Below are 72,089 nucleotides of genomic sequence, written 5' to 3'. Positions count from 1 at the left end.
ACACCTTTTAAAAAATGCAAAGTGCTTAAAACCATGTTCAAGACGTTTATTAACCCTTCAGTTGCTTCACAGGAATTAAATCAATGTGGAAGGAAAAAATGAACATTTACATTTTTAATTTTGCATTTTTACAAGGGTAACAGAAGAAAATGAACTGTACAATTTCTTGAGCAATTTCTCCTCAGTACGCTGATACCCCATGCATAGAGGAAAACTACTGTTTGGGTGCATGGCAGGGCTCAGAAGGAAACTGACTTTTGGAGCCCAACATTGGCTAAAATAATTAGCGGACACCATGTCATTTTTGCAGAGCCCTTGATGTGCCTAATCAGTGGAAACCCCCACAAGTGACGCCATTTTGGAAGCTACACAACTAAAGGAACTTATCTAGAGGTGTAATGAGCACGATGAACCCAACTGTGTTTCACAGAATTTTATAGCATTGAGCTGTGAATATGGAGAAAAAAAAATTCTCCCGTAACAATGTTGCTTCAGACCCAAATTTTTCATTTTTACAAAGGTAACAGGAGAAAATGGACCATACAATTTGTTGTGCAATTTCTCCTGAGTACACCATAACCCATGTTTGGTGGAAATGTATTGTTTGGGCGCACTGCAGGGCTCAGAAGGGAAGGCATGCCAACTGAATTCTGGAGCGCAATTTTGGCTGGAACAGGTTGCAGATGCCATGTCACATTTGAAGAGCTTCTGACATACCAAAACAGCAGAAACCCCCACAAGTAACCCCATTTTGAAAACTACACCACTGTGTAGAGAGCATTTTTAATCCTCAGGCAATTCACAGAATTGTATATTATTGGGCCAGGTCAGTAGAAAATTACCATTTTTCTTCTAAAATGTTACTTTGGACTTTCAAGTTTCATAAGGGATAAAAGGAGAAAATGGACAAAAAAATGTTACTCAATTTCTCCCGAGATACACCAATGCCTTATACAGCTCTGGCAAAAATTAAGAGACCACAGCAAAATGTTCATTTTGTCTGATTTTTCTCTTTTATAGGTATATTTTTGAGTAAATGTTAATTTTTCATTTATTCTATAAACTACTGACAACATGTCTGAGTTTCCAAGCAATACATTTTGCATTTTGTTTCTAAAAAGGAGAAATGGTCAAAATTACAAAAAAAAACCCAGTGCTCTCAGACCTCAAATAATGCAAAGAAAACAAGTTCATAATCATTCCGAAACAACAATACTAATGTTTTAACTCAGGAAGAGTTCAGAAATCAATATTTTGTGGAATAACCATGATTTTTAATCACAGCTTTCATGCGTCTTGGAATGCTTTCCACCAGTCTTTCACACAGCTCCTGGCGCAAAAATGTAAGCAGTTCTTCTTTGTTTGATGGCTTGTGACTTTCCATCATCCTCTTGATTACATTCAATGGGGTTCAGGTCTGGAGATTGGGCTGCCCATGACAGGGTTTTGATGTGGTGGTCCCTTAAGTTTTGCCAAAGCTGTATGTAGTTGAAAACTGCCATGTATACAGATGCTTCTCACAAAATTAGAATATCTTCAGAAAGTTAACTTATTTCAGTTCTTCAATATAAAGTGTGAAACTCATATATTATAGAGTCATTACAAACAGAGTGATCTATTTCAAGTGTTTATTTCTGTCAATGTTGATGATTATGGCTTACAGACAATGAAAACCCAAAAGTCATTATCTCAGTAAATTACAATACTTTATGATACCAGCTTGAAAAATTATTTTAAAATCCGAAATGTATGTTCAGTAAATGCACTCAGTACTCAGTCGGGGGGTACCTTTTGCATCAATTACTGTATCAATGCGGCGTGGCATGGAGGCGGTCAGCTTGTGGCACTGCTGAGGTGTTATGGAAGCCCAGGTTGCTTTGATAGCAGCCTTCAGCTTGTCTACATTGTTGTGTATACAGCCACGCACACACACATGTATATATATTACATAGTCTCCTTTATTATGTATATTATCATCCCTTATTACAGTGACCTCTCTTGTTATGTACAGCACCGTCCCTTACATATTGGATTATATAGAGCCCCATCTTTATTACATACTCTCCTGTCTTCTTAGATATATAATGCAATGACAGCTGATGGAGCATGGGAAAGCATCTTTTCTAATGGAGGAGCTGATGGACTGGTCATCTGGTCACTGGCTGCTCCATCAGCAGTTATTTTATATCTAACAGAGGGGACTATGTAATAAAAGAGGGAGCTGTGAATAACAAAAATAACAAGACTACATTATATAAGAGACAGCACTGTACATAACAGCAGAGGAAGCTACAGAATAAGGGATGGAACCATATCTAGCTAGAGGATGGTACGTAATAAGGAACTGTGTTGTACATAATAAAAGGAAACTATGTAGCTAAGGACGGTGCTATACATACTAAGTGAGTACACTATATACTAAGAGACTGTGTGATACATAATAAGGCTACATTCCTGTATCCATGTGCAGTGTCGTTGTTCTGCCTGCTTTTACAGACGCATTGAGCATGTCCTATTATGATCCTCAAAATCGGATCAGAACCGAACATTCTCTTACCCTCATGATTCTCATTCTCAGGTCTGTGATTTTCATGTATGAATGAACCTATAAAACTTTCAGTACTTGTGCCATCCGATAAAAAAAAACTGGAAATACACGGACATTTAACACAAATGTGAGAATGTAAAATGAGGGATTTTACAAAAAAAAATTATCACTCCATGTCACACAGTAGCATATAATAAAGAGAAAAAAACGGCACAAAGCCGTAGCCAACTCACCAACCAGACCATAGATGATTGAGCACGGAGATGCGTCCAGACCGAGACGCCAAGCAGCAGCAATATACGAAAACGTGGAAACTCCAGCTCAAAAAATGGTGAAAATCTTTATTAGTCCATCTTCATTTAAAAGGACATCCTTACAGGTTACTAAGGACACCGGTGGTTACATGAATGTAGGCAACGCGTTTCGATCACGCAGGATCTTATTCATGCCCATATACATTCCACGTTTGGTCTTGCTTATATATATACTATGGACCTATCACATATTCCATTGAAATCACATGACAAATAGACAGGTCCTGCAGGTCACTGCTGCATAAATTCTATCGCAAGACAAAGCGGAAAATAGCAGAAAATATATACAAATCGTAAATACTAATATAAAATATTAACAATGATAATATAAAATGTCATTCCTTCTATTTTGACCCCAAAAAGAGAAATGGAAAACAAAATTTTAGCCACTATACCAGAGTCACATGATGGTGCATAAGGTCCTAAAGACCGCAGTCAAATGAGCTTAAATACAGGAGACATGTATAGAAATAGCATCAAAAAAATTCTTATAATAAAGATATTAACAGTAATGATACAAAATTTCATTTCTTTTATTAAGACCTGCAGGGGAACGGGTATTTAAATTATACATCCAAAAGGCTTCTCTGGTAAGTAGCCGCCTTTTAGTGTCACCTCCACGTCTATGTGAGTGAACTTTTTCAATACCCTGAACTTTTAACGTTTTAATGTCTCCCCTATGTACTGTATTAAAATGTTTGGAAACCATGGATACATTCCTGGTGGTAAAATTAGAGATATTAGCGTCTCTGATATGTTCCGTAATGCGCGTTTTAAGTTTACGTGTTGTGCAGCCTATATATGCTAATTGACAGGCTGTGCACTCCACTTTATATACTACATTTTGTCTGACACTGCCACGTATAAAAAATTGAAAGAAAATCCAACTAAAAAAATCAATGAGCAAACAGCCAATTTAATCGCTGAAGGTGTAAAGGTACCGTCACACTAGACGATATCGCTAGCGATCCGTGACGTTGCAGCGTCCTTGCTAGCGATATCGTCCAGTGTGACAGGCAGCAGCAATCAGGCCCCTGCTGTGCTGTCGCTGGTCGGGGAAGAAAGTCCAGAACTTTATTTGGTCGCTGGACTCCCCGCAGACATCGCTGAATCGGCGTGTGTGACACCGATTCAGCGATGTCTTCACTGGTAACCAGGGTAAACATCGGGTAACTAAGCGCAGGGCCGCGCTTAGTAACCCGATGTTTACCCTGGTTACCATCCTAAAAGTAAAAAAAAACAAACACTACATACTTACCTACAGCCGTCTGTCCTCCAGCGCTGTGCTCTGCACTCCTCCTGTACTGGCTGTGAGCGTCGGTCAGCCGGAAAGCAGAGCAGTGACGTCACCGCTCTGCTTTCCGGCCGCTGTGCTCACAGCCAGTACAGGAGGAGTGCAGAGCACAGCGCTGGAGGACAGACGGCTGTAGGTAAGTATGTAGTGTTTGGTTTTTTTTTACTTTTAGGATGGTAACCAGGGTAAACATCGGGTTACTAAGCGCGGCCCTGCGCTTAGTTACCCGATGTTTACCCTGGTTACCAGCATCGTTGGTCGCTGGAGAGCTGTCTGTGTGACAGCTCTCCAGCGACCAAACAGCGACGCTGCAGCGATCCGGATCGTTGTCGGTATCACTGCAGCGTCGCTAAGTGTGACGGTACCTTTAGTTTGGCAGTGCTAGACAAAAAACAAGCAGATTATATTTACGTACAATACCCAAAACTTCCTGTTATGTATGGCCTCCCAAAGGTGCACAAAAGGGATGGCTTTCCATCAATGCGTCCTATAGTTTCGGGTATTGGATCAGGTCTGGAACATCTATGTGAATGGGTGGACTCTTTGCTTCAGCCCTTGGTATTGAGAATGCCAGGGTATATTAAGGACTCACGAGAAGTATTGAAAATCTTTAAACATAAAAAATGGGAACAAAGTTACACATGGCTCAGTTGTGATGTTGTATCTTTGTATACAAGTATACCACATGAGGTGGCAATAAGAGCCTTACAATTTCACCTCACTGAATGTGGAGATTACTCTCAGAATTTAATTGATTTCTGTTTACAGGTTATATCTTTTCTTATGAAACATAATGTGTTCACATTTGGGGATGAGATATATGTCCAAACATCAGGAGTTCCAATGGGAGCGAAATATTCCCCATCTTTGGCTAATCTAACCATGGCTTTATGGGAACAGGAGTATATTTACTCAGCCAGTAATCCATTCATTGATTACATCTCCTGGTATGGCAGATACATCGATGACACCCTCATTATTTGGGGGGGCGATCTGTCTGCCATACCGGGATTTGTAGAATATATAAATAATAATAACTTTGGTATAAAGTTCACTTATGTCTGGGACCCTTGCAGTATCTCATTTTTGGATCTTGACCTGTGCGGTATAAATGGTGAATTCATTGTAAGTAAGACGCACATTAAACCGGTAAGTGGGAATACTATCTTGCATGCTGCTAGCAGTCACCCTGCTCACACAATCAAAGCTATACCAGTTGGCGAATTCACCAGATCTAAACGTAATTGCAGTAGGGAGGAAGACAGACTCAAGGAATATGGGGATTTAAAGAAAAAATTCAGTGACCGTAAATATCCGTATTGGTCGCTTGATAGGGCCAAAAAAATAGTGAACAAGAAATGCAGGGATGATTTATTAACATCAAATAAAAATAACCTATCTGCGAGACACAATTATAATAATAAGCCCCATGTATGTCTTCAGTACAGCCCCCAATTTGGACAAATTAAGAATATTATTAATAATAGATTACCCATCCTCTATGAGGATCATATTCTTACGGATATCCTGAAGGATGGAGTTAATGTGGTTGCAAGAAAAGCTCAAACTATAGGGGATATTGTTGCTCCAAATACTATTACAATTAAACCTGAAGGGAGTACATGGTTGGAGTATAAAGGTTTCTTTAAATGCGGCACAACAGTGTGTAGTACGTGTGCACACTCTATAACTGGGAACACATTTACGAACTCAGAAAAAAATAAGAGTTATAAAATAAATAACTATATCAATTGCCATACAAAAAATGTAGTATATAAAGTGGAGTGCACAGCCTGTCAATTAGCATATATAGGCTGCACAACACGTAAACTTAAAACGCGCATTACGGAACATATCAGAGACGCTAATATCTCTAATTTTACCACCAGGAATGTATCCATGGTTTCCAAACATTTTAATACAGTACATAGGGGAGACATTAAAACGTTAAAAGTTCAGGGTATTGAAAAAGTTCACTCACATAGACGTGGAGGTGACACTAAAAGGCGGCTACTTACCAGAGAAGCCTTTTGGATGTATAATTTAAATACCCGTTCCCCTGCAGGTCTTAATAAAAGAAATGAAATTTTGTATCATTACTGTTAATATCTTTATTATAAGAATTTTTTTGATGCTATTTCTATACATGTCTCCTGTATTTAAGCTCATTTGACTGCGGTCTTTAGGACCTTATGCACCATCATGTGACTCTGGTATAGTGGCTAAAATTTAGTTTCCCATTTCTCTTTTTGGGGTCAAAATAGAAGGAATGACATTTTATATTATCATTGTTAATATTTTATATTAGTATTTACGATTTGTATATATTTTCTGCTATTTTCCGCTTTGTCTTGCGATAGAATTTATGCAGCAGTGACCTGCAGGACCTGTCTATTTGTCATGTGATTTCAATGGAATATGTGATAGGTCCATAGTATATATATATAAGCAAGACCAAACGTGGAATGTATATGGGCATGAATAAGATCCTGCGTGATCGAAACGCGTTGCCTACATTCATGTAACCACCGGTGTCCTTAGTAACCTGTAAGGATGTCCTTTTAAATGAAGATGGACTAATAAAGATTTTCACCATTTTTTGAGCTGGAGTTTCCACGTTTTCGTATATTGACACAGTAGCATAGTTGGCAAGGCTAAAAAAAAAAAGACTTGTCCATCCAGTTCAGCCTATATTCCCTCAGAATAAATCCCCAGATCTACGTCCTTCTAAAGAACCTAATAACTGTAAGATACAATATTGTTACACTCCAGGAAGACATCCAGGCCTCTCTTGAAACCCTCAACTGAGTTCGCCATCACCACCTCCTCAGGCAAGGAATTCCAGATTCTCACTGCCCTAACAGTAAAGAATCCTCTTCTATGTTGGTGGAAAAACCTTTTCTCCTCCAGATGTAGAGAATGCCCCCTTGTGACCATCACCTTCCTTGGTATAAACAGATCCTTGGAGAGATATATGTATTGTCCCCTTATATACTTATATATGGTTATTAGATTGCCCCCCAGTTGTTTTTTTCTAGACTAAATAATCCTAAATTTGCTAATCTCTCTGGGTATTGTAGTTCCCCCATCCCCTTTATTAATTTTGCCCTCCTTTGTTCTTGCTCTAGTTCCATTATATCCTTCCTGAGCACCAGTGCCCAAAACTACACAGTACTCCATGTTCGGTCTAACCAATGATTTGTACAGAGGCAGTATAATGCTCTCATCGTGTGTATCCAGACCTCTTTTAATGCACCCCATGATCCTGTTTGCCTTGGCAGCTGCTGCCTGGCACTGGCTGCTCCAGGTAAGTTTATCATTAACTAGGATCCCCAAGTCATTCTCCTTGTCAGATTCACCCAGTGGTTTCCCGTTCAGTGTACAATGGTTACATTGATTCCTTCTTCCTATGTGTAAAACCTTACATTTCTCATTGTTAAACCGCATCTGCCACCTCTCAGCCCAAGTTTCCAATTTATCCAGATCCATCTGTAGCAGAATACTATCTTCTCTTGTATTGACTGATTTACATAGTTTTGTATCACCTGCAAATATAAATATAAATATGTTGAAGAGAATAGGTCCCAACACTGACCCCTGCGGTACCCCACTGGTCACAGTGACCCAGTTAGAGAATATACCATTTATAACCACCCTCTGCTTTCTATCACTAAGCCAGTTACTTACCCATTTACACCCTTTTTCCCCTAGACCCAGCATTCTCATTTTGTGTACCAACCTCTTATGTGGCACGGTATCAAACGCTTTGGAAAAATCAAGATATACCAAGTCCAATGACTCGTTTTGGTCCAGGCTATAGTTTACCTCTTCATAAAAACTGATTAGATTGGTTTGACAGGAGCGATTCCTCATAAACCCATGCTGTTATTATTATTATTATTATTTATTGTAATAGCGCCATTTATTCCATGGCGCTTTACATGTAGGGAGGGGTATACATAATAAAAACAAGTACAATAATCTTAAACAATACAAGTCATAACTGGTACAGGAGGAGAGAGGACCCTGCCTGCGAAGGCTCACAATCTACAAGGGATGGGTGAGGATACAGTAGGCGAGGGTAGAGCTGGTCATGCAGCAGTTTGGTCGATCAGTGGTTACTGCAGGTTATAGGCTTGTCGGAAGAGGTGGATCTTCAGGCTCTTTTTGAAGGTTTCGATGGTAGGGGAGAGTCTGATGTGTTGTGGTAGAGCGTTCCAGAGTAGGGGGTGATACGCGAGAGAAATCTTGTATACGATTGTGGGAAGAGGAGATAAAAGGGGAGTAGAGAAGGAGATCTTGTGAGGATCGGAGGTTGCGTGTAGGTAAGTACCGGCAGACGAGGTCACAGATGTATGGAGGAGACAGGTTGTGGATGGCTTTGTACGTCATGGTTAGGGTTTTGTACTGGAGTGTCTGGGCAATAGGGAGCCAGTGAAGGGATTGACAGAGGGGAGAAGCTGGGGAATAGCGAGGGGACAGGTGGATTAGTCGGGCAGCAGAGTTTAGAATAGATTGGAGGGGTGCGAGAGTGTTCGAGGGGAGGCCACAGAGCAGGAGGTTGCAGTAGTCAAGGCGAGAGATGATGAGGGCATGGACTAGGGTTTTTGCAGATTCTTGGTTGAGGAATGAACGGATTTGTGAAATATTTTTGAGTTGAAGTCAGCAGGGAGTGGAAAGGGCTTGGATATGTGGTTTGAAGAAGAGATCAGCGTTAAGGATTACCCCGAGGCAGTGAGCTTGTGGGACTGGGGAGACTGGGAAGCCATTTACTGTAATGGATAGGTTCGTTGGGGGGTCACGTGAGATGGGGGAAAGATGATGAATTCTGTTTTGTCTATGTTAAGTTTCAGAAATCTAGCAGATAAGAAGGATGAAATAGTGGACAAACATTGTGGAATTCTGGTTAGTAGGGAGGTGATATCTGGTCCAGAGATGTATATCTGTGTGTCATCAGCATAGAGTTGATACTGAAAGCCATGAGATTCTATGAGCTGTCCCAGGCCAAAGGTGTAAATGGAGAAGAGCAGGGGCCCTAGGACTGAACCTTGTGGGACTCCGACAGATAGGGGGCGAGGTGAGGTGGTGTGTGAGTGGGAGACGCTGAATGTCCAGTCTGCTAGGTATGATGAGATCCAGGATAGGGCCAAGTCTGTGATGCCAAGGGATGAGAGGGTCTGTAATAATAGGGAATGGTCCACTGTGTCAAAGGCAGCCGACAGGTCCAGGATGAGGACAGAGTAGTGTTGCTTGCTCTTGGCGGTTAAGAGGTCATTGGTGACCTTAGTTAGGGCAGTTTCAGTGGAGTGGTGTGACCGGAAGCCAGATTGTAAGCGGTCGAAGAGGGAGCAAGAAGAGAGATGGGAGGACAGTTCAAGGTAGACGTGTTGTTCCAGTAGCTTGGAGGCATAGGGGAGAAGTGATATAGGGCGATGGCTAGATGCAAAGGATGGGTCAAGAGAGGGCTTTTGAGGATAGGTGTGATGGAGGCATGTTTAAAGCTTGAGGGGAAAATGCTAGATGCAAAGGATGGGTCAAGAGAGGGCTTTTGAGGATAGGTGTGATGGAGGCATGTTTAAAGCTTGAGGGGAAAACGCTAGATGCAAAGGATGGGTCAAGAGAGGGCTTTTGAGGATAGGTGTGATGGAGGCATGTTTAAAGCTTGAGGGGAAAATGCTAGATGCAAAGGATGGGTCAAGAGAGGGCTTTTGAGGATAGGTGTGATGGAGGCATGTTTAAAGCTTGAGGGGAAAACGCTAGATGCAAAGGATGGGTCAAGAGAGGGCTTTTGAGGATAGGTGTGATGGAGGCATGTTTAAAGCTTGAGGGGAAAACACCAGTTGTTAGTGATAGGTTGAAGAGATGGGTTAGGGTTGGGATGAAGACTGTGGTAAGGTTTGGGATGAAGTGGGATGGGATCGGGTCAAGTGAACAGGTGGTGAGATGTGATCTTGAGAGTAGAGTGGAGAGTCGATCTTCTGTAATGGTGGAGAAGTTGGTTTTGGAGGTGGAGGGCTGGGAAGTCGGGAGGAAGGGCTCTGGGGGTTGTTGACCAAAACTGTCTCTGATGTTATTAATCTTCGGCTTGAAAAATGAGGCAAAGTCTTCAGCTGAGATGAGTGGGGAGGGAGGAGGTGCTGGGGGACGGATGAGAGAATTGAAGGTGTTGAATAACTGTTTAGGGTTGTGAGACAGGGAGGATATGAGAGATGAGAAGTAGGTTTGTTTAGCTGTGGCGAGTATGGTCTTGAAAGTAGTGAGGGACTGTTTGAATGCAATGAAGTGCTCTTTGGAGTGGGATCTTTTCCATCTGCGCTCAGCAGCCCTGGAAGCTCGCCTCAGTTCTTTGGTCAGGCTGTTGTGCCAGGGCTGTCTGTTGATTTTGCGAGTTAAACAGTTGTGGAGTTAAACAGTTATTCTCATGGAGATAATCCAGAATAACATCCCTCAGAAACCTTTCAAATATTTTACCAACAATAGAGGTTAGACTTACTGGCCTATAATTTCCAGGTTCACTTTTAGAGCCCTTTTTGAATATTGGTACCACATTTGCTATGCGCCAATCCTGTGAAGCAGACCCCGTCGCCATAGAGTTCCTAAATATAAAAAATAATGGTTTGTCTATTACATTACTTAGTTCTCTTAGTACTCATGGGTGTATGCCATCTGGACCCGGAGATTTATCTATTTTAATCTTATTTACCCGGTCTTGCACCTCTTCTTGGGTTAGATTGGTGATCCTTAATATAGGGTTTTCTTTGTTTCTCTGCATTTCTCCTAGCATTTCAGTGGAGATGCAGAATAATATTTACATCCAGGCACTTACCGCTGACATCTCGTCTGACTAGAGCCTATTTCTCCTGTATCTTCTCCATCTGGCCAGACCTTCATGTCCACATCTCCCAGCCACGGCTCATCTTGCTACGATGATCGTCGCAGCCCTGAAAATAATAAGGTCACATACATTGTATACATACATGTGTCTCCCCTTGAATACAGATACGTACCCCACCTTTAATATACTATTAGCTATGCACCATTAAAAATATAAAGTGATAAGCAGCGCTGTGCCCCCCATTAACTATAATCTCTGCCGCCCATTCATATAAATTATTTAGTCGGTGACTCTCCTCAATGAACTGTAAGGCTTTGTGCACACGGAAAGTACGCAAGGTTTTACAGTACAAGCGAAGTGAATGAGATTCCTGAAGTCTCATGCACACGTTGCATATTTTTTCCTTGCAGATTTGTAGTAGATTAAAATCTGCTTAATGTCAATTCTTGCAGTATATTTCTCCCGTACTAATGGGGAAAAATATGTAACAAAAGCATGGCAAAAATGTGGAAAAACAATTAATGTATTTAACGCCACTTTCTTCCTGCCAAACATTAGGATATGCAGAATTTTCTCCTGCAAATCCTGAACATGTGCACATAGCCTTAGTCCTGTCCTGTGTCCCCATCATTCATTATAAGTACTTGATAGCATTATAACGAATTTGGGGATGAGGGAAGACGCTATGAGGTACTGAGCATCCTTCACCTCCTCCCAATTCATTACAAGTCCCTGGCAGCATCTTCCCTACCTTTCAGTTCATTATAAACAGTCCTATGCACCTTATTGCCTTCTCTCTCAAGTTCCCAATAGCTTCACAATGAGTTGTGAGATGGAGGAGGATGCTATCAGGGGCTTAGCACCCTTCTCCACCACCCATTTCATTTTACATTCATATCTAATGTCCTCCTCCCTCTCCTCCTGTTAATAAGTCCATTAAAAGTCCCCCTTCTTCCCATCCCAATCCCCCACATCCCATCATTGTCTTCTCACCTCCATCATTGCCCTCTCCGTCACCTCCATCATTGCCCTCTCAACCACTCCAATCATTGCCCTCCCCATCACCTCCATCATTGTCCCCTCCACCACCCCATCATTGCCCTCTCCACCTCCATCACTGCCCTCTCAACCACCCCAATCATTGCCCTCCCCATCACCTCCATCACTGCCCCCTCCACCACCTCCATCATTTCCCTCTCCACCACCTCCATCATTGACCTCCTCCATCATTGCCCTCTCCACCACCTCCATCATTATTCTCCAACCCTGTCATTGTACTCTTCACCACCTCCATCATTGCCTGATCCTCCACCTCCTCCATAATTTCCTTCTCCTCCACCTCCGTCATTGCCCTCTCATCACCTCCATTTTTGCCTTCTCCACCACCCCCATCATTGCCCTCTCCACTACCTCCATCATTGCCCTCTCCACGACCTCCATCATTGTTTTCTCCCCCACCACCCCATCATTGCCCACCCCATCACCTCCATCATTGCCCTCGCCATCACCTCCATCATTACCCTCTCCACCACCTCCATCATTGCCCTCTCCATCACCTCCATCATTACCCTCTCCACCACTTCCATCATTGTTCTCCCCCTCCATTCCCATCATTGTACTCTCCACCACCTCCATCATTGCCTTCTCCCCCACCACCCAATCATTGCCCTTTCCACCACCTCCATCATTACCTTCTGCCCCACCACCCAATCATTGCCCTTTCCACCACCTCTATCATTACTCTTCACCACTTCCATCATTGTTCTCCCCCTCCAATCACATCATTGTACTCTCCACCACCTCCATCATTGCCTTCTCCCCCACCACCCAATTATTGCCCTTTCCACCACCTCCATCATTGCCTTCTGCCCCACCACCCAATCATTGCCCTTTCCACCTCTATCATTGCTTTCTCCCCCCCACTCCAATCATTGCCCTTTCCACCACCTCTATCATTGCTTTCTCCCCCACCACCCCATTATTGCCCTTTCCACCACCACCATCATTATCTTTTTTACCACCTCCATCATTGCCCTTTCCACCACTTCCATCATGGTTTTCTCCCCCACCACCCCCATCATTGCCCTCTCCACCACCTACACACACACACACACACACACCCACAGACCACTCACTTCTCTGCACATTACACACACATCACCACCTATACACATACATCTCCACCACATACATACACACTCACCTCTCCACACCATCGTCATCACCGGCAGCTTTATGTCTGACACAGAAGCGCACTGAATACTTACGTCATCCAGCTGCACTGCTGTGTCAGACAGGAAGCGAGGGCAGGAAGCAGAGCACTGATCTCTGCAGCTCCGCTGCCATTTTCTCCTGTAGGCAGCAGAGCTGAAGGGATCGTTCCCTGCCCAACATACATAAGCGCAATCTGGTCAATGGAGCCCTGGAGCCGGATAAACAGGCCAGATTGTACTCAGTATTTGCCACCCTGCAGGGGCCCTCCTTCACCACCCCCCACCCCCACCCCGATGCAGTAGCACCAGCTGCACATGCGGTACGTCCGCTCCTGGTCCCAGGCCTCCTGGGAGAGGGGGCAGCTTAGGATATTAACAGGAGTATAATAAGGTTGGAGACTCAGACCTCTCTACCTTTAAGAATACCCCCGGGACAGGGATAGTTTGGATCGCAGTTCCAGGGATGGTTTGAGGCCCCCCTTCCTTACCAAAGACAGTCAGCGTGGCAAAAGCTACTTTTCAGCCACAGTGCAAAGCTCACAAGGGAAGAAGATTCTTATATAGTATAGATTCTTATGGAATGATTTTAGGGTGCCATGTCACATTGACAGAGACCCTAAGGTCCCAGAACAACAGAAACCCCCCCATAAGTGACCTCATTTTGCAAACTACACCTCTCAATTCATCTATACAGTGGATACGGAAAGTATTCAGACCCCTTTTAATTTTTCACTCTTTGTTTCATTGCAGCCATTTGGTAAATTCAAAAAAGTTAATTTTTTTATCATTAATGTACACTTGCACCTCATCTTGACTGGAAAAAGAACAGAAATGTAGGAATTTTTGCAAATGTATTAGAAAAGAAAAACTGAAATATCACATGGTCATAAATATTCAGATCCTTTGCTCAGTATTGAGTAGAAGCACCCTTTTGAGCTAATAATAATTATTTTTATTTATATAGCGCCAGCATATTCTGCAGCACTTTACAATTAAGCGGGGACATGTACAGACAATAAATTCAATACAAGTTAAGACAATTTAAACAGTGACATTAGGAGTGAGGTCCCTGCTCGCAAGCTTACAATCTACAAGGAAATGGGGGGACACAATAGGTGAAAAGTGCTTGTTATTTCTGGTCTGGCAATTATAATAAATAGGGATTTTCATATAATGCTGCATGATCCGGTCATCAGCCCGTGTGTTTAAGTGCAATAGTCAAGTATCAAGTGCAGTTATCATGTGCATGGAGGGTGGGGAGACAGATGAATAGTAGGGTGCAGATTCAGAATAATATTTGGAAGGAGGGAACAGGGAAAAGTTAGTTTACTGAGTAGTTGATGTGGTAGGCTTGTCTGAAGAGATGGGTTTTTAAAGCGCGTTTGAATAGGTCGGGGCTAGGTATCAGTCTGATCGTCTGGGGAAGTGCATTCCAGAGAGCTGGCGCAGCACGAGAGAAATCTTGGAGACGGAGGTGCGAGGTTTGGATTACGGGGGATGTTAGTCTTAGGTCATTTGTAGAACGGAGGGCACGTGTAGGGCGATAGACGGAGATGAGAGAGGAGATATAAGGCGGTGCAGAACTGTGGAGGGCTTTGTGGGTGAGAGATGAGTACAGCCATGAGTCTTCTTGGGAATGATGCAACAAGTCTTTCACACCTGGAATTTGGGATCCTCTGCCATTCTTCCTTGCAGATCCTCTCCAGTTCCATCAGGTTGGATGGGGAACGTTGGTGGACAGCCATTTTCAGGTCTCTACAGAGATGTTCAATTGGGTTTAGGTTGGCTGCAATGAAACAAAAGAGTGAAAAATTTAATGGGGTCTGAATACTTTCCGTACCCACTGTAGGGGCAGTGATCATATTGACACCACAGGTGTGTCACATAATTTTATAACATTGGTCGGTGAAGAAAAAAATAATTACATTTTTACCACAAAAAAATAGTTTTATCCCCAGATTTTACTTTGTTACACAGAGAAAATGGGTTAAAATTACACCAAAATTTGTCACACAAATGTGGTGGTAAAGTACTGCTTAGCCACACAGCAAAACTCGGGAGGAACAGAGCGCTATTTGACTCTTGGAGAACAAGTTATCGTAAAATAGTTTGCAGACTCTATATACAGAGCCCTAAATGCCAGAAGAGCAGAATACCCCTCAACTGACCCCATTTTGGAAAATATACCTGTGAGAATTTATCTACAGATTCAATGACTATTTTGACTCCATGGGTGTTTGCTGGAAACAAGCAGCAGTGGATTTTGAGTGAAAATTGCAAATCTGCTAGTGTAGTGCCTGTACATTGCAGTGCCCATAGATTGTGGGCTCTCATTGCTACAGAAATGCCAAATGTGGATGCTAACTGTGGTTTAGGTACACTGGGAGGCTCAGAAGGGAGAAAGACATTTAGCTTTTTCAGAACCTTTGTTGCTATAAGTAGCGTGGACGCCCCCTATATTTCCATTGATGGACTTGAGTGGGGACTTGCTTTTTTATGGATTGAGTTGAAGCTTTTGTTGGAAGAATTTTACATAACATTTCAGATCACATTTATCCTGTGATCTATGCTGAGCACTTACATTAGGGTTTCCATCTAAATCTCCAAATGACGTGATTCAGCTGAAACGTCCTAGGGAAACATTCACTATAATGAGGCAGGAGAGTTACTCCGGACATCATTTGGCTCCTGTTCAGTGGTGTTCTTCTTTTCAAGAGGTGCACAAAACTGTGGCTGACTGTTCTTTTATCCACGCTTAAAAAGACAGACACTGCAGAATAAATAAATAAATTTTTTTTTTCCATAAAAGTTTTATTGTGTAAAACATCTACTATATAATTGTCTAAGGGTCACTTCTGTCTTTCTGTCCTTCTGTCTGTCTGTCTGTCACGGATATTCATTGGTCGCAGCCTCTGTCTGTCATGGAAATCCAAGTCGCTGATTGGTCGCGGCAAAACAGCCACGACCAATCAGCGACAGGCACAGTCTGGAAGAAAATGGCCGCTCCTTACTTCCCGCAGTCACTGCCCAGTGCCCAGCGCCCGCATACTCCCCTCCGGTCACTGCTCACACAGGGTTAATACTGGCGGTAACGGACCACGTTATGCCGCGGGTAACGCACTCCGTTACCGCCGCTATTAACCCTGTGTGTCCCCAACTTTTTACTATTGATGCTGCCTATGCGGCATCAATAGTAAAAAAATGTAATGTTAAAAATAATTTAAAAAAACAAAAAACCTGCTATGCTCACCCTCCATTGTCCGCCGAGCCGCTCGCACCTGCCGCCAATCTTCCGTTCCCAGCGATGCATTGCGAAATTACCCGGAAGACTTAGCAGTCGAGAGAGAGAGAGAGAGAGGAAAAAAAAAAAATTCTCATTGCATTGGGTTTCGTGTTTTGGTCAATCCCCGACTTTTCGCCATAATCGGCCGATTTCACACGACTCGACTTTAGAGATAGTCGGGTTTCGCGAAACCCGACTCGACCCTAAAAAAGTAAAAGTCGCTCAACCCTAGTCCAAAGTCATTTAACTCCTTAAAACATCAGTTACGTATTCAAATCTGTGAAAATTGGCTGTTTGCCCCCTCTTTGATGCCAGTTCTGATGCCCAGAACCTATTTGGGCCAGGCTGGAGGGATCTGGGTTTGATGCAGGGCATCAATATCTGTGTATTCTTAGTGTGAGATCAGTGGCCCAAAGTCATTTAACCCCTTAAAAACATGAGTTACTTATTCAAATCTGTGAAAATTGGCTGTTCCCCACTTTGATGCCAATTCTGATGCCCAGAACCCATTTGGGCCTGACTGGAGGGACCTGGGTTTGATGCAGGGCATCACTATCTGTGCATTCTTAGTGTGGTGTCAGTGGCCCAAAGTCAATTAACCCCTTAAAAACATCAGTTACTTATTCAAATCTGTGAAAATTGGCTGTTTGCCCCCTCTTTGATGCCAGTTCTGATGCCCAGAACCTATTTGGGCCAGGCTGGAGGGATCTGGGTTTGATGCAGGGCATCAATATCTGTGTATTCTTAGTGTGAGATCAGTGGCCCAAAGTCATTTAACCCCTTAAAGGGAAGATACCGCGTTTGTAGGTCATTAATAAATCACTGTAATGTAGCATAACATGCTGCTATAAGCAAGTTTGAAATTCATGTGAAACAGATTTCATGTGTTATATGAGTTTAAAGAATGCACTGGGGGCTGACATCTTGGTTTTGCAGCAGTAGCAGGGCACTATCCGTGTCAGATTACGGCACCCCATGGACATAGGAGATAATAGACCGGCGCGGACCCTATCTGTAACATTGCAGCAGCATTAGCAGTGAGCTGGGCACGCCTCTGTGGGCTGCACAACTCACTGCTGTAGGTGTGACTAGCTGCCATTTTATTATAGCCCTGTGCTCTCCATCGCAGGACAGAAGAAGCCCTCACTGCTCCTCTGTACTCCAGGCAGGCACATCCTCTGCTCCTCACACGCTGCCCTGTGTGCTTCTCCTGCTCTGTCTCCGCCTCCCCCTCACACACAGTCCCTGTGATCTCCAGTAAGCTGCACTCACAGCCTGCAGAGAGGGAGGTGACACCTGGAGAGAGAGCAGGAAGGGCAGCTGACAGGACAGGGATTAAGGTGGGGGAAGGGGGATGGCAAGAATGTTATTTACAAAAAATGCTGCTGAGTCCACTGTGTTCTGCTCCTCTGTAAACAAGCTGTGCCTCTGATGCAGTTACTGCTGGTGATAGCAGGTCACAGGGCAGTCACACACAAAATGGTGCTGCCCTGTGATGCTGTTCTTCATTCTTACTGTTAGCAGAAAATTTGGGGCAGTAACTGCTGACATCACCATTTCCTTCCCCTTTTGGGTGTTCTAATATCCCTGGGGCAGAGCTGCTAAATCTTACTATAGCTGCTTGAGGTCTAAAACGGAAAATGCTCCCCCTAGTGGTAAATATGTATATTTGTAGAAAAATATATAATATTTTTCATATAGAAATGTTTGCAAACAGTGCAAACATTGCATTAATACATTTTAATTACTATTTTAAGCTTAATTTCACACAAAAAAACAAAATACAAGAAAACTGGTGGCACCTTCCCTTTAAAAACACGAGTTACTTATTCAAATCTGTGAAAATTGGCTGTTCGCCCACTTTGATGCCAATTCTGATGCCCAGAACCCATTTGGGCCAGGCTAGAGGGACCTGGGTTTGATGCAAGGCATCACTATCTGTGTATTCTTAGTGGGAGAGCAGTGGACCAAAGTCATTTAACCCCTTAAAAACATCACTTATTAAAATCTGTGAAAAATCGTCTGTTTTCCCACTTTGATGCCAGTTCTAATCCCCAGAACCCATTTTGGCCAGGCTGAAAAGACCTGATTTTCATGTGGGCTCCCTGTTCTATATGTCTACACTGTGATATGAGTGGCCCAAAGCCATTTAACCCGTTGATTAACGCCCTCCGATGCTCGATGCCCACTTTGATGCCCATTTTTGTGCCAGTTTTATAACTTTAGTAGCTGTGTTTAAGTGTATTCACATCAGGGCACCTCGCTGCATTGTATGTTATTATTGTGATGTTTATTTTTTTGTTGCTAAACCTATAAGGCTGTGTGCACACGATGCAGATTTGGTGCAGAATTTTCTGCATAAAATCTGCACTAAATCTGCATCTCCTGGCAGAATCCGCAAGTGCGTTTTTTATGCAGATTTTACCACTGTGGATTTCTATAATGGAGGGGTGCAGAAACGCTGCAGAACTGCACAAAAGAAGTGACATGCACTTCTTTGAAATCTGCAGCGTTTCTGCGCAGATTTTTCTGCACGGCTTTTTTTTCACATTGATTTACATTGTACTGTAAATCACAGTGCAGTTCTGCAGCGTTTCTGCTGCAGAAAAATCTGCTGCAGTTCTGCACTAAATCTGCATCGTGTGCACATACCCTAAGAGAAAAGAAAAAAAAATCGCCAAATAGGAAACCGACGATTAAAGGGAACCTGTCACCCCCTCAAGGCGTTTGTAACTAAAAGAGCCACCTTGTGCTGCATTCTGACAAGGTGGCTCTTTTAGTTATGCTCCCTGCACACGCTGAAAGAATCACTTATAAAATGTGCCCCCTCATACCCTGAAATCGCCAGGGAGGCGGGTCTTTCCTTCCTAATCAGACGCAGCACAGCCGTCAGCCTGGGCCTGTGTGCGCCGCCTCCTCAGCGCTGTTTGATCTGTCCCAGAGCCTGCGCTGTGTTGTTAACCCTTGGGCATGCGCAGTGTGAATAAATCAGAAGACACTGCGGGGCGGGACGTCTGGCAGGGCGGCCGCACAGGCGCAGTCAGACTGCAAATGAGGACAGAGGATGGGCAGCGCTCACTGCGCATGCCCAAGGGTTAACACAGCGCAGGCTCCAGGACAGATTCAAACAACACAGAGGAGGCTGCGCCCGGCGCACACAGGCCCGGAGTGACGGCTGTGCTGCATCTGATTAGGGGGAAAAGACCCGCCCCCGACGATTTCACGGTAAGAGGGGGCACATTTATAAGCGTTTATTTCAGCGTGTGCAGGGAGCATAACTAAAAGAGCCACATTGTCAGAATGCTGCATTAGTCCTGCACAAGGTGGCTCTTTTAGTTACAAACGCCTGAGGGGGTGACCGGTTCCCTTTATGAAACCAACCTCAGCCTCGTTCTTGGAATTGCATTTCTTTTGCAGCACATCGTCTGGTAACGCGAATGGTGTCATTCAAAACTACAACTCGTCCTGCACAAAAAAAAAAACACCTCTTACGTCTATGGACAGAAACAAAATATACAGTTCTCGAAAGAAGGAGAGAGAGGAAAAGATGAAAGAGCAAAACCGAAAACTGGCCTGGTCAAGAAGGGGTTAAATGTCATGAGCCGTCTTTAAGGTGCGCATGTGATAAATGCAGTAGTGTGAACACGACACAGCACACGACCACTACCACATGCGTCTATCTCCTCACGTGTGAGGCAGCAGGTCAGTTAGACACTGCTCATACTCAGCACAAGGTCACATTTCAGCAAATGCAAAGAGTAATCCGGTAATAAAAAAAAGCAAAATAAAAGACTACATCTCCCATCAGCCACCTCGTGCGCTCGCCTTAACCGGATATGACGTCACGATGGCTTGCTTTAAATACCGCTGATCGGCAGCGTGACGTCCTCTTGTCATTGGTGCCATCTTAGGAAGGTAGGTGCTGCTGCTGTGCCCCCGGGTCGCGGCCTGCTCTGAATCTGCTGCCATCCCTGCTTGTACGCGGCCATCCGCTCCTATCACTAATCTTACCGTGTTCTCTGTTCACAGGCTCGTCCTCTCAAGATGAGAGCCAAGGTAAGAGACGAAGTTTGCAGCGGCTGCCGCCACGTTCGCTATTACCGCTCTGGCGGCAGCTAATGGCTGCGGTGGTGTGTACGGAGGCTGTGTGGGTGGTAGTACAGCGCTGAGTGCCGCAGTCTTGTGCGGATGGTTACAATGGTGCTGTGCCGCAGTCCTGTTGTGTTGTGCGGATTGTTACACCGGTTCGGAGTGCTACGGTCTGCGCGGTGTCTCTGGATGCCGTGTGCGGATGGTTACACGGTGCTGTGTGCGCGGGACTGCGCGGTGTCTCTGGGTGGATACCGAGTGCGGATGGATGTACCAGTGCCCGGGGCTGCGCTCCGACTTCTGGGTGGATACAGAGTGCGGATGGATATACCGGTGCTGTGTGGTCGGGGCTGCGCTGTGTCTCGGGATGCGGCCTGTGATTTCTAACTCTCAATTATTGTGTTTTTCAGTGGAGGAAGAAGCGCATGCGCAGGTACGTAGTCACTCACGTGGTCTGGGATCTTTTTCCATTTTGGCTTAGTAGTGTGGTTACAGCTCCTGCCCCGTCCTGCATAGCTGCCTATAATGGTCACTGGCCTACAGCTCCTGCCCCGTCCTGCATAGCTGCCTATAATGGTCACTGGCCTACAGCTCCTGCCCCATCCTGCATGGCTGCATATAATGGTCACTGGCCTACAGCTCCTGCCCCATCCTGCATGGTTGCGTATAATGGTCACTGGCCTACAGCTCCTGCCCCATCCTGCATGGCTGCATATAATGGTCACTGGCCTACAGCTCCTGCCCCGTCCTGCATGGCTGCGTATAATGGTCACTGGCCTACAGCTCCTGCATGGCTGCATAGAATTGTCACTGACCTACAGCTCCTGCATGGCTGCGTATAATGGTCACTGACCTACAGCTCCGGCATGGCTGCATATAATTGTCACTGGCCTACAGCTCCTGCACCGTCCTGCATGGTTGCGTATAATGGTCACTGGCCTACAGCTCCTGCCCCGTCCTGCATGGCTGCCTATAATGGTCACTGGCCTACAGCTCCTGCACCGTCCTGCATGGCTGCGTATAATGGTCACTGGCCTACAGCTCCTGCACCGTCCTGCATGGCTGCGTATAATGGTCACTGGCCTACAGCTCCTGCACCGTCCTGCATGGCTGCGTATAATGGTCACTGGCCTACAGCTCCTGCATGGCTGCATATAATGGTCACTAACCTACAGCTCCTGCATGGCTGCGTATAATGGTCACTAACCTACAGCTCCTGCATGGCTGCGTATAATGGTCACTGGCCTACAGCTCCTGCACCGTCCTGCATGGCTGCGTATAATGGTCACTGGCCTACAGCTCCTGCACCGTCCTGCATGGCTGCGTATAATGGTCACTGGCCTACAGCTCCTGCACCGTCCTGCATGGCTGCGTATAATGGTCACTGGCCTACAGCTCCTGCATGGCTGCATATAATGGTCACTAACCTACAGCTCCTGCATGGCTGCGTATAATGGTCACTAACCTACAGCTCCTGCATGGCTGCGTATAATGGTCACTGGCCTACAGCTCCTGCACCGTCCTGCATGGCTGCGTATAATGGTCACTGGCCTACAGCTCCTGCATGGCTGCGTATAATGGTCACTGGCCTACAGCTCCTGCACCGTCCTGCATGGCTGCGTATAATGGTCACTGGCCTACAGCTCCTGCATGGCTGCATATAATGGTCACTAACCTACAGCTCCTGCATGGCTGCGTATAATGGTCACTGGCCTACAGCTCCTGCATGGCTGCATATAATGGTCACTAACCTACAGCTCCTGCATGGCTGCGTATAATTGTCACTAACCTACAGCTCCTGCATGGCTGCGTATAATGGTCACTGGCCTACAGCTCCTGCATGGCTGCGTATAATTGTCACTGACCTACAGCTCCTGCATGGCTGCATATTATGGTCACTGGCCTACAGCTCCTGCCCCATCCTGCATGGCTGCATATAATGGTCACTGGCCTACAGCTCCTGCCCCATCCTGCATGGCTGCATATAATGGTCACTGGCCTACAGCTCCTGCCCCATCCTGCATGGCTGCATATAATGGTCACTGGCCTACAGCTCCTGCCCCATCCTGCATGGCTGCATATAATGGTCACTGGCCTACAGCTCCTGCCCCGTCCTGCATGGCTGCGTATAATGGTCACTGGCCTACAGCTCCTGCCCCATCCTGCATGGCTGCATATAATGGTCACTGGCCTACAGCTCCTGCCCCGTCCTGCATGGCTGCATATAATGGTCACTGGCCTACAGCTCCGGCATGGCTGCATATAATGGTCACTGGCCTACAGCTCCTGCCCCATCCTGCATGGCTGCATATAATGGTCTCTGGCCTACAGCTCCTGCCCCGTCCTGCATGGCTGCATATTATGGTAACTGGCCTATAGCTCCTGCCCCGTCTTGCATAGCTGCGTATAATGGTCACTGGCCTACAGCTCCTGCCCCGTCTTGCATGGCTGCATATAATGGTCACTGGCCTACAGCTCCTGCCCCACTGAGCAACTATAAGACTGCAGGCCAGGCTGTGTGCACACTAGTGGCACCACTGACATTTTTGCTGTGGGTGGAACATTGTCCCATCGGGGACAGTGATGATGATGTGTGCAAAACTGTAAAGCGCTGCGGAATATGTTAGCGCTATATAAAAATAAAGATTATTATTATAGCAGGGCCCATGTTCACTTTAACTTGTGCTACAGAGTTCTCCAGATTGGAGTATCATTGAGTTCTGAGAAATAATTTAGAGGTTGCCCACTACTTAATCATTGATCTATCCTTAGAATAGGTCACTGGGGTCTGGCACCTTCGCCAATGGGCTGTTTTGTGGCAGCTGGCAGCAGCCACCAGCCAGAACTGTTCAATTGCGGAGCTGCTGTCTTCTGATGGTGGCCACGGCAGGGTACTGCACATGGCTGATATCAGTGGCTCAGCAATTGGACACCTAGAACAGCTGACTGGTGGGGGTGGTTGGTCACACTTTGACCTATCCAAAGGATAGATCATGAATGATAAAGTAGTGGACAACCTCTTTAAAGAGAATCTGTCACTCAGGCAAAAGTAGCCAGGTTCTGCTGATTGCAGAGGCTTGTGTGTTTTTTAACCTGTTATATGGTTCCAGAGATATGGGCCTTATTGCTATGTTTAAGGTCTTAAAAAGGGATGGTGCTCACTGGGTTCTGTGCATCTTTTAAAGTGTCATGCAGGTCATAAGAAAAAATGATAACATGATGTAATGTCTTCTAGAGGAATCAACATTTATTTAATGTAAACTATATATTAAGATCTCTGGGCTTACATACAGATCTGAGAATCTGCCTCCAGGTTTTATTTCGAATGAAAGTTGGAGTCAAGACATCAGATCACAAATGGTGAAGTATTTTAGTCAACTTCCTATGACCTGCATGCCATATAAACTGCTTAGAGGAGAGTTGATCCTGCTGACAGATTCCCTTTATGCTGTGCTGCATAATTATCTTGAGCACTGCTCCCTTAGCGAAAACCATATAAAGTGGCCCCAAAGTTCCATGTGTCTGAAACGGCATGGTGCATTCAGTGGAAATACAAAACTGGCATACTCTGAGCACAAACTGACCACATCAGATCTAGTGACAGGACCTCTTAAATTGTTAGCACTCTGTCAATAGGACTGACCAAGATGGCCAAGCCTTGTTCATTGATCTCATAAATTACTGGGGCAGTAGTACTCAGGTGACCATTGTTCCATTTATGTAGTTTGCAGGACCCCAGTTTTCATGTTTGGTAGGACCTGGCTTTTGTGCACTTACGCTCTAAAGCAATGTTCCTCAACTCTGGTCCTCAAGAGCCACCAACAGGTCATGTTTTCAGGATTTCCTTAGTATTGCACAGGTGATACTTGCATCACTTGCACATGCAATAATGCCATCACCTGTGCAATACTAAGGAAATCTTGAAAACCTGACCTTTTGGTGGCTCTTGAGGACTGGAGTTGGGGACCACTGCTCTAAAGGGTAATAACATATCCAGGCACTAACTGGTTTGCCCAGTAATATTGGTCAACTGTCTATGTACTGAATGTGCCAGATGTATTATTATTTATTGTTATAGCGCCATTTATTCCATGGCGCTTTACATGTGAGGAGGGGTATACATAATAAAAACAAGTACAATAATCTTAAACAATACAAGTCATAACTGGTACAGGAGGAATGAGGACCCTGCCCGCGAAGGCTCACAATCTACAAGGGATGGGTGAGAATACAGTAGGTGAGGGTAGAGCTGGTCATGCAGCGGTTTGGTTGATCGGTGGTAACTGCAGGTTGTAGGCTTGTCTGAAGAGGTGGGTCTTCAGGTTCTTTTTGAAGGTTTCGATGGTAGGCAAGAGTCTGATGTGTTGTGGTAGAGGGTTCCAGAGTAGGGGTGATACGCGAGAGAAATCTTGTATACGATTGTGGGAAGAGGAGATAAGGGGGGAGTAGACTAGGAGATCTTGTGAGGATCGGAGGTTGCGGGTAGGTAAGTACCGGGAGACGAGGTCGCAGATGTATGGAGGAGACAGGTTGTGGATGGCTTTGTACGTCATGGTTAGGGTTTTGTACTGGAGTCTCTGGGCAATGGGGAGCCAGTGAAGGGATTGACAGAGGGGAGAGGCCGGGGGACAGGTGGATTAGTCGGGCAGCAGAGTTTAGAATAGATTGGAGGGGTGCGAGAGTGTTAAGAGGGGAGGCCATGTATGACCATGTAAGAACTAATAGGAAATCTTGAGAACCAAGCCACAGTCTATTGCACCTTGCCTGGTACACTGTAGCCTGCCTGTAGTTGGATCAGCAGGTATTTGATTCACTGACTGTTCCATGCTTTCCACACTGCTGTAAAGCCTGTAAATTCCAAACATGTATGACTTTGATTGCTATGGCTAAACACAACTTTTTTTTTTTTTTTTTGATTATAGACTGAAGCGTAAAAGGAGAAAGATGAGGCAGAGGTCCAAGTAAACGTCTCTTCCGTTGCTGCTTACAAGGCCTGCAAACTAAACACAGCACTCCAGAGAAGGATGAACCTACAGCCTGTGTGATCTTCAAGATGCCTTCAGTCTTTGGCCTATTGGCTGTCTGCGTGGATGTGACCACCCTTCTGGCTGTGGAAGAACAGCCCATGACATCTTGGACTGACATGCTAATGCCCCCCCCTGCTTTCAGGAGATGGACTTGTTAGTTTATGATCTTGTGCAGCAAGTGTAATAAACATGTTTTTGGTAAAACCAAGCAACATCTATATTGCAATTTATACAGGTTGACAAATCTATTGCCTTTCCCAGGGCCACTGGATTTAAATCTACTGATCCTGGCGATGGAAGGAATTTGTATTGAGATCTAGAGTGCAGCATGTGACTGTGCACCTTGTCTGAAGTCTTATAGGGGCATCCAGTTGGCTACATGTTTGCTGATTGGCGTTGGTTAAATATCCTATTTGGACAGGCTGACCACACTTGCGGATCATGCCATGTCCATTGGAATTGTTCTGTGCACTTTCTCTCTGTTTATGGTAGTGTATGTCCTTTTTTTACACAGAATTATGCACTACCAAGAACTAGCTTTAAACAAGCTTAACCCCTTCACAGCCTATAGGTGTAGATCATGGGTAGTGTCCCTTTATTTGATGCTTAATCTGGTGTTGCGCACACCTTTCACCACACGACAGCTGGTTTAATCAGCTGTCATGTGCCTCTGGTGGAATTGTGATCCACTTGTGGCTGTTAACATGTTAAACTAATGGCATTAACTTGTGTGTCACAAGACACTCCCATCAGTGCCCCAGTCCATGATTGTTTGTTGTCATGACCCCCATACTTGGCATTGCAGATCTATGAATGCCAGCATTCATAGATTATTTCTGCTACACATAGCAGGACTTCTGCCCTGCTATGTGTAGGACAAGTGATTGCAGCTTTTAGTCTACTAAGCAAACTACTGAAGCAAGTACAAATAATAAAGTTTAAATTTCTCCTTTTTTTTTTGCCCCATTCAAAATAAAAAAAATAAACATTTGGCATCCCTGCATTCAGAAACGCCTGATGTATCAAAATATAAACAAAATTACCGGTATTAATCCAATCTGTAAACTGCGTAACAAGAAAAAGCAAAACTCGGAACAAATTTTTTGGTCAACGCAACATTCCCATAAAATCTGACGGGATCGAAACACTATCTCCCCCCAAAATGGTATAAATAAAATCAGCTTGGAGTGCAAAAATAAGCCCTTGCCCAACCCCAGATCCTAACAAACATGCTACTGGTCTCAGAAAACAATTTTTAATTTCTTCTTACAAGCTGTATTTTTTTTCCTTCACCTATGATGGCACAACTGAGGGGAAAATCTGCCCAACCAGGACAGGAACCTACTGAAGTAAAAGGGTGGTACCTCTCCCCTGCTTCAGTTGGGGTCTTGTCCTTGATGGGATTCCTGTACTGAAATCTGCAGTAACCTGTAATGGGTGACAGGAAAAGGTACACAGCCTGCTCTTCTGACGCCAGGACATGTGGCACCAGCCTTCAGGTGGCTGGAAGTGCCGTCCACGGGTCCCCTGGGACTTTGTGTGTATATGCTGGCAGCAGTCAGCGCTGTCCTGGCTTGGTCAGCCGTGCCAGCTCCCCGCTGGTTTCGGCATGGAAGAGTGGCCAGGGTAACATCCAGTGTGTACTGCTGACATCACAGGGCATGCTGGGTATGGGCGTGCCCAAGTGACGTCAGGGAGGTGTGCCAGAAACAAGATGGCAATCCTAGCCAGGATACTGGAACAGGATAGTGTGTGGTTTTTGAGGGGGAGGGCTATCGTCTGTACTGGAAGGGATGCCCCACAAGGTGAACATGGACAAAAATCTTCAGCAGCAGCCAACAGCTCACAATCAGCATGGACACAGGGAGGCATATGTTTGAGTGGCATGACTAGCAGCCATTCCAGCCAGAGGAGCAGGGCATACCAAGAATCCTTGGTGTCCAATGAGGATACCTTGTATCCCCCCACAGCCTCCAAATCTGTACCCTTGAATGTCAGCAGGTGGCAAGGGATCTCTGTGAATGCCATCGTTTTAATGAGCCCTTTATTGTTTAACCCCTTAATGACTGGACACCCCCTCCCAGAGCCATAACTTTATTTTTCCGTCAGTATGGCCATGTGAGGGCTTATTTTTTGCGGGACAAACTTCTTTTGAACGACAATTTATTTTACCATATCATGTACTACAAGATGGCAGTAAAATTACTGTCATCTCAAAGAAGCCAACCATTGATAAAAACTTGAATACATTTTATTAAAGAAACAAAATGAAAACAGTACATATACATATTAAAGAGCTACTTCCTTTCTTCCGGGTCATACCCCATGGGAAAGCCGTGAGAGGCATACTATATCCAGACCAATAAAGTGCGTATATCAAAAAACCGACTCTGCCTCCCCACAAAACACAGATTATATGTAAGGTGCTATCTGCATCCCCTTTCTAATAAGTGTCTCATGTTTTTGCAGCCGCCCTTTGTACCTCTATACCTTATACCACCATAAACTAGCCATATCACAGGTCATAGTAACATAGTAAGGCCGAAAAAAGACATTTGTCCATCCAGTTCAGCCTATATTCCATCATAATAAATCCCCCAGATTTACGTCCTTCTACAGAACCTAATAATTGTATGATGCAATATTGTTCTGCTCCAGGAAGGTCACAGCATAAGGTAGGTAAATAGTACAAATACCGTTACCTAAAGCAGGTCTTTGGTCGTGTGCATCCTCCCCTGGCTTTTCCCAGCGCCCCGACACGCGTTTCGCCCTAGCTTCTTCCTGGGGCACGCCACGGAAGAATGCACACGACCAAAGACCTGCTTTCGGTAACAGTATTTGTACTATTTACCTGCCTTGTGCTGTGACCTGTAATATGGCTTCCTCCCGGTCCTCCTCCCCTGAGTCAGGCGATGCGTTCTCTGATGCCCCCTCGGAGGATATTTCGGAGCTGGATTCTAACCAAATCGCTACCATGAGGGATATGGTTCAGAATCTCATTGGAGCGATGAATCAGACCTGTGGCATCAAAGATACCTCTACGGAACCCGCAGATCAGGCGGTTTCGTTTAGACTGGCTAAACCACCTTCCAAGTTTTTCGCTCCTCACCCTGAATTTGAGGAGATCATGACCAGACGATTTCAGAAGGGAAAGCGTCTTGGCGTTTTATATCCATTTTCTCCAGAACTTACTGCCAATTTGACTGATTCTCCCTCGGTGGATCCTCCAGTTTCCAGGCTGTCCACCAACACTGTCCGGAGGAGCATCTCTGAAGGATTCAAACGATAGCCATAGAGTCCTTTGCGAAGTCGGCCTTTGAAGAGGCCGCAGCTACTCTATGCCCGGCTTTTGCTTCCACTTGGGTTTCAAAATCCATTTCCAAATGGGCTAAACAACTCCGTCGGGGCATCCTGGACGGGGCTCCACCCGGACAGCTGGCGCAGCTTGTTAACCAGATTTCTCACGCAGGTGAATATCTGGTCTCCGCCTCCCTGGACGCCGCGTCTTGTGCGGCTCAAGCATCCAACAATGCTGTTGCCATCTGCCGGACCGTTTGGCTTAAGGCCTGGCATGCGAATTTGTCTTCTAAAAAGTCCCTTACCAGCCTGCCTCTTCAAGGTTCACGTCTTTGGTTCTAAACTGGACCAAATCATTAAGGACGCCACTGGGGGCACAAATTCTCTTCTTCCCCAGTCTAAACCTCGACGCCCTCCTAGATGGCAATTTCTGTTCTTTTGGCCATTTTGTCATTTCGCAGTGTCAAACTCCTTTTCCCAGCAGCAGCAGAGGCCACAGGAATGTCAAGAGAAGAAGACGGTATCCTTTAGACCCACTTCTTCCTGGCGTTCCCGCTACTCCCAGGGTAGGTCTTCCAGGTCCAGGACTGGAAGATCAACTTCTGCATGACTCGCGGCAAGACCCCAGCCCACTTCCCAGGCTGGGCAGCCGTCTCCTCTTCAGGGATGTCTGGATCTCCTCAGTAGAGGACACATGGGTCAGGGAGGTTGTATCCTCGGGATACAAGATAGAGTTCGTTTCATGACCCCGTGATCATTTCTTTGAATCCCGACCTCCAAGAGACCCTGCTCTAGTTCCGGGTTTCTGCGCAGCCATCGCTTCTCTCCTCAAAGCCGGAGTAATCGTTCCCGTCCCAGAAAAAGAATGATTCACAGGTTTCTATTCCACTCTTTTTGTGATACCGAAAAAGACAGCAAGGTTCGCCCCATTCTGGATCTCAAATTGCTGAACAGGAGAGTTCGTCTGAGACACTTCAGGATCAAATCCCTTTGTTCAGTAATTGCTTCCATGGAGGCTCAAGAATTTGTGTTCCATAGATATTCAGAACGCCTACCTCCATGTCCCGATATTCCCCGGACATCACCGATTGATGTGCTTTGCGGTGCTCCAGATCCATTTTCAGTTCACCGCCCTGAAGTTCGGTCTCGCAACCGCTCCCAGGGTTTTCACGAAGATTATGGCAGTGCAGACAGCCATCTTGAGGGTCAGGGGACTGGTACTTTTTCCGTACCTTGACAACATCCTCATCAAGGCTCCGTCCTTTTCTCAGGCTCACGAGAGCCTGTCGATCGTCCTCGACACTCTAGCCCGCTTCGGGTGGCTTGTCAACAAGAGGAAATCCTGTCTCGTTCCTTCCCAGCGCCTCGTTTTTCTAGGCATGCTCTTCGACACTCGTCAGACCAAAGTCTTCCTTCCCGAGGACAAGAGATCCATCCTTCGTCGGGACGTACGCATGCTCCAGGGTCCTCGGCTTCCCTCCTTCCGATCGGCAATTAAGGTTCTGGGGAGGATGGTAGCAATGTTGGAAGCGATTCCCTTCACTCATGTCCTCTTCAGGCCATCCTGTCACAGTGGGACAGGTCTGTCTTGTCCCTGGATCATCCGATCTGACGCTATCCCTGGGTCAAACGGTCCCTCAACTGGTGGCTGACGTCACCTCTCATCTCCCAGGGCAGGTCCTTCCAGTTCACTGGCAGGTGGTGACGACGGACGCCAGCCTGCTCGGCTGGGGCGCGGTGTTTCGCCACCTGACTGTTCAGGGTCGTTGGTCGGCGCAGGATTCTTCTCTGCCGATCAACGTCCTCGAGATTCGGGCCATCTTTCCCTTCGTCACTGGGAAAGGGTTCTCAGAGGTCTACCTATCCGAATCCAGACGGACAATGCTACGGCGGTGGCATATGTCAACCATCATGGGGGGACTCGGAGCTCCTTGGCCGAGGTATCTAAGATCCTCCTCTGGGCAGAGGCAACGGTTCCGGTGATATCCGCGGTGCATATCCCCGGCATGGACAATTGGGCCGCCGACTTCCCCAGCCCGGAGGGCCTCACGGCAGGGGAATGTCCTTGCATCAGGAGGTCTTCCATCAGATTTGTCTACGATGGGTGACTCCAGATGTGCACCTCACGGCATCCCGAATGAACAGGAAGGTTCGTCTCCAGGTCTCGTGACCCTCTCGCAGTGGGTGTCGACGCTCTGGCCATTCCTTGGTCGCAGTTCGAGCTCCCATATCTGTTCCCACCCCTTCCCTTGCTTCCCAAGCTATTGAAGAAGATCAAGGTGGAGGGGTGTCGGTCATTCTGATCGCCCTGGATTCGCCTAGGAGAGATTGGTTTACGGAGATCGTCAATCTTCTCGCGGACGCCCCGTGATGCCTTCCAGATAGGCCCGATCTGCTGTCTCAGGGTTCGATCTGCCACCCGAATTCTCGGTCACTCAGTTTAACGGCGTGGCTATTGAGACTGCAGTTCTAAGAGCGTTCGGCTTTTCGGACCGGGTGATTCACACCATGATCCAGGCTAGGAAGCCTTCGTCTTCCAGGATGTACTATCGTATCTGGAAGGTTTACTTTCGTTGGTGCGAGTCCAACCGCGTTTCACCTATGTCCTTTTCCCTGCCTTCAATTTTGGCCTTCCTTCAGGTGGGACTGGATTCGGGCCTTGCTCTTAGTTCCTTAAAGGGCCAGGTTTCTGCGCTCTCTATCCTTTTTCAGAAGACGTTATCTTCTCGGCCACAGGTGAAGACCTTCCTTCAAGGAGTAGTCCACGCTGTCCCTCCGTACAGGGCCCCTGTGGTTTCATGGAATTTAAATCTTGTGCTGGACGTTCTGAGGGGTTCCCCCTTTGAGCCTCTCAGGGAGGTTTACCTTTCAGTTCTATCTTGGAAGGTGGCCTTTCTTGTGGCCATCACTTCTATCCACCGCGTTTCTGAGTTGGCGGTAGTTTCTTGCCGACCTCCTTTCTTGGTTATCCACCAGGACTAGGTGGTCCTCAGGCCTCCGCCTTCCTTCCTAAGGTGGTTTCCACCTTCCACCTCAACAAGGACATTGTTCTGCCTTCCTTTTGTCCAGCTCCGACTCATCCTCTGGAGCGATCGTTCAACAAGCTGGACCTCGTCAGGTCAGTGAGGATCTACCTGGCTTGAACGTCCACTTTCCGGAAGACGGATTCTCTTTACGTCATTCCTGATGGCACGCGGTAGAGGCCTGCCGGCTTCCAAGGTAACTATTGCTCGCTGGATCAGAATGGCAATTTTGGAGGCTTACCCGGTCAAGAACAGAGTGCCCCCTCCTGGGATAAAGGCTCACTCTACCCAGGCAGTCGGCGCCTCCTGGGCTGTGCACCACAGGGCTTCCGCCCTACAGCTTTGCAAAGCGGCAACCTGGTCTTCCATCCACACTTTCGCCAAATTTTACAAGGTCCATACCTACGCTTCGGCGGACGCCAGCCTAGGCAGACGGATCTTGCAGGCGGCAGTGGTGAGTCCTCTGACCTGATGGAAGTCTGTTTTTCCCACCCCAGGGACTGCTTTGGGACATCCCATGGTTCCTGTGTCCCCCAATGAGAGGCGATAGAGAAAACAGGATTTTTGGTTGCTTACCGTAAAATCTGTTTCTCGGAGCCTCCATTGGGGGACACAGCTCCCTCCCATGTTATTCAGTTTCTGTTGTTCTGTGTTCTATGACTGTTCTCACGTTTACGTTTGTGGTTATGTTTCAACCTTATTGTTTTCTCCTACTGCTTTCTCACTAACTGAAGTGCATAATTCCAGTCGGTGGGGTGTACACTGCAGAGGAGGAACTAACTTTTTTTGTGCATAGTGTCAGCCTCCTAGTGGCAGCAGCATACACCCCATGGTTCCTGTGTCCCCCAATGGAAGCTCCGAGAAAGATTTTACGGTAAGCAACCAAAAATCCTGTTACCCATTTAAGAGAAGGATACAGAATTGTGGTACCATGGTGCTGTGTACAGGTCATCTAGGAGGTCAGTGCTTCCCTTGGAAGATTCGGGGTACTCGGGGACCTATTAGTTAAGACACTTATCTAAGACACACATGGGAAGAGGGAGGACTGAAACCAGCGATCGCTGGAACTTGTACTGCACATTTCCTAATGATTTGGCTACAACAGCTGGACGAACAGCTTAAGTCCAAGGTGTCAAGAGAGAGAATCTGGTAAAACATGTTTCTATTGCACGGAGCCGCAGCATTTCTGTCGGATACATCCGCTGCCTCTGAGACTGGCAGCCAGGTCTGCTGGTCTGTCAAAGGCAGCAAGATGGGTCTTACAGCTCAAGGGCTGTCCAGGAGATCTAAGAACAAGTTATGTTCTTTATCGTGTGATGGCGAGTTTTTGTTCAGGGGAAAAAGCTGGTGACGAGAAGAAGGGTTTTCCCAGGTTCTCAAGGGAGCCGAGAAGAAAAAAATCAGTAGGGGATGTCCTCTGGGGAAAAGGAAGTGGAAAGATGGGGAAAAGGGAGTCCGGATTCATGTTTGGCGGTCCTTCCTCCACTGTCCTCACAATCACGCCCGAACAGCAGTAGTGGGGAGGCTTTCCCTCTTTGTTCAGGCCTGGGAGAACATCTCCAGCACCTGGGTCCTGAATATGGAGAGGGAAGGCCTGAAGATAGTTTTACCATCTGCCATGATGAACATTTGTAGTAACCCCCATCAGAAGATCGGCAGGAGAGCAACTTGCCCTAAAGACAACGATTCTGGGTTTTTGGGCGAACAAAAAGGAAGGGGATTTTATTACCCGCTCTTTTTTGATAAGCGCTCATTCAGAACCATCATAGATCTCAGAGGTCTTAATCACTGGATTAAAAAAATCACACCTTCAAGAAGGAGTCAGTGAATACAGCTTCTTCATCACAATTGTTTTATAGTGCTTGTTGACTTAATGGATGATTACTATCACAGCCATCCGGACCATCAGAAATACCTGAGGGTAGCCCTATACTTTCAAGCCGAAGTCAAATATTTTCAGTTCCAAGCTCTTCCCTTTGGGTTGTCAATAGCCGAGAGTGTGTTCACCAAAGTGAAGTAACAGAGATGATCGCATTCTCCTGTATCCAGAACAGTCATCGTTCTTTATCTGGTCGGCTTTCTAATAGTAGGAAGATCGGAGGACCACTGTGAAACGCAGTTGAAAGAGGTGTCAGTAGTCTTACAAGAACTGGGCTGGATGATGAACACCTGAAAATCAAGGCTACAACCCCTAAGGGTGCAGACATTCTTGGGCCTTGTAACTCCAAGCTGCAGGCTTGTTTCTTTCCCGACAAGGTAGAGAAGGTGGTGAACCTAACCTCAGCAGCCAAAGAACTTCCACAGATGTCCCTGAGGGAACATTAACATCCTGCATCCCAGCAGTCAAATGGGCCCATTCCATACCAGGCAGCTGCAATGGGAGATACTGTTTGCAGAGAGATCGCTAAAAGGGTGTTTAGAAGGGAGGGTAGATCTTTCTTCAGAGGTCAGGAACTCCCTCAGATGGTGGACCGACAGGGCGAAGTGGACAGACAGGGCGAAGTTGACATCAGGAGTCCCATGGGTAAGGCCAGTGAGCGACATAATCAGGACAGACACGAGCATCTCAGGTTGGAGGGCACACCTGAAAGGTCAGTCAGTTCAGGGGTCTTGGGCACCTCCAGAGCTGGAAACGTTCTCAAAGGTAAAAGAATTGTAGAAAGGGATCTAGAAAGCTTTCTCCCTCTCCTCCTGGGTCGCCACATCCGGATTATGTCAGACAACCGGACCACAGTGGCATGCATCAATCACCTAGTCGGAATAAGGTCCCACTCCTAATGGTAGCAGCAAACAACATCCTTCAGATGACAGAACAGCATCCTTTGTCCCTTATGGCACTACACATAAGGGGAGCAGAGAACGTTGATGCAGACTTTCTAAGCCGCAACAGACTAAATCAGGGGGAATGGGCCCTAAACCCCAGAGTGTTCCAGGAGATAGTCCATCTATGGGATTGGCAGAAATAGCTCTGTTTGCCGACAGACACAACAGGAAAATAAAAAAGGTTCTGTTCTCTGAAACCCAGGAAAAACCCATTTGCATTAGACTCTGCAGGTTCCCTTGGACTTCAGGATTGTTTACGCCTTTCCTCCAGTAGTGATAGTCACAGCGGTCATGAGGAAAATCAGGGAGGATCAGGCGAGAGTGATTGACTGCACACTTCTGGCCAAAAAGACCTTGGTTTTCTATGTTAAGGACAATGTCACTATCAGATCCATGGCTCCTGCCGGAGATCCCAGACCTTCTTATGCAGGGGCCACTATTCCAAACCCAAGTAAAGGGCTTCCATCAAGCAGCGTGTAATTTGAAAGGGCAGTACTAAGCAGCAGGGGGTTTTCACAAGGGCTATTTTCCACCTTGCTAAAAAAAAAAAAGTAGGAAATCCATATCAACAAGAATCTACGGCAGGACATAGAGAAAATTCTTGGAAAGCCACTGGGCCAAAAGCTTCCAATCGGTCTCATCTTAGAGCTCCTTCAGTCGGGGTTTGAACTGAGATTGGCTACTGGTACCCTTAAGGTCCAGGTGTCTGCTTTGGGTGCATTATATAGTTGTAACCTTGCGGCTAATATTTGGGTGGCAAGGTTCATAAAATCCTGCAATAGATCCAGACGAGTCCCGAAGATCCCCCCATGGAATCCGAACCTGGTACTAGATGTTTTGACCAAAGAGCCATTTGAACCTGTACAGGAGTTATCAGTAAGATATCTTACCCTAAACCTGTCATTTTTGATAACACTGTTAACCTGTAAGTTAATAACATTATGAAGGTGCCCATCCACAGTACTGAAGTGGAGACACAGTAGAAAAATGTTTTTCTACCCCCATGACAGCACCACCTGAGAGTACCCACCCATCAAGGACAGGAAATCTACTGAATAAAAGGGCGATACCTCTCTTCCGCATCAGTTTCATTTCCTGTCCTTGTGGGAACCAGAGAAGTGAGTGGTTCTTCTGGAGGGTGTCCAGGACAGGATGCCTTCCGGAGGGTGAGGTAACACTGGCCAGGAGCTTGGTGTGACACCGTGCAGGCAGAGACCTCTTGGGGCAAAGTCTCTAGCCGACACAAGGGCCTGGGAAAGCACGCGTTGGGTTTGCAGGAGGGCCCTGGTGAAGTGCACCGGGACTCGCTTCCATGTCTGCACACATGTGGGGTGCGCTGGAAGGATTCCGATGCACCCTGGCGATTAGTGCACCCGAAGGCAAGGCTGCCCGGGTATGCGCGTACACTGGGCGGATATTTGTTGCGTCCCGATGATGTAGTGTGCCGGAAGCTACAGCAGCCATCCGGGTATGCGTGTGCGCAGGGCTGCTGAGGGTCCCTGCCCACAGTGTGCCAGATTCAACGACAGGAAGTCTGAGGTCGGATGGAGGTGGCCTGGGCCATCCCGGTATCAAAGGGAATGTGCCCAGAGTTATGGTGGCATTTCTACGGCGGTACTGAACATGAATAAGCAGCAGCAGCTGACACAGCAGCCATTACAGCATCGCCAGGGACACAAAAGTGGCTGTCAGACAAGCAGCAGGACGAGCCTGAAGAGCAAAGCAGGTCATGATCCCACCTCCAGGGAAGAATGTTCTTCAGAACCAATCCAGCCTCCATCTCCGGTACCCTAGATTGATCAGCTGAATGGTGACTGATCCATGTGAAAGTTTGCCATATTAAATGGGTCCCCCCTTTCTCTATGTATTTTTTTTTTTACTAGGAAAGGCCCCTAAAACGGCGCTCCAAGCAGGACAATAAAGAGTGTGCTCTGTGCAGGGGAAGTTTACACAACACATATAGTAAAAGACTCTATCCTGAATGCATACAGCAGACTGTCTCAGAGGAAACCTCGGTTCGCTATGGACCTAAAGGCTATAATTAGATCAGAAGTCCAGGAGTCATTAAAACACCTAATGGAACTTAGAGACGAGATAAAATCAGGACTACAGTCATCTGAGTCTGAGGGATCAATAACATTAAAGGATAGGGAGGATTTGGATTCCTCTGGCTCCTCCTCCATTGATAATGACACGCGGGAGGGGGGGGGGGGTTGGGCCACATTTTCCAGCAGATGACACGGACAGGCTGGTTAGAGCAATCAGGTTGACTATGGGCATAGCTGATCCCAAGACCTCTAGAACAGTCCAGGACATTTGTGTTCGGGGGCTTGGAACAGAGGAAAAGGTGCTCTTTCCTGGTCAATGAAAATATCAAAATGCTCATTAGTAAAGAATGGAAGAGACTGGAGAGGATGGGTCCATTACCATCTTCATCAAAGAGGATATATCCGTTTGATGAGGAAGAAGCAGGCGTATGGGAGAAAACTCCTAAAATTGATATGGCGGTAGCAAAATTAGTTAACTCTACATTGCCCTTTGAAGACCTAGGGGCTCTTAAAGACCCCCTGGACAAGAAGGCAGAGGTTTTCTTGAAAAAGACATGGAATCAGTACTGTTGTCAAAACTGGCAATAACAGCAACCTGCACGGCCAGGCCCATGGTAGTGTGGCTACAGCAGCTTGAGGACCAAATCAAGAACACCACCCCTAGGGAGAAGATCTTGGCAAACCTTCTGCTGATGCAGGGAACGGCTGCCTTCCTAGCTGATGCCTCTGCAGATTCAGTCAGGTTGGCGGCTAGGTCAGCGAATCTATCAAATGTGGCCCGCAGAGCTTTGTGGCTTAAAAGCTGGCCAGGGGATATTCAGTCACATGTGAAGGGAATTATGTTTTCGGCCAAGCTCTGGATGATATCCTACATAAAGCAGCGGATAAGAAGAAAGGCTTTCCCAATGTGTCTCTCCCAAAATACAGGAGTTCCTTTCATAGGAGGAAGTATAACAGGAACAAACCCCTTAAAGAACAATGGAGGTGGAAGGAGAAAAATTCAAGGAGCAGAGGCTTCATGTTTGGGGGCCCCTTGGCAGAGAGCCGAAAGCCCTCTACGTGACAGGATTCCCCAGGTAGTAGGAAGGCTGTCCCACTTCCAACCTGCCTGGGAGCAAATCTCTTCCAATACCTGGATCCTGAATATAATAAAAACAGGAGTAAAACTAGAGTTCAGGTCCACACCCACCCACCCAGACACAGCTTCAAGATCTCATCCCCCAGGAATCTAAAAGAACATCAGGGCCCAGAGGTGATAGTATTGGGTTAACTGCAGAAACAGGTTCTGGTAGAGGTACTGATTCAGCAGCAGGGGAAGGGGTTTTATTCTACTCTGTTCCTGATAAGGAAACCCAACCAGTCCTTCATGTCTATTGTCAACCTGTGGAGTCTGTTTCTGGTCTACAGACCATTCAAGATGGAGTCAATAAAATCAGCCATAAAGATCTTGTTCCCAGGCTGCTATATTAGTGTCCTGGATTTGAAGCACACATACTACCATGTCCCAATCAATCAGAGAGACCAGAAGTACCTGAGAGTAGCAGTATAGACAGACAGCTCAGGCACTTCCAATACAGGGCACTACAGTCTATCCATGGCCCCAATGATTTTCACGAAGCTAATTCGGTAGGTGACTGCACATTTCCGAGAACAGAATGTGTTGATAGTGCCGTATCTGGATGATTTTTTAGTAATTGGCAGGTCAAAGGAGGACTGCAGTTGCCAGCTGAGACAAATCCAAACTACTCTGACTTGCCTAGGATGGATAATAAATATGGAGAAGTCGAGACTGCAGCCACTAAATGTTTTCTTTCTTAGGACTTATTTTGGACTTGGAGGAACAAGTATGTCTTCTACCGGAGTAAAAGAAAAGAAGGATCATAACCCTTGTATCAGCAGCAGTCACCAACCCGGTTCTGACTCTGAGGAAGGCTATGTCTCTACTAGGAACGATGACTTCCTGTATTCCGGGGGTCCAGTGGGCCCAGATTCACTCCAGGAGTTTACAACCGAACGTCCTAGAATGAGAGAGAAGACGCAGAAGCCGTTTAGATGGGAAGGTTTTGCTTTCCCAAAGAGCAATTGATTCCATGACTTGGTGGCTGGACTCAAGGAATCTGTCGCAAGGAATCCTGTGGTCCTACCGGGTAACACACGTGATCGTAACAGATACGAGCTCTTAAGGGTGGGGAGCACATCTCAGAGAGATCGCATGGTCCAGGGTGTCTGGTCAGAAATAGAAGTCGGCCATTCCTCAAACATGATAGAGCTACTGGCGGTAAAAAGAGTAGTAGTAGAATTCCTTCCCATTCTGGAGGGACACCACATTCGAGTAATGTCAGACAACCGGACGACGGTTGCCTATATTCAACTATCAGGGGGGCACAAGATCTCGGGCCTTGATGCTGCTATCAGTCAGTTCTCCAGTTTATGGAAGGACATCAATTGAGACTAACCGCACTGCTTATAAGAGGGAAGGAGAACGAAGTAGCAGACTTTCTCAGCCGGAATACTCTGAAGCAGGGGGAATGGGAACCGGATCCGATTGTTTTTCAGCAAATTGTGGACCGATGGGGCAGCCAGAGATAGACCTGTTTGCCAAAAAAAAAACAGGAAAACAAAGATCTTCTGCTGTTTGAACCCAAGAGAAAGACCATATGTGGTGAATGCACTACAGATTCCTTTGGATTTCAGGCTGGCTTTCGCATTTCCCCCATTGTTGATTCCGGCAGTCCTGAGGAAGATTTGGCAGGAGAAAGCGAGGGTCATCCTCATTGCTCCTTTTTGGCCCAAAAGGCCATGGTTCTCATGGATGAGGAGAATATCCTTATCAGATCCCTGGATTCTCCTAGATACTCCGGGTCTCCTCAGGCAGGACCCAGTGTCTCATCCTCAGAGGTCAAGTCTATATTTGATGGCCTGGATTTTGAGAGGGCACTATTAATACATAAAGGCTTCTCTCCGTCCTTAGTCTCCACCCTGCTGCAGAATAGGAAGCCGGTAACGACTAGAATATATGGCAGGACATGGGCTAAATTCTTAGCTTGCTCAGGACAGACTGGGGGGCAAGGCCCCGATTAAGGCTATATTGGAATTTCTTCAAAAGGGTATGGAGATGGGTCTAGCCACTAGCACCCTTAAGGTGCAGGTGTATGATTTGGCAGCTCTATGTAATTATAACCTAGCGGTGGATAGATGGTTAGTTAAGTTCATTAAAGCATGTCATAGGGCGAGACCAATACCAGCCCCAAAGATGCCTCCTTGGAACTTAAACCTAGTCCTTAAGGCTCTGACAAAATCTCCCTTTGAGCCCTTGAAGGAGATACCGGCTAGACTACTAACACTAAAACCGTGATATTAGTGGCCTTAACATCAGCCCGCAGGGTCAGTAATTTACAGTCTCTATCTATTAACCACCCGTTTATGCAGGTATTGGATGATAGAGTTATTCAGAGGCCAGACCCAGCGTATCTTCTGAAAGTAGCTTCAAAGTTTCATAGATGCCAGGAGATAGTTCTCCGCTCATTTTTTAGTGACCCGAAAAATACGGAGGAATGCAAGCTAAACACATTAGAAGTTAGGAGAGGCTTGGTACAATACTTAGACGTGTCAAGACAGTGAAGTAAAAGTGAGTCCTTATTCGTGTCGTTCCTGTCATGGTTTGGACAGGGTTAATGCCCTGCCCTCTCAGGGTTAATTGTTGTGGCCTCCTTCTGGATCTGGGAGGGATATTTATACCCAAGCTGGACTAGGATTCTCTGTCAGTTATACCTTCCTTCTGGCTGTGTGTCTGACCCACTGGTGTCCGTGTGCATACTGAGTTGTTTGTTTGCTCTTTGTGCCTTATTTGATCTGTTTGATCCTCTTGGCTTCCCTGCTTTGTGTTCTATCCATTTGCTTACTCGGCTTTCTACCTCTGGCTTCCACCTGACTATCCGTCTGTCTTGCGCTCTGGTACCTTGCTTATCCCTTGGTTATTGACCTTGGCTCGTTTGACTACCCTCTGGCGCCATTTGCCTCCCTGCACCTCGGCACTTGGCTCTGCCCCTGGCCACTCCCCCTCAGTCACATAGTTCAGGTCTTGCTTGCTACCCGGTGAGTTCTCCGCTGTTCTGCTCTGGGCTCCCTTACTGCAGCGAGTAGCCTCTCAGCAGTAATTACACCTGGGAGCCTTGACAGTTCCAAGGAATTAGTAAAGGTCTTACGGTAAGGAGGGGTACTATAGCTAGATGGATTAGGGACGCCATTAGCCTAGCGTAGCTCTCTAGTAATATACCAATCCCTGATAACCTGAAGGCCCATTCCACCAGGACCATGGCAACCTCTTGGGCTGAGAAGGTGGAGGTGTCGATCGACAGAATATGTAAGGCAGCAACATGATGTTCCCCTTCAACTGTCTATAAACACTACCATCTTAAGCTATCTTCCTATGATGACCCTTCCTTTGGGAGAAAGGTGTTACAAGCGGTGATCCCTCCTTAGGGTGCTTTTGATCTATATAAATCTCTCAGGTGGTGCGGTCATGGGAGAAGGGTCAAAAATCTTATTTACTTACCGGTAACGAGGATTTTACAGAGCCCATGAGAGCACTCTTATATTCCCTCCCCATTTTATCACTAGTGGTGTGCACTTTAAGGGTGTTTAAGAAAGAATGTTTATTGGTGATGGTTATGTTACTGTCTGGAGGTCCTCTCATGCTCTGAAACCCAAACTGATGTGGAGGATAAGTACCGCCCTTTTATTCAGTAGGTTTCCTGTCCTTGATGGGTGGATACCCTCTCTCAGGTGGTGCTGTCATGGGCTCTGTAAAATCCTGTTACCGGTAAGTAACTAAGATTTTTTCCCTTTCCCATGACGGCACACCTGAGAAACGGATCTGCCCAGCAAGAACAGGAAACCTACTGAAATAAAAGGGTGGTACCTCTCCCCTGCATCCGTTGGTTTACAGTCCTTGATGGAAACCTTGTGCTGGACTTTGAACGCAGAGGTCTTTCAGCAGATAGTTATTGCATGGGGAAGGCCAGATATAGACCTATTTGCCAACAGACAGAACAGGAAGGGGAAAAACTTCTGTTCACTAAACGCAGGGGAAAACCTGTACACTGTAGATGCACTTCAGATCCCTTGGAACTTCAGGATCGCCTACGCTTTCTCTCTGATGGATGATTCTAATGGTGGTGAGGAAGATCGGGTAAGCTCAGGCAAGGGTGATTCTAATTGCTCCATTCTGGCCAAAAAGACATTGGTTTTCCCTGTTAAGGGCAATGTCAGTGTCCAGATTCATGAATCCTGATGGAGATCTTGGACCTTCTCACCCAGGGTCCAGTATGTCACACTCAACTGAAGGGCTTTCATCTAGCAGTGTGGAATCTGAAAGGGCAATACTGAGTCAGAAAGGTTTTTCACCAGTTAGTCTTCAGCCTGATAAAAAGTAGAAAACCGATAACTAGGATTTACAGCAGGCCGTGGAAAAAAATTCTAGAATTTTCAGGGCTGGCTCTAGGGGGGATAAGACTCCAGTGGGTCCCATTCTAGAATTTCTGCAGTCAGCTTTAGAGCTAGGACCAGCAACTGTACAATTGTAATTTTGCTGCCAATAAATGGGTGTCACGATTCCTAAAATCCTGTGATAAGTCCAGGCCTGTCACAATCCCAAAAGTTACCCCATGGGATCTAAATCTGGTACTAGAGGCATTAAAAACCATTTAGAACCCCTACAGGAATTGTCAGCTAAATTCCTTGCACTTAAAAACATACTGTTGGCACTGACAATGGACCGCAGGGTGACATTCAGGCCCTACCCATATGTCCTCCCTATACACAAATATGAGGATAGGGTTATACTAAGATCTGACCCGGCTTACCTTCTTAAGGTAGCCCTTCAGTTTCATAGGAGCCTAGAAACTATTCTGCGCTCCTTTTTGTAATAACCCTAGGAATGCAGGGGAGGAAAGATTCGATAGGTTAATGTCAGAAACACACTGTTAGAATATATATCTATGACCAGTTAGTGGAGGGAAGCCCAGTCCCTGTTCATAGCCTTTCAGGGTAGCAGTGGTAGTGGTGCTCCAGTTCCTGAAGGCATCAAGGCTCACTTCACCAGAGCCGTGGTAACTTCCTGGGCAGAAAAAGCAGAGGTATCGATTGATCAGATTTGTAAGACCGCTACCTGGTCCTCACCATCCACCTTCTTTAGGCACTACAGACTGAATCTGGCCTCTGCTGACTTAATCTTTAGTAGAAGATTGCTGCAAGCAGAGGTCCCGCCTTAACTGTTTCAATTCTTCAGAAATCTCTCCGGTGTGCTGTTATGGGTGAAGGAAAAACACAAATGGTTACTTACCGATAGCCAGGTTTTCCAGAACCCATGACAGCACCTATATATCCCCCCCCCCCCCTTATCACCATATGGGTGTGCACTATAGATTGGTTGATTTTGAGGTGTTGTCTGTGGATCGCCCCCACGTTAGGGCAATGGGGTACTCGGATCTGGGCCGTGTCTGTGGATCGCCCCCACGTTAGGGCAATGGGATACTCGGATCTGGGCCCTTCTTCTGTACTCAGTGGGGATGTCACGGTGGTGGACCCGGTCCGTGGCCCTAGGGGAATGTCCGCTGTAAATTGTGGGGGAAAGGTCTTTAAAGGGATAATGTTCTTGACGCCACCTGTGGTATTCGGTCAGGGTGACCGACGCTGCTTAGGGGTCCGCTGGGGTGATGTTATGGCAGCTAGATGGTATACCTTTCCACAGGTGAAGTATGTCCCCAGGGCTTCGCAGAGTGTAAATGGTGGATGATGTAAGGCTCAGTGAATAACGAGGACACAAGGTTGCAGTCTCTTTACCTTTACTGAAGGCTTCAGCATCCACAGTCCAGGGTAGGGACCACAGGGTAGGCAGAGTCCAGCCGGTCTGAAGGCAAATCCAGAGTCCCCTTATCCAGGAGGAATTCAATAGCCTTCCTCTAGCGCCTGGGCATTGTAGTACCTCCCTGCTGAGCAACTCGGTAAGGTCCTCACAACTATTGTAGATGTTAAGTCTCTTCTCTCTGTCCCCCTGATGGATAGGACAAACCCGTATGACTGGTGGCCTGAGGCTTTTTATAGGGACCCTAGAGACACCCCGGCCCCCACAAGTTGCCACCCTGCCTCCTGGGTATATGGTCGGGCAGTCAACGTGGAATCAACTGTCCTGCCAGTCTCTGAAGTAACGGCATAGAGATCCTTACTCCCTCGGTGTTCTGACTACCGGTAGTGCGCTTCAGAAGGAGGCAGCCTGCTTCTAGCTGGTCTCCCGCTGATGTTCCTCTCCTGTTGCTATGACTTCATTGCTCACTCACTGCAACACAATTCCTTTTGTGTCCTTTCTTAGGATGTTGCCGCATGGGATGCAGGCGCAGATCCGTGCACCCTCGTCTTCCACAGGCCGCAGTCTGGAGCTGGCTGGAACCCACTCCAACCAGCCTCTGCCAAACTCGGTCAGGACTCACTGACTATCTCCTTCTCCCTCCAGTCAGCTTCTGTCTACCTTCCTAACCAACCCACCAGTTTTACCTTAGTGTGAGGAGTGCCCTAATAGATAGAAGTATGGCTCCCCCTGGCAGACTGGAGTGTGAAGTGTGTTTTGTGGTTGTGATACCTGGACAGAAGATCTCCTTCATTGCCTTCAGACGTAACATCACCCCCCGGTGGAAGAATAACATTACTGCAACGACGAGGACTCTGGGGCGCTGCATCTGTCTTTCAAATGTTTAGGAAAAACTAATCGAAGAGCTTGTGGTCAAGGGTTAGCCAGGGTTAGCCAGGGTATGGCCTAAAATATTGTGCCAGTCTTGTATTGACAAGACAACATTGGAAGAGACTCTGGATTTTATCACATTAAAATCCCTCATTAGGACAGGTGGATAATTCGTTGAGATCTCTATCTCACTCAGTGGAAACCACAAAGACACAAGACCAAGAGATCTCACATGTTATCAGTTATAGAGTCAAACGAGGGGGTTCTGGATGATTCTTTAGGTTAATCCGAAAGCGACTCAGAGACAGGTCATAGTTATCCCCTGGAAGAAGTAGACCATCTAGTAAAACCAGTGAGGTCCACAATGGGGTTGTTCGACCAGAGAAAAAAAAAATCAGTACAGGACATAATGTTTGGGACTCTGGATTGGAGAAATCATAACACCTTCCCCATTAATGACAAAATACAAGGACTCCTAAATAAGGAATGAAGATATCCAGAAAAAGGGGGCCCCTTCCATCTTCCTTCAAGAGGAAATACCCCTTTGAAGAGGAGGCAACAACATTCCGGAATAAAGCCCTGAAACTAGATGTTGCTATTTCCAAAGCCTCAAGGAAATCATCTCTTCCCTTTGAGGATGCAAGGTTATTAACAGACAGGGCCGGACTGGCCATCAGGCAGTTCTGGCAAATGCCAGAAGGGCCGGTGGCAGTAGTGGGCTGCTCGAGTGTGCCGCTGTCGGCACACTCCCCCCCGTTATCGGCACACTCCCCCCGCTCTCGGCACACTCCCCCCGCTCTCGGCACACTCCCCCCGCTCTCGGCACACTCCCCCCACTGTTGGCACACTCCCCCCGCTCTCAGCACACTCCCCCCACTCTCTGCACACTCCCCCCGCTCTCGGCACCCCCCTCCTTCCCCCCGCTGTCGGCACACTCCCCTCGCTCTCGGCACACACACCCCGCTGTCGGCACACTCCCCGGCGCCCCGCATTCAACTGTACCGGCGTCTATGACGCCGGTACAGTTGAATGCAATGATGGAGGAGAGAGCGTCTGCCGACGCCTTCTCTCCCATCATTCCCCACTCTGCCTCTGACACTGCGGATGCGCGATGATGTCATATCATCGTGCACCTGCTGTGTGTCGGGCGGGCAGACTGCAGCTGCTGAGACCGGAGCTTGGAGCAGCGCGGGGCAAGAGGAAAGGTGAGTAGAGTGTTTTTTTTTCTTATATATACATCAATGAGTGATAACTGGATTGTGGGGCTATTAGGGGGGCTGCATTACATTCTATGAGGGCTGTGCTGCATTACATTCTATGGGGGCTGTGCTGTATTACTTTCTATGGGGGCTGTGCTGTATCACATTCTATGGGGGCTGGCTGCATTACATTCTATGGGGCTGTGCTGCATTACATTCTATGGGGCTGTGCTGCATTACATTCTATGGGGGCTGGCTGCATTACATTCTATGGGGCTGTGCTGCATTACATTCTATGGGTCTGTGCTGCATTACATTCTATGGGGGCTGGCTGCATTACATTCTATGGGGCTGTGCTGCATTACATTCTATGGGGGCTGGCTGCATTACATTCTATGGGTGCTGGCTGCATCTATGGGGGCTGGCTGTATTACATTGTATGGGGGCTGGCTGTATTACATTGTATGGGGGCTGGCTGTATTACATTCTATGGGGGCTGTGCTGCATTACATTCTATGGGGGATGTGCTGTATTACATTCTATGGGGCTGTGCTGCATTACATTCTATGGGGTCTGGCTGCATTACATTCTATGGGGGCTGTGCTTTATTACATTCTATGGGGGCTGTGCTTTATTACATTCTATGGGGGCTGTGCTGTATTACATTCTATGGGGGCTGTACTGTATTACATTCTATGGGGGCTGTGCTGTATTACATTCTATGGGGGCTGTGCTGTATTACATTCTATGGGGGCTGGCTGTATTACATTCTATGGGGGCTGTGCTGTATTACATTCTATGAGGACTGAGCTGTAATGCTGGATACAGCTGTGATTATATGTTATATAGTCGTGTTACACTCCCCTCACTTCTTGTAACCTACAAGTGTACAAAGATATTATACAGTCACCATGCGACAAGTGGGCCTGTGTAACTTCAAATGCCAGGGCTGAATTTTAGTCCCAGTCCGGCCCTGTTAACAGACCCCTAAACTTAGTAGCTAAGCCACAAAAGAGGACTAAGGCTGGAGTCACACTCAGCGTAAGACAATACGGTCCGTATATTACGGCCGTAATACGCTGAAAAGTCCCCAAAATAGTGGTCCGTAGCTCCTCCGTAGGCAGGGTGTTGCAGCGTTTTTTACGCATGGCATCCTCCGTATGTAATCCGTATGTCATCCGTACTGCGTGTTTTTCTCGCAGGCTTGCAAAACCAACATACGGCTATACAAGGGATCCATGTGTTAAAAAAACAAAAAAAACATATATACTGTCTATATATATGTCAGTAGACACATATATGTATATATATTATTACTTCATCCAGCGCTAGATAGCTTTAAAGCCGGTAATTCAATTACCGGCTTTTGCTATCTCCTTCCTAAACCCGACATGATATGAGACATGGTTTACATACAGTAAACCATCTCATATCCCCATTTTTTGCATATTCCACACTACTAATGTTAGTAGTGTGTATATGCAAAATTTGGCCGTTCTAGCTATTAAATTAAAGGGTTAAATGGCGGAAAACATTGGCGTGGGCTCCCGCGCAATTTTCTCCGCCAGAGTAGTAAAGCCAGTGACTGAGGGCAGATATTGGCCCCCCCCCCCGGCTAAAAACATCTGCCCCCAGCCACCCCAGAAAAGGCACATCTGCAAGATGCGCCTATTCTGGCACTTGGCCACTCTCTTCCCATTCCCGTGTAGCGGTGAGATATGGGGTAATGAAGGGTTAATGCCACCTTGCTATTGTAAGGTGAAATTAAGCCAAATTAATAATGGAGAGGCGTCTATTATGACACCTATCCATTATTAATCCAATACTAGTAAAGTGTTAAAAAAAACACAAACACATTATTAAAAATTATTTTAATGAAATAAAAACAAAGGTTGTTGTAATAATTTATTCTACGCTCAATCCTTCTGAAGACCCTCGCTCTGTAACAAAGTAAAAATAATAAACCAACAATATACATACCTTCGGAAGATCTGTAAGGTCCCACGATGTAAATCCATCTGAAAGGGTTAAAAAATTTTGCAGCCAGGAGCTCTGCTAATGCAGTGGCTGCTCCTTGCTGCAAAACCCCGGAGAATGAAGGTAAAGTAGGTCAATGACCTATATTTACCTTTATTTGCGGTGAGGCGCCCTCTGCTGGTTGTCCTCATATGAACTCGAGCCTAGGAGCTTTCTAGGAAAGTTCCACGCTCCAGGAACAACCAGCAACTCCAGGCGGTCCCGGTGCGGACCGGTCCGATGGGCGTCGCGGTCTGGCGCCTCCCATCTTCATATGATGCCTCTCTGACCTTTCCGGCGCCTGCGCACTGCAGTACTTTGCTCTTCCCTCAACAGGGCAGACAAAGTACGCCTGCGCTGGAGCCACGACAGGAAACAAAGAAGAGGACGTCATCGTATGAAGATGGGAGGCACCGGACCTGGACCACGACGCCCATCGGACAAGACCGCCCCCCAGGTGAGTATAATCTAACTTGTTTTTTTTATCTTTCAGGTTACATAGTTACATAGTTATTAAGGTTGAAGGAAGACTATAAGTCCATCTAGTTCAACCCATAGCCTAACCTAACATGCCCTAACATGTTGATCCAGAGGAAGGCAAAAAAAAAAACATGTGGCAAAGAGTAAGCTCCACATTGGGGAAAAAAATTCCTTCCCTATCAAGGAATCTAGTGTATATACCCTGTAACATTATACTTTTCCAGAAAGGTATCCAGTCCTCTCTGAAATTTATGTAATGAATCACTCATTACAACATCATACGGTAGAGAGTTCCATAGTCTCACTGCTCTTACAGTAAAGAATCCGCGTCTGTTATTATGCTTAAACCTTTTTTCCTCCAAACGCAGAGGATGCCCCCTTGTCCCTGTTTCAGGTCTATGATTAAGGTTACATCGGGGGCTTATCTACAGCATTGTAGAATGCTGTAGATAAGCCCCTGATGGCGGTGGCCTTAGCTTATAGGCGAAAAATGGGGTGACAGATTCCCTTTAAAGGTATTTGGGCGTCGTCGGCAAGGTGCACTGAAACCAGCCATATCGGCAACTTGTATGGCCAGATCTTTTATGGTCTGGTTGAATAAATTAGAAGACCAGCTGAGGGATAACGCACCTTATACTCCACTTTGGCCACACTCCCAATAATTAAAGGGTCAGGAGCCTTCTTGTCAGATGCCTTGACAAATTCAGCTAGATTGGCAACAAGATCAGCAGAGCTATCTAATGCAGGCCACAGAGCTGTCTGGTTAATGTGGTGGCTGGGGAACATACAGGCAAAGGGGAAGTTGTGCTCTCTCCCTTGTGAAGTAGAGTACTTATTTAGCACAGCCCTGGATGGTATCCTTGAGAATGCCGGGGACAATAAGAAAGGGTTCCCAAGATCTCCCTTTTCATCCTTCAAATAATCTGTTTCAAGTGACAAACGGTAATGTTTTTAATATTAGAGTTAGGACCGTCGCAATTAGGGTCACCGTGAAGTGGTTGGATGGCTTTTGTATTTTTATATCTGAATTATGTTACGGTAACTAAGCACCCTATATAATTTTAATGCACTATTGCTGTTTATTGGAGGGTATTTACTATGTTTCAGTCTGTTATTTTTCTGTTCAGTGGCCAGTGTGAATGTGCGCTTATATACTGCATGCACACCAGTTTGTATCCCAGTTAATTTCTTTAGGGTTTTTTGCTCTACTTTACTAGGTAGTAGGAAGCGAATCACTACGAGAATTTATGGAAGAACTTGGAAAAAGTTCCTGTCATCCACAGGGTCCATTTTGGGGGAAGAGTACCTCTAAAAGAAATCCTAGAGTTCCTTCAGAAAGGGCTTGAACAAGGTATTGCGGTTAGTACCTTGAAAGTTAAAATTTCGGCCCTGGGAACACTACAACTGTAAAATCACAGGAAACAAATGGGTTTCGAGATTTGTTGAGGCATGTGTTAGATCCAGACCGGTTCCTATTGCAAGAATTCCTTGGGATTTAAATTTTAGTTCTACATGCATTAACGGAATGGCCTTTTGAGTCTCTAAGTTCAGGTTCCATAAAAATAGTCACCCTGAAAACAATGCTGCTGGTTGCCTTAACATCAGTCCCTAGGGTGAGTGACATACAGGCTCTATCTGCAGCCCCCCTTCATAGGATAGGATAATATTGAGACCCACCCCAGCCTTTTTTTTTTTACCTAAGATTGTATCCAAATTTCATAGGTCACAAGAGATAGCTCTACTGTCCTGACCCTGAAAATAGTAAAGAGGTAAAATTTCACACCTTAGATGTTAGGAGATGTCTTCTCCAGTATTTAACATCTTGAGGAAGGATAGGGCTCTATTCATCTCCTTTAAGTTTCTTTTCAGTCTAAAAATACAAGCCCACAGCCATCCCAGAATTGGTGCATCACATGAGATGCTCCAATTCTGGCTCTTCACTTTGGCGCTTTCTGCTTGCCCTGATGCACTGGAAATCGGAGTAATGCTGCTTGGGGTTGATGTCAGCTGTAAAGTGTACAAAAATAGAGCCGACTGTTATGGTCTGGTGACCTAGGAGCAGCATGAGACGGACTCTGGAGAAGGTGGTCCCTGTACTGACCGCAGACCCTGAACCTAGCAGCGCAACTAGAAGTAGCCGTGGGGGGTACCTAACACTCCCTAGACCCCTCGGCACAGCCTAAGATCTAACTACCCCTAAAGACAGAAACAGGAAACCTATCTTGCCTCAGAGAAAATCCCCAAAGGATAGATAGCCCCCCACAAATATTGACTGTGAGAGGAGAGGGAAATAACATACGCAGATATGAAATCAGATTTTAGCATAGGAGGCCATACTAGCTAAAAAGAAAGAATAGAACAGAGTACTATGCGGTCAGTATAAAACACTAGAAAATATCCACCACAGAAGATACGAATCACCACATCTGACTAAAGACATGGGGGGTACATCTGCATCTCCAGAGAAATAGCTAGGCTGCAAAAAATCCTTCACAGACAAAACTGGATAAGACAAAAACATGAATATGCACAGAACTATAAGGTCCACAGCAGGTGGACAGCAAAAACAAAGCCAGGACTTATCTTTGTAGAAAAGCACAGCAAACTGGAGAGACCAGCAGGGAAGTGAATCCTGCAAAAACAATGACAACTGGCACTGACTAAAGAGTCCAGCAAAGCTATATACCCCAGTCAGTTTTGCAATTAGTAGATACACATGTCCACTCCTGCAGTCCAGGCACAACTGCATTACCCTCTACAACCACCGGAGGGAGCCCAAAAGCTGAATTCACAACAGCCGACATCAAGCCCTGGTGTCAGTAATGGAGAGGTGTCTATCAGACACGGCGATTCTGAAAGCGATAACTGTTATGATAGGCAATTCAGGAACACAATGTACATAGCGATCAGAGCACACACAGTGATCTGACAACAACCCAAAATAACAGAACGAGCTCTGAGACGTGGGAACTCTGTAGACCGCAATTCCTAATCCTCTCCAAACACAACTAGAGGCAGCTGTGGATTGCGCCTAACGCTCCCCATGCAACTCGGCACAGCCTAAGAAACTAACCAGCCTGAAGATAGAAAAATAAGCCTACCTTGCCTCAGAGAAATACCCCAAAGGAAAAGGCAGCCCCCCACATATAATGACTGTGAGTAAGATGAAAAGACAAACGTAGGGATGAAATAGATTCAGCAAAGTGAGGCCCGATATTCTAGACAGAACGAGGATAGGAAAGATAACTTTGCGGTCTACACAAAACCCTAAAGAAAACCACGCAAAGGGGGCAAAAAGACCCTCCGTACCGAACTAACGGCACGGAGGTACACCCCTTGCGTCCCAGAGCTTCCAGCAAAACAAATAGACAAGCTGGACAGAAAAAATAGCAACAAATAGCAAAGAAGCACTTAGCTATGCAGAGCAGCAGGCCACAGGAATGATCCAGAGAAACACAAGTCCAACACTGGAACATTGACAGGAAGCATGAATCAAAGCATTAGGTGGAGTTAAGTAGAGAAGCAGCTAACGACCTCACCAGATCACCTGAGGGAGGAAACTCAGAAGCTGCAGTACCACTTTCCTCCACAAACGGAAGCTCCCAGAGAGAATCAGCCGAAGTACCACTTGTGACCACAGGAGTGAACTCTGCCACAGAATTCACAACAGTACCCCCCCCTTGAGGAGGGGTCACCGAACCCTCACCAGAGCCCCCAGGCCGACCAGGATGAGCCACATGAAAGGCACGAACAAGATCGGGAGCATGGACATCAGAGGCAAAAACCCAGGAATTATCTTCCTGAGCATAACCCTTCCATTTAACCAGATACTGGAGTTTCCGTCTTGAAACACGAGAATCCAAAATCTTCTCCACAATATACTCCAATTCCCCCTCCACCAAAACCGGGGCAGGAGGGTCAACAGATGGAACCATAGGTGCCACGTATCTCCGCAACAATGACCTATGGAATACGTTATGTATGGAAAAAGAATCTGGGAGGGTCAGACGAAAAGACACAGGATTAAGAACCTCAGAAATCCTATACGGACCAATAAAACGAGGTTTAAACTTAGGAGAGGAAACCTTCATAGGAATATGACGAGAAGATAACCAAACCAGATCCCCAACACGAAGTCGGGGACCCACACGGCGTCTGCGATTAGCGAAAAGTTGAGCCTTCTCCTGGGACAAGGTCAAATTGTCCACTACCTGAGTCCAAATCTGCTGCAACCTGTCCACCACAGTATCCACACCAGGACAGTCCGAAGACTCAACCTGTCCTGAAGAGAAACGAGGATGGAACCCAGAATTGCAGAAAAACGGTGAAACCAGGGTAGCCGAGCTGGCCCGATTATTAAGGGCGAACTCAGCCAAAGGCAAAAAGGACACCCAGTCATCCTGATCAGCAGAAACAAAGCATCTCAGATATGTTTCCAAGGTCTGATTGGTTCGTTCGGTCTGGCCATTAGTCTGAGGATGGAAAGCCGAGGAAAAAGACAAGTCAATGCCCATCCTACCACAAAAGGCTCGCCAAAACCTCGAAACAAACTGGGAACCTCTGTCAGAAACAATATTCTCTGGAATGCCATGCAAACGAACCACATGCTGGAAGAACAAAGGCACCAAATCAGAGGAGGAAGGCAATTTAGACAAGGGTACCAGATGGACCATCTTAGAAAAGCGATCACAGACCACCCAAATGACTGACATCTTTTGAGAAACGGGAAGGTCAGAAATAAAATCCATAGAGATATGTGTCCAAGGCCTCTTCGGGACCGGCAAGGGCAAAAGCAACCCACTGGCACGAGAACAGCAGGGCTTAGCCCGAGCACAAATCCCACAGGACTGCACAAAAGTACGCACATCCCGCGACAGAAACGGCCACCAAAAGGATCTAGCCACTAACTCTCTGGTGCCAAAGATTCCAGGATGACCAGCCAACACCGAACAATGAAGTTCAGAGATAACTCTATTCGTCCACCTATCAGGGACAAACAGTTTCTCCGCTGGGCAACGATCAGGTTTATTAGCCTGAAATTTTTGCAGCACCCGCCGCAAATCAGGGGAGATGGCAGACACAATTACTCCTTCCTTGAGGATACCCGCCGGCTCAGATAAACCCGGAGAGTCGGGCACAAAACTCCTAGACAGAGCATCCGCCTTCACATTTTTAGAGCCCGGAAGGTACGAAATCACAAAGTCAAAACGGGCAAAAAACAACGACCAACGAGCTTGTCTAGGATTCAAGCGCTTGGCAGACTCGAGATAAGTCAAGTTCTTATGATCAGTCAATACCACCACGCGATGCTTAGCTCCTTCAAGCCAATGACGCCACTCCTCGAATGCCCACTTCATGGCCAGCAACTCTCGGTTGCCCACATCATAATTTCGCTCAGCAGGCGAAAACTTCCTGGAAAAGAAAGCGCATGGTTTCATCACTGAGCAATCAGAACCTCTCTGCGACAAAACAGCCCCTGCTCCAATCTCAGAAGCATCAACCTCGACCTGGAACGGAAGAGAAACATCTGGTTGACACAACACAGGGGCAGAAGAAAAACGACGCTTCAACTCTTGAAAAGCTTCCACAGCAGCAGAAGACCAATTGACCAAATCAGCACCCTTCTTGGTCAAATCGGTCAATGGTTTAGCAATACTAGAGAAATTGCAGATGAAGCGACGATAAAAATTAGCAAAGCCCAGGAACTTTTGCAGACTTTTCAGAGATGTCGGCTGAGTCCAATCATGGATGGCCTGGACCTTAACAGGATCCATCTCGATAGTAGAAGGGGAAAAGATGAACCCCAAAAATGAAACCTTCTGCACACCAAAGAGACACTTTGATCCCTTCACAAACAAAGAATTGGCACGCAGGACCTGAAAAACCATTCTGACCTGCTTCACATGAGACTCCCAATCATCCGAGAAGATCAAAATGTCATCCAAGTACACAATCAGGAATTTATCCAGGTACTCTCGGAAGATGTCATGCATAAAGGACTGAAACACTGATGGAGCATTGGCAAGTCCGAACGGCATCACTAGATACTCAAAATGACCCTCGGGCGTATTAAATGCAGTTTTCCATTCATCGCCTTGCTTAATTCGCACCAGATTATACACACCACGAAGATCTATCTTTGTGAACCAACTAGCCCCCTTAATCCGAGCAAACAGGTCAGATAACAATGGCAAGGGGTACTGAAATTTAACTGTGATCTTATTAAGAAGGCGGTAATCTATACAAGGTCTCAGCGAACCATCCTTCTTGGCTACAAAAAAGAACCCTGCTCCTAATGGCGACGATGACGGGCGAATATGCCCCTTCTCCAGGGATTCCTTCACATAACTGCGCATAGCGGTGTGCTCAGGTACGGATAAATTAAACAATCGACCTTTTGGGAATTTACTACCAGGAATCAAATTGATAGCACAATCACAATCCCTATGCGGAGGTAGGGTATCGGACTTGGGCTCATCAAATACATCCCGGTAATCAGACAAGAACTCTGGGACCTCAGAAGGGGTGGATGACGAAATTGACAGAAGTGGAACATCACCATGTACCCCCTGACAACCCCAGCTGGACACCGACATGGATTTCCAATCTAATACTGGATTATGGACTTGTAGCCATGGCAACCCCAACACGACCACATCATGCAGATTATGCAACACCAGAAAGCGAATATCCTCCTGATGTGCAGGAGCCATGCACATGGTCAGCTGGGTCCAGTACTGAGGCTTATTCTTGGCCAAAGGTGTAGCATCAATTCCTCTTAATGGAATAGGACACTGCAAGGGCTCCAAGAAAAACCCACAACGCTTAGCATAATCCAAGTCCATCAAATTCAGGGCAGCGTCCGAATCCACAAACGCCATGACAGAATATGATGACAAAGAGCATATCAAGGTAACGGACAGAAGAAATTTTGACTGTATTGTACCAATGGTGGCAAACCTAGCGAACCGCTTAGAGCGCTTAGGACAATCAGAAATGGCACGAGTGGAATCACCACAGTAGAAACACAGACCATTCAGACGTCTGTGTTCATGCCGTTCAACTCTGGACAAAGTCCTATCGCACTACATAGGCTTAGGTTTAATCTCAGGTAATACCGCCAAATGGTGCACAGCTTTACGCTCACGCAAGCGTCGACCGATCTGAATGGCCAAAGACATAGATTCATTCAGACCATCAGGCATAGGAAATCCCACCATGACATCTTTAAGGGCTACAGAGAGACCCTTTCTGAACATAGCTGCCAGCGCAGATTCATTCCATCGAGTGAGCACGGACCACTTTCTAAATTTCTGACAGTATACCTCTATCTCATCCTGACCCTGACACAAAGCCAGCAAATTTTTCTCTGCCTGATCCACTGAATTAGGCTCATCGTACAGCAATCCGAGCGCCAGGAAAAACGCATCAATATTACCCAATGCAGGATCTCCCGGCGCAAGGGAAAATGCCCAGTCTTGAGGGTCCCCACGCAAAAAAGAAATACCGTATATACTCGAGTATAAGCCGACCCGAGTATAAGCCGACCCCCCTAATTTTGCCACAAAAAACTGGGAAAACTTATTGACTCGAGTATAAGCCTAGGGTGGAAATGCAGCATTTACCGGTGAATTTCAAAAATAAAAATAGATCATTATTTCCCCATAGCTGTGCCATATAGTGCTCTGCAGCGTTCATATTTCCCCATAGCTGTGCCCCATATAGTGCTCTGCACCGTTCATTGTGCCCCATAGCTGTGCCCCATATACAGTGCTCTGCACCGTTCATTGTGCCCCATAGCTGTGCACCATATAGTGCTCTGCACCGTTCATTGTGCCCCATAGATGCTCCACATAAATCTGTGCCGCTGCTGCTGCTGCTGCAATAAAAAAAAAAACACATACTCACCTCTCTTGCTTGCAGCTCCCAGCGTCCGGTCCCGGCGCCTCCATCTTCCCGGCGTCTCTGCTCTGACTGATCAGGCAGAGGGCGCCGCACACACTATATGCGTCATCGCGCCCTCTGACCTGAACAGTCAGAGCGCAGACGCCGGGAAGATGGAGGCGCCGGGAAGATGGAGCGACGCCCGGCGGCTGGAACGCGGACAGGTGAATATTACATACTTACCTGGTCCCAGCGATCCTGATGCTCCCTCTGCCTGGTCTTCGGTGCCGCAGCCTCTTTCTCTATCAGCGGTCACCGGCACCGCTGATTAGAGAAATGAATACGCGGCTCCACCCCTATGGGAGGTGGAGCCGCCTATTCATTTTTTTAATGAGCGGTCCCACATGACCGCTGAAGAGGGGAAGACGCTGCAGCACAGAAGACCGTGGGACGGCAGGGGGAGCGTCAGGATCGCCAGGACTAGGTAAGTATACCTCAGCGCCCTCTCCCCCTCACCCGCCGATCCTGCCACCCACCTTGACTCGAGTATAAGCCGAGAGGGGCACTTTCAGCCCAAAAATTTGGGCTGAAAATCTCGGCTTATACTCGAGTATATACGGTAATAATTCTCACTTGTCGAGCTGGGTCACCAGAGGAGTGAGGTTTCAAGGCCAAAAACAGCTTGCAATTATTTTTGAAATTCATAAACTTGACTCTATCACCAAAAAACACATCAGGAATAGGAATTTTAGGTTCTAACATAGGCTTCTGAACCACCAAGTCTTGAATCTTTTGTACATTTATAACGAGATTATCCATTGAAGAGCACAGACCCTGAATATCCATGTCCACACCTGTGTCCTGAACCACCCAAATGTCTAGGGGAAAAAAAAGACGAAACACAGTGCAAAGGAAAAAAAATGGTCTCAGAACTTCTTTTTTCCCTCTATTGAGAAACATTAGTACTTTTGGCTTCCTGTACTGTTATGATAGGCAATTCAGGAACACAATGTACATAGCGATCAGAGCACACACAGTGATCTGACAACAACCCAAAATAACAGAACGAGCTCTGAGACGTGGGAACTCTGTAGACCGCAATTCCTAATCCTCTCCAAACACAACTAGAGGCAGCTGTGGATTGCGCCTAACGCTCCCCATGCAACTCGGCACAGCCTAAGAAACTAACCAGTCTGAAGATAGAAAAATAAGCCTACCTTGCCTCAGAGAAATACCCCAAAGGAAAAGGCAGCCCCCCACATATAATGACTGTGAGTAAGATGAAAAGACAAACGTAGGGATGAAATAGATTCAGCAAAGTGAGGCCCGATATTCTAGACAGAACGAGGATAGGAAAGATAACTTTGCGGTCTACACAAAACCCTAAAGAAAACCACGCAAAGGGGGCAAAAAGACCCTCCGTACCGAACTAACGGCACGGAGGTACACCCCTTGCGTCCCAGAGCTTCCAGCAAAACAAATAGACAAGCTGGACAGAAAAAATAGCAACAAATAGCAAAGAAGCACTTAGCTATGCAGAGCAGCAGGCCACAGGAATGATCCAGAGAAACACAAGTCCAACACTGGAATATTGACAGGAAGCATGAATCAAAGCATTAGGTGGAGTTAAGTAGAGAAGCAGCTAACGACCTCACCAGATCACCTGAGGGAGGAAACTCAGAAGCTGCAGTACCACTTTCCTCCACAAACGGAAGCTCCCAGAGAGAATCAGCCGAAGTACCACTTGTGACCACAGGAGTGAACTCTGCCACAGAATTCACAACAGATAACGTTACTAAAGTCACCACTCTTTAGAATCGTGAGGTCTCGCACAGCGCAACGCAAACCAGAAGTGGCTGTTTGCAAAGCCTATGGAGCATCAGAACAAGGATCCATAGGCTTTGTACGTTGGATTCGGTGGACTATGTCGGAGCTGCTTAGGAATTTTTTTATTTCATAATAAAGTGATAAACCTGGGAAAGTGTGGGGAAGTGTTTATTTCAATAAAATATTTTTTTTACATATTTCCTTTTTATTACTGGGTTAGTAATGCGGGTGTCTGATAGACACCTTTCCATTACTAGACTTTTATGTTAGCTGTACACTACACAGATGGAAAAAAAACAAAACAAGCATCATTAACCCAATTGCCAATGCACCAGGGCAATCGGGAAGAGCAAAGAAGTAGTGCTAGAATTGGAGTATCTCATGTGCTTCACAGAAGTTTATGACGACGAGCTGTGAAAATAAAAAATCAAATTTTTCCCACAAAAATTGATTTTTTAACCCCAAATTTTGCATTTTCTTAAGGGTAACATGAGGAATTGCACCATACAATTTGTTGTATGGTGCATATTGTACGCCGATACAAAATATGTGGAGGAACACTACTGTTTGGGCGCATGTAAGGGAAGCAGCTTTAAGAATGAAAAATTTGCTGGAATAATTAGCGGACACCATGTCGCATTTAGAGTGTCCCTGATGTGCCTAAACAGGTGAAACCCCCATAAGTGACACTATTTTGGAAACTAGACCCCTAAGGGAACTTAAAGGGAATCTGTCACCCCCTCTGTCGGTTTTAACTAAAAGAGCCACCTTGTGCAGCACTAATTCTGCATTCTGTGAAGGTGGCTCTTCTTTTTGTGCTCCCTTCCAACGCAGCAATATTTTTATAATTTTCGTGCCATACCTTTAGTCTGTCCGGGGGTCACGTCTTTTCCCCCGAACACAACCGCCTCCCAGCCATTAGTCAGCCTCTCCGTGCGCCGGCTCCTCTGTCTTAAGTAACGTACCCGGCGCCTGCTATGTGCTTTTCTTTTTCGGGCATGCGCTGTTTGCGCTGCCCTTTGACTCACATCACCTGATGGAATTCATCTCGCGCCTGCGTGTACCCGAGGCCCGAGATCCCGCCCCGCAGTATATTCTGATTTATTCACACTGTGGAGAGAGAGAGAGAGAGAGACTCCAGAATGGAAAACAAAGCTACGGTGCATGCTCAGTGTAAAAATACCGGAATCGGTAGCCGGATCCAGTCATTTCACCTCACGTTTCATCCGTTTATCACTGGAACCGTCGCTGTGCGTTTTTTCGCCAGACAGAAAAAACGTTCCTCTGTACGTTTTCTCCGTTCGCCGGAAAAATAATTTTTGATGGATCTGGCAAAAAATGTGTGGTCATCCGGCACAATCCGGCGCTAATACAACTCTATGAGAAAAAAACAGATCCGGCGGAAAAAAAACCAAACGGATCTGTTTTTTTCAAAACTCGCGGGATTGTGCCTGATGGCAAAAACCTGATGTGTGAAAGTAGCCTTACTTTGGGATTTCCTTGTAAATCTCTGAGTGATGTGACAGATGAAACCCCCAATGGTTCCATTCATAAATAATGAAGCAGCAGAGTTACTCTGGACTCTGTCTGGCCTCTGTTCAGCGGTGTGGTTGACAGAGCCTTATGCACACCTAATAAAATAGACACCGTCGGATCATAGGCCCTACGGCATCCACGTGCCTCCATCTGCCTCATTATAGTGGATCTTCTACCAGGGGCTCCGTCTGAATCGTGTATTTCAGAGATTTACATGGAAACCCCAGTGTAAGCACTCAGCACAGAGCGCAGGATAAATGTGAGCCGAGTCTTACTGCGAACTTTGAGAGGCAGAATGAACAAATCAACAAAAGGTGAAAAATCGTTTTTTGTTTTTTTTCACGCCATTCCTCATATAGTATAAGTGATTAGACGACTTTATTCTTCGGATCGGTGCGATAACAGCGATACCAGATTTATATCGGGTTTATATATTTGGTTGCTGTCACACACTAAAAGACACTTTTTATTGCAAAAACTAGTTTTTGCATCTCCATATTTAGACAGCTATAATTTTTCCGTATTTCGGCCAACAGAGTCATGTGAAAGCTTTTTTTTTTAGGCGGGACGAGATGGCGCTTTTATTGGTACCATTTTCAGGCACATAACATTTTTTTATCGCTTTCTATTCCGATTTTTAGGAGGCAGAATGAACAAAAACCAGCAGTACATGAATTGGGATTTTTTTTGTATGCCGTTCCTCGTGTGGTAAAATTGATAATGCAGCTTTACTAACTTACATTCACGATTTTTTCCTCTCTAATTCCCTTAACCTTTTGGCTATTACAGAAACCTGGATCCAGCATTCAGACACCACTGCTGCTGCCGCTCTCTCGTTTGGTGGGCTGAAATTTTCACATACCGCCATATGCTTTCCCGGTCATCCCCCCGATCCCCTCACTTACATTTCCTTCCTTTGAAGTCCATGCCGTCAGACTCTTTAAACCCTTCTCCTTGCGAGTGGCAGTTGTTTATCGCCCTCCAGGCTCCTGCCAGTTTCTAGACCACTTTGCCACCTGGCATACTCACTTTCTATCCTGTGACATCCGTACCCTCATCATGGGAGACTTTAATATCTCCATCAGTGATCCCCTCTCCCAATCTGCCTCTCATCTTCTTTCTCTAACTTCTTAATTTGGCCTCTCAAAGTTTGCTAATTCTCCTACGTATGAGGATGGGAATACTATGGACCTGGTTTTCTCCCGTCCCGACTCGCTGAACAACTTTACTAACTCCTCTCTTTCGCTCTCGGACCACAACCTTCTTTCCTTCTCTGTCAAGAATTGTCTCCTCACCCGGGACACCCCCACTTACCACACTTATCGGAATACACATACCATTAATACCCAGCAGCTTATGGACAATCTCCACACATCTTTAGCCCCCATCTCCTCCCTCTCCTGTCCAGATTTAGCATTGTCACACTTCAATAATGTACTGAAGAATGCCCTATATGAAGCAGCACCTTCTACACGCAGAAAGACCCGACACAGATAACGGCAGCCCTGGCACACTATGCAAACACTCTTTCTTTTTTGATTTAAATAGATTTTTATTGAAAATAAACATGAACATTACATGTTATGGATTTTCCAATATATTACAAAGTTTCTTCATTTTCCAAACCCCCAACAATCCCAACAAACCCCAAACCTCCCCCTCCCATGACAGCTCCTTCCCAATTATACTTTTATTACCAGTATTGATGGCTCTTTGAGCCGCTTGACTCACTTATGACCGCTTTTTCCTCTAGCACTCTCCCCCCTTCAAAAGGTCTTCATTCACCCATTTCCCATACCTACTCATCCCAGCTCGAGCCACGGAGACCACATTTTGTCAAACATTTCTGTTTTCCCACGTCTTTTATAAACCCCCTTTTCCAGATTGAGACCATATTTAACATATTTCAGGAATTCACCCCTTGTAGGCGGCTCCTCCTTAATCCAATTCCTTGCTATCACCTTCCTAGCCATATATAATAGCCTAGCTATTGCTATCTTCCAGGTGTTATCCACTCTAATTTCCTCCACATATCCCAGTAGGCACACCATCGGATCTCTCGGCACTCTACATTTATACGCCCCTTCCACACGGCTCAGTACCACCAGCCAAAAAGCAACCAATCTTGGACATGTCCACATCATGTGGTATATTCCTGCATTCTCAGTCCCACATCTCGGGCATTCAGAGTCAGCACGCAACCCCGCTCTGTGTAACACTTCCGGTGATTTATAGACTCTGTGCAAGATGTACAGCTGCGATAGTCTATACGGCTCACTTAGTGACACTCGTGGAACCCACTCCAACACCGACTCCCAGGTTTCATTCTCCATTGGGCCTAAATCTCTTTCCCACTTAGCTCTCGCTTTTAGAGGGAAATCCAGCAAATAGGCATGCAGTAGGTCCTTATAAAGGGTGGAAATGACTCCCCTTTGGACCCTTCCCCACACACGTATTCCAAAACTATGTCCTCTTGGATCTCAATACCATCGCCCTTGTTTTGAGCTTTAAAAGCATGCTTCATCTGGGCATATTGATACTCCCCAGTCGGTCTCAATCCAAACTCCCCCTGCAGCTGCGAAAAGGACTTTAACACTCGTTGTTGAATTATCTGAGTAACCAAGTGGATTCCTTTGGCCTGCCACTCTGTCAGCACTCCAAGAGCCGCAAACTCTACCAAATTATTATTAAGCCATATCGGTGTAAATTTAGTCAGTCCCGTAACCCCCCGAATCTGTCGCAGTCTGGTCCATAGTTTATGTATCAAAAACATAGTTGGATACAATTTCCCCAATACGCCCAAGGAGCCATCCTCCAGACACTGCACCACCGGTCGTCGGTTTGTCACCCCCTCCATCAAGTGTTGTACCGCATTGGAGGACGCCTCTCGCGCCCAGCCCTTCAAATGCTGACTTTGGGCTGCAAGAAAATATAACTCAGGGTTGGGCAAAGCCAACCCTCCATCTTCTTTAGGTCGCTGAAGCGTCTCCAGGCTAATACGTGGGTACTGTCTCCCCCATATCAGGCTTCTAAAAAGAGCATTAATCTGCCGGAATTTCCCACGTGGAATCCAAACTGGCGCATTATGGAGGACGTAGAGTATTTTGGGCATCAGAACCATTTTAATAAGATTAACCCTACCCACCACCGATAGGTGTAATTTATTCCACGCATCTACTTTTGCCTTAAGCACGCCCATGAGAGGAGTCAAATTCCTATACAAAAACTCCGTAACTGGCATCGAGATCCATATTCCCAGGTATTTAAAAAGGGATGCCTCCTTAAGCCGCCCCTCTCCCAATGGCTCACTCCCACTCTCCTCCACCCCATCTACATCAAAGAGGACCGATTTATCCCAATTTATCCTCAGTCCCGACAAGGCTCCAAATTTTCCAATGATCTCGATGGCCCCTTTCAGCAAACACTCTTTCTTCAGTGTTGCTCAACTTGTGCAGAGCAGCAGTGGAGAAAATCTCTCTTGGCAGAAGACTTCATCCACTATTAGTTCATGCTCAAAACCTATAACTCTGCCCTTCATCTGGCCAAACAATCCTACTTCACCACCCTCATCACCTCACTATCCAACAACCCAAAACCACTTTTTGAAACCTTAAACTCCCTCCTGAAACCTAAAATACAGGCCCCCATCACCAACGTCAGCGATGAGGATCTGGCCACTTATTTCCTAGAAAAAATCAACCACATCCATCAGGATATCTTAGCCCAATGTCCTCAGTGCCTGGATCCCCTGCCCTGCCGCACCTCAAGCTCACTAGACATCTTTGAGCCTGCTTTAGAAGAAGAAGTTTCCAAGCTCCTCGCTTCTGCTCGGCCTACAACCTGCAACAGTGACCCCATTCCTTTACATCTCCTGCAGTCTTTCACCAGTGGTCACCACTCACCTGACTAAAAGATTTAACCTCTCTCTTTCTTCAGGTATCTTTTCCTCCTCATTTAAACAAGCAATCATAACCCCTTTACTTAAAAAGCCATCCCTGGACCAGAACTGCACTGCTAACTACAGACCTGTCTCTAACCTTTCCTTCATCTCTAAACTCCTGGGACGTTGGTCCACTCCTGTCTAATCCTCTATCTCTCGGATAACTCTCTTCTCGACCCTTTACAATCTGGTTTCCGCACTTTACACTCCACTGAAACTGCCCTCACTAAAGTCTCTAATGATCTAATAACAGCTAAATCCAAAGGTCATTGCTCCCTGCTGATTCTCCTGGATCTCTCTACCGCATTTGACACTGTGGATCACCAGCTCCTCCTCACTATGCTCCGCTCTATAGGCCTCAAGGACACAGCCCTCTCCTGGTTCTCCTCCTACCTCTCTGACCGCTCTTTCACTGTATCTTTTACTGGCTCCTCTTCCTCTCCTCGTCCCCTTACTATTGGGGTTCCGCAGGGCTCAGTCCTAGGCCCCCTCCTCTTCTCTCTATACACTGCCCCTATTGGACAAACAATCAGCAGATTTGGGTTCCAGTATCATCTGTATGCTGACGACACCTAATTATACACTTCTTCCCCTGACATCACCCCTACCCTAATTCAAAATACGGTACCAAGGATTGTCTGTCTGCTGTCTCTAACATCATGTCTTCCTTCTGTCTGAAACTAAATCTCTCCAAAACGGAACATCTTGTGTTTCTCCCTTCTACTAACCTCACTCTACCCAACATCGAAATTACCCTGGAGGGTTCAACCATAACTCCCAAGCAGCATCCCCGCTGTCTTGGGGTCATATTCGACACCGAACTTTCCTTTACCCCCTCTATCCAATCACTCGCTCGCTCCTGTCACCTGCATCTTAAAAACATCTCCAGAATCCGACCTTTTCTCACCTTTGAAACTGCTAAGACTCTTACTGTCGCTCTTATTCATTCTCGTCTGGACTACTGCAACTCTCTTCTGATCGGTCTCCCTCTTACCAAATTTTCTCCTCTCCAATCCATCTTGAATGCGGCAGCCAGGGTCATATTTCTGTCCAGCCACTTCACCGATGCCTCCATCTTGTGCCAGTCATTACACTGGCTACCCATTTGCTACAGGGTCCAGTATAAACTCATCTCTCTCACCCACAAAGCTCTCCACAGTTCTGCACCGCCTTATATCTCCTCTCTGTCTATCGTCCTACACGTGCCCTCCATTCTACAAATGACCTAAAACTAACATCCCCCGTAATCCGAATTTCGCACCTCCGTCTCCAAGACTTCTCTCGTGCTGCGCCAGCTCTCTGGAATGCACTTCCCCAGATGATCAGATTGATACCTAGACCCAACCTATTCAAGCGCGCTTTGAAAACCCATCTCTTCAAACAAGCCTACCAGATCAACTACTTAGTAAACTAACTTTGCCCTGTTCCCTCCTTACAAATATTATTCTGAATCTGCACCCTACTTTTCATCTGTCTCCACACCCTCCATGCACATGATAACTGCACTTGATATTTGACTATTGCACTTAAACACACAGGCTGATGACCGGATCATGCAGCTTTATATGAAAATCCCTATTTATTATAATTGCCAGACCCGAAATAATAAGCACTTTTCCCCTATTGTGTCCCCCCCATTTCCTTGTAGACTGTAAGCTTGCGAGCAGGGACCTCACTCCTAATGTCACTGTTTAAATTGTCTTAACTTGTATTGAATTTATTGTCTGTACATGTCCTCGCTTAATTGTGAAATCGTGCTCATCACATAGCAAGGTCAAGAAAGTAATCACAGCAGGGACTGTAATCATATGAATATCCGTTTTTTAGGTACCAATTATTAAAACATAAAATACGATATTAAAATAGTTCCTGACGAAGGAACAGTGCGTCCGAAACGCGCGTCGGGGGTGCCCCATATCGTACTGGCGGTCCATATTTATTTACCTACATACAGTGGGGCAAAAAAGTATTTAGTCAGTCAGCAATAGTGCAAGTTCCACCACTTAAAAAGATGAGAGGCGTCTGTAATTTACATCATAGGTAGACCTCTACTATGGGAGACAAACTGAGAAAAAAAAATCCAGAAAATCACATTGTCTGTTTTTTTAACATTTTATTTGCATATTATGGTGGAAAATAAGTATTTGGTCAGAAACAAACAATCAAGATTTCTGGCTCTCACAGACCTGTAACTTCTTCTTTAAGAGTCTCCTCTTTCCTCCACTCATTACCTGTAGTAATGGCACCTGTTTAAACTTGTTATTAGTATAAAAAGACACCTGTGCACACCCTCAAACAGTCTGACTCCAAACTCCACTATGGTGAAGACCAAAGAGCTGTCAAAGGACACCAGAAACAAAATTGTAGCCCTGCACCAGGCTGGGAAGACTGAATCTGCAATAGCCAACCAGCTTGGAGTGAAGAAATCAACAGTGGGAGCAATAATTAGAAAATGGAAGACATACAAGACCACTGATAATCTCCCTCGATCTGGGGCACCACGCAAAATCCCACCCCGTGGGGTCAGAATGATCACAAGAACGGTGAGCAAAAATCCCAGAACCACGCGGGGGGACCTAGTGAATGAACTGCAGAGAGCTGGGACCAATGTAACAAGGCCTACCATAAGTAACACACTACGCCACCATGGACTCAGATCCTGCAGTGCCAGACGTGTCCCACTGCTTAAGCCAGTACATGTCCGGGCCCGTCTGAAGTTTGCTAGAGAGCATTTGGATGATCCAAAGGAGTTTTGGGAGAATGTCCTATGGTCTGATGAAACCAAACTGGAACTGTTTGGTAGAAACACAACTTGTCGTGTTTGGAGGAAAAAGAATACTGAGTTGCATCCATACCTACTGTGATAATGTGTGCAAACTGTAAAGCGCTGCGGAATATGTTAGCGCTATATAAAAATAAAGATTATTATTATTATTATTATTAAAGCATGGTGGTGGAAACATCATGCTTTGGGGCTGTTTCTCTGCAAAGGGGCCAAGACGACTGATCCGGGTACATGAAAGAATGAATGGGGCCATGTATCGTGAGATTTTGAGTGCAAACCTCCTTCCATCAGCAAGGGCATTGAAGATGAAACGTGGCTGGGTCTTTCAACATGACAATGATCCAAAGCACACCGCCAGGGCAACGAAGGAGTGGCTTCGTAAGAAGCATTTCAAGGTCCTGGAGTGGCCTAGCCAGTCTCCAGATCTCAACCCTATAGAAAACCTTTGCAGGGAGTTGAAAGTCTGTGTTGCCAAGCAAAAAGCCAAAAACATCACTGCTCTAGAGGAGATCTGCATGGAGGAATGGGCCAACATACCAACAACAGTGTGTGAAAACCTTGTGAAGACTTACAGAAAACGTTTGACCTCTGTCATTGCCAACAAAGGATATATTACAAAGTATTGAGATGAAATTTTGTTTCTGACCAAATACTTATTTTCCACCATAATATGCAAATAAAATGTTAAAAAAACAGACAATGTGATTTTCTGGATTTTTTTTTCTCAGTTTGTCTCCCATAGTTGAGGTCTACCTATGATGTAAATTACAGACGCCTCTCATCTTTTTAAGTGGTGGAACTTGCACTATTGCTGACTGACTAAATACTTTTTTGCCCCACTGTATATAAGAAGTAAGTGTCTTTTTACATCGCCTGGTAATTAACACTTTATGCACTTTTTGCATTGGTTTGCACTTAATATCTTGCACTACCACCTAAATTTTGCCTGTTTTTTTTTCTATTTTCTATTTTGCACATTGTGGCACATTCTATATATATAATACACTCTTTTTAAGAATTTTGTCTTATTTGTTTTCATATTGGGCGGTTTTAATGACCTTATGGATATAGTTATATAAATTATTTATTATGACAGCCAGATAGATATGGGCACTAGTATATTATATACACATATATTCAATTACTCTTGATTTTAATATCGTATTTTATGTTTTAATAATTGGTACCTAATAAACAGATATTCAGATGATTACAGTCCCTGCTGTGATTACTTTCTTGACTTTGCTATGTGATGAGCACGATTTCTCTAGTTAATGGTAGTGCCACACTACACTACTGACACATTGGGTGTTTTCTGGGTATTTTTATTCAACTTTTTATATAGTCTATTTTAATAGTAATAATTACTTATTTTATGATACCCTGTTAGCATTAGTGTTAGTGTGCGGGCCCCCCGAGGAAGCTGTGGGCGAAACGCGCGTAGGGGTGTGTGTTGGCATTAATGGAGAAGGAGAAGGGTAAGACTTTACCCCAGGACTAATAGTCCTTACTGCATTGTGAGACTCTGGGTCACTGGACCATGGGGTTTATCCCTGTTATATTTGGGCAGTATTGGATCCTTGCAGATAGCTATTGAGCACTGGTACTCTATGCTGATATAATGAATGACTATTGGGATTCATTTTTATTAGAACCCATGCCTTTCTCTCCTCCATGATGCAACACTTAGCGTTTTTCTGGTGCACCTTCATCTAATATTCAGATAATTCTGTATGATTATATCATGACTAGATGGTGGCCCTATTCTAACGCATCGGGTATTCTAGAATATGCATGTCCACGTAGTATATTGCCCAGCCACGTAGTATATTGCGCAGCCACGGAGTATATTGCCCAGTGACATAGTATATTGGCCAGCCACGTAGTATATTGCCCAGTTACGTAGTGTATTGCCCAGCCACGTAGTATATTGCCCAGCTACGTAGTATATTGCCCAGCCACGTAGTATATTGCCCAGCTACGTAGTATATTGCCCAGCCACGTAGTATATTGCGCAGCCACATAGTATATTGCCCAGTGACATAGTATATTGGCCAGCCACGTAGTATACTGCCCAGCCATGTAGTATATTGCCCAGTGACGTAGTATATTGCACAGCAACGTAGTATACAGCACAGAGCCACGTAGTATATTGCCCAGCCACTTAGTATATTGCCAGTGACGTAGTATATTGCCCAGCCACGTAGTATATTGCCCAGCCACAAAGTATATTGCCCAGCTATGTAGTATATTGCCCAGCCACGTAGTATATTGCCCAGCTACGTAGTATATTGCCCAGCCACATAGTATATTGTGCAGCCACGTAGTATATTGCCCAGTGACGTAGTATATTGGCCAGCCACGTAGTATACTGCCCAGCCACGTAGTATATTGCCCAGTGATGTAGTATATTGCAGAGCGACGTAGTATACAGCACAGAGCCACATAGTATATTGCCCAGCCACTTAGTATATTGCCCAGTGACGTAGTATATTGCCCAGCCACGTAGTATATTGCCCAGCCATGTATTATATTGCCCAGCCACGTAGTATATTGCCCAGTGACGTAGTATATTGCCCAGCCACATAGTATATTGCCCAGCCAGTGAGACCAATCAGCGACATTGGCGCGGGATTTAAATCACGAAGCGCGATTAGTCGCGCCGGCTGGGCGTGACCACTCAGGGAAGCGGGATTTAAATCCTGCACCAATGTCGCTGATTGGTTGCGCCGGCTGGACGTGACCAATCAGGGAAGCGGGATTTAAATCCCGCGGCAATGTCGCTGATTGGTCGCACCGTCTGGGCACGACCAATCAGCGACATTGGCGCGGGATTTAAATCACGAAGCGTGATTGGTCGCGCCGGCTGGTCGTGACCAATCAGGGAAGCGGGATTTAAATCCCGTGCCAATGTCGCTGATTGGTCACGCCCAGCCGGCGCGACCAATCAGCAACATTGCCGCGGGATTTAAATCCCGCTTCCCTGATTGGTCACACCCAGCCAGCGCGACCAATCAGCGACATTGCCATGGGATTTAAATCCCGCTTCTTTGACTGGTCGCGCCCAGCCGGCGCGACCAATCAGCGACATTGCCGTGGGATTTAAATCCCGCTTCCCTGATTGGTCACGCCCAGCGACGCGACCAATCAGCGACATTGGCACGGGATTTAAATCCCGCTTCCCCGATTGGTCGCGCCAAACCGACGCGACCAATCAGCGACATTGGCACGGGATTTAAATCCCGCTTCCCTGATTGGTCGCGCCCAGCCGGCACGACCAATCAGCGACATTGCCGCGGGATTTAAATCGCGCTTCGTATAGATCTCCCATCCCCTTTATTAATTTTGTTGCCCTCTTTTGTACTCTCTCTAGTTCTATTATATCCTTCCTGAGCACCGGTGCCCAAAACTGGACACAGTACTCCATGCCGCAGGATTTAAATCCCGCTTCCCTGATTGGTCACGCCCAGCCGGCACAACCAATCAGCGACATTGGCGCGGGATTTAAATCACGAAGCGCGATTAGTCGCGCCGGCTGGGCGTGACCACTCAGGGAAGCGGGATTTAAATCCTGCACCAATGTCGCTGATTGGTTGCGCCGGCTGGACGTGACCAATCAGGGAAGCGGGATTTAAATCCCACGGCAATGTCGCTGATTGGTCGCACCGTCTGGGCACGACCAATCAGCGACATTGGCGCGGGATTTAAATCACGAAGCGTGATTGGTCACGCCGGCTGGGCGTGACCAATCAGGGAAGCGGGATTTAAATCCCGCGCCAATGTCGCTGATTGGTCACGCCCAGCCGGCGCGACCAATCAGCAACATTGCCGCGGGATTTAAATCCCGCTTCCCTGATTGGTCACGCCCAGCCAGCGCGACCAATCAGCGACATTGCCATGGGATTTAAATCCCGCTTCTTTGACTGGTCGCGCCCAGCCGGCGCGACCAATCAGCGACATTGCCGTGGGATTTAAATCCCACTTCCCTGATTGGTCACGCCCAGCGACGCGACCAATCAGCGACATTGGCACGGGATTTAAATCCCGCTTCCCCGATTGGTCGCGCCAAACCGACGCGACCAATCAGCGACATTGGCACGGGATTTAAATCCCGCTTCCCTGATTGGTCGCGCCCAGCCGGCACGACCAATCAGCGACATTGCCGCGGGATTTAAATCGCGCTTCGTATAGATCTCCCATCCCCTTTATTAATTTTGTTGCCCTCGTTTGTACTCTCTCTAGTTCTATTATATCCTTCCTGAGCACCGGTGCCCAAAACTGGACACAGTACTCCATGCCGCAGGATTTAAATCCCGCTTCCCTGATTGGTCACGCCCAGCCGGCACGACCAATCAGCGACATTGCCGTGGGATATAAATCCCGCTTCCCTGATTGGTCGCACCCAACCGGCGCGACCAATCAGCGACATTGCCATGGGATTTAATGTCGCGGGATTGGGCAATATACTACATAGCTGGGCAATATACTTTGTGGCTGGGCAATATACTACGTGGCTGGGCAATATACTACGTCACTGGCAATATACTAAGTGGCTGGGCAATATACTACGTGGCTCTGTGCTGTATACTACGTTGCTGTGCAATATACTACGTCACTGGGCAATGTCGCTGATTGGTTGCGCCGGCTGGGCGTGACCAATCAGGGAAGCAGGATTTCAATCCCGCGGCAATGTCACTGATTGGTTGTGCCGGCTGGGCGTGACCAATCAGGGAAGCGGGATTTAAATCCTGCGGCATGGAGTACTGTGTCCAGTTTTGGGCACCGGTGCTCAGGAAGGATATAATGGAACTAGAGAGAGTACAAAAGAGGGCAACAAAATTAATAAAGGGGATGGGAGATCTATAATACCCAGATAGATTAGCGAAATTAGGATTATTTAGTCTAGAAAAAAGACGACTGAGGGGCGATCTAATAACCATGTATAAGTATATAAGGGGACAATACAAATATCTCGCTGAGGATCTGTTTATACCAAGGAAGGTGACGGGCACATTCTTTGCGTCTGGAGGAGAGAAGGTTTTACCACCAACATAGAAGAGGATTCTTTACTGTTAGGGCAGTGAGAATCTGGAATTGCTTGCCTGAGGAGGTGGTGATGGCGAACTCAGTCGAGGGGTTCAAGAGAGGCCTGGATGTCTTCCTGGAGCAGAACAATATTGTATCATACAATTATTAGGTTCTGTAGAAGGACGTAGATCTGGGGATTTATTATGATTGGAATATAGGCTGAACTGGATGGACAAATGTCTTTTTTCGGCCTTACTAACTATGTTACTATGTTACTATGTAATGTCGCTGATTGGTCGAGGCCACCCGGCGCGACCAATCAGCGAAGCGGTGGGACCGGAGCATCGCGAGCTGCAGGAAAAGCTGCTGCCGAGGCGACGGAAGGTGAGAATGTAATGATTTTTTATTTTTTTAATTATTTTCTTGATTGCTCGCGCCCAGCCAGCGCGACCAATCAGCGACATTGGCGTGGGATTTAAATCACGAAGCGCGATTTAAATCCCGCGACAATGTCGCTGAGTGTTCGCGCCTGCTGGGCGTGACCAATCAGGGAAGCGGGATTTAAATCCCGTGGCAATGTTGCTGATTGGTTGCGCCGGTTTGGCGCGTCCAATCAGGGAAGCGGGATTTAAATCCCACGGCAATGTTGCTGATTGGTCCCACCGGCTGGGCACGACCGATCAGGGAAGCGGGATTTAAATCCGGCACCAATGTCGCTAATTGGTCGCGCCGGCTGGGCGCGACTGATCAGGGAAGCGGGATTTAAATCCCGCGGCAATGTCGCTGATTGGTCGCGCCGGCTGGGCGCGACCAATCAGGGAAGCGGGATTTAAATCCCACGGCAATGTCGCTGATTGATCCCGCC

The 72,089-nt window shown here is 46.4% G+C and overlaps 2 long non-coding RNA genes across 2 annotated transcripts; one reads left to right on the top strand and one right to left on the bottom strand.

Moving 5' to 3' along the window:
* Positions 1 to 14,139: 14,139 nt before the first annotated feature.
* On the bottom strand, positions 14,140 to 20,263 carry LOC138670771 (uncharacterized). Its single transcript, XR_011319380.1, has 4 exons — positions 19,869 to 20,263; positions 16,455 to 16,533; positions 15,786 to 15,974; positions 14,140 to 14,990 (listed from the first exon to the last, which is right to left on the bottom strand). It is a non-coding gene; the product is annotated as an uncharacterized lncRNA (long non-coding RNA).
* A 79-nt stretch (positions 20,264 to 20,342) lies between these two features.
* Positions 20,343 to 25,811, top strand: LOC138670770 (uncharacterized). The gene is made up of 4 exons (XR_011319379.1): positions 20,343 to 20,402; positions 20,517 to 20,543; positions 20,987 to 21,009; positions 25,499 to 25,811. It is a non-coding gene; the product is annotated as an uncharacterized lncRNA (long non-coding RNA).
* Positions 25,812 to 72,089: the final 46,278 nt, after the last annotated feature.

The sequence above is a fragment of the Ranitomeya imitator genome, chromosome 3 (assembly GCF_032444005.1).
Source record: "Ranitomeya imitator isolate aRanImi1 chromosome 3, aRanImi1.pri, whole genome shotgun sequence".
Classification (NCBI taxonomy): Eukaryota; Metazoa; Chordata; class Amphibia; order Anura; family Dendrobatidae; genus Ranitomeya; species Ranitomeya imitator.
The sequence above is the reverse complement of the archived record's forward strand: the minus strand, read 5'-3'. Positions and strand labels throughout refer to the sequence as shown.